The 72089-nt window shown below is 39.2% G+C and overlaps 1 protein-coding gene across 1 annotated transcript; it reads right to left on the bottom strand.

The window, feature by feature from the left end:
* Positions 1-23666: 23666 nt before the first annotated feature.
* On the bottom strand, positions 23667-70629 carry LOC127194728 (broad substrate specificity ATP-binding cassette transporter ABCG2-like). The gene is made up of 16 exons (XM_051152294.1): positions 70485-70629; positions 57477-57692; positions 53910-53969; positions 52265-52379; positions 51581-51733; positions 46951-47108; positions 44639-44790; positions 42962-43066; positions 40069-40319; positions 37105-37187; positions 33832-33921; positions 32631-32755; positions 31189-31343; positions 26119-26208; positions 25245-25333; positions 23667-23853 (listed from the first exon to the last, which is right to left on the bottom strand). The coding sequence occupies exons 2-16, from the start codon at positions 57671-57673 to the stop codon at positions 23706-23708; spliced, it is 1971 nt and encodes a 656-aa protein (XP_051008251.1). The 5' UTR covers positions 57674-57692; positions 70485-70629; the 3' UTR covers positions 23667-23705.
* Positions 70630-72089: the final 1460 nt, after the last annotated feature.

Genomic DNA, 72089 nt, shown 5'->3' with positions numbered 1-72089 from the left:
ATTCTCTTGGAATGCACAGAGGCTTACCCCATCTTGACTGAAAGTTCAAAAGGAATAAAAGCCTCAGCAGCCTCTGGAGTAGCCGAGCTAAGGTCATTACAGCTGTAAACTGTTTGGGGCCTTAAATGTTCTTTCCAAACAAGGGGCACCTGCTCCCTGATGTCTTTTACATAGAGGTAAGTTCTTTTCTACCCAGCAATAATTACGTTACTCTTTATATGCCAAATGCCTTCATTGCTTTACTTTCAGGCACTGTTGGTGCAACCATACAAAATACTTAAAAGGTCCAATTTAGTGACACCTTCAAGCTATTTACAACTCTCCTATGTTGTGCTTAATACTGTTATTTTATCTTAGAGTTGATCTTTATTTGTATTCTCATTTGGTTTCAAACACGAGATAAATAATATAAAATATAACCAAGCGCTCAAACATATTATATTTGAGAATATAACAAAAAGTTCATAGCACTTAACATTTATAACCAACAATCACACAAATTCTATGTAGCCATTTCTGTGGTTGGAGGTTCTTTTCTACTTCATAGTTTGAAAATTTCATATCACAAAAATAGTTGAAATAAAATCCTTTCTGAATAACGTTTGCCACTCGAGAGGTATATCTGAGTAGGAAAGAATGACCCAACATTTTTTCACACAAAATGGCCACAGTGTTCTGGGTATACTAGTGATCTAGGCTTAGCCCTTCAGAGGCCATGGCAGGACGCTTGGCAATGGAGGGCTCTCCTGGTTGACATGGTGAAGTAATGTTCCAAACAACCATCTGTGTTGATCACTCTTCATTATCAAGGTGACTGACTTTGGTACACAGCTAGACGTGAGGGAATGTCTCTCCTGGCACATTTGATGTTGTTGGTTCATGCATGAACAGCTTTATAAATGCTGTTTTTCCACCACATGCCTTTTTACAAGAGTAACTTCAATATATTTCATTACACTTACCCACATACCAAAAACTTTACAGCAAATTTGTTTACTTTCTCCTTCATCCCCAAGATCTCACATAAAAATAGGAATAACTTTAAAAGTTTCCCAGTCTTTACAAAGTCAAATACATAAAAGTTTTGTCTTGTGAGGCACAATGATGAACACTTTTAATCCCAGCACACAAGGAAGCAGAGGTGGGCAGATTTTTGTGAGTTCAAAGCCAGCCTGCTCTACAAAGCAAATCCAGGACAGCCAAGGATATACAGAGAGACCCTGTATTGGAAAAAAAAGTCTTTTAAAAAAATAAATATCTTTTAAAATTCAAATTCTTCTAAATTCTAAGTCTGTGAACTGTGGGCTCCTGAAAAATCAAAAAATTAATGTAATACTTTCTTCCTATAAGAGGCAGGAATCAGGGAAGTCACAATCATATTAAAGCAAAATGAAACTTTAAAAGTATAAGTAACTCAATGTCTACTATCTGAAATACACTAATGATTTTCTATGCTCCTCCAAGGGGCTTAGGTCATTTCCCCAGCTCTGCCCTCTGCAGCACACACAGCCTGTCTTCTAGGCTCGGCTCCATTCCACAGCTGTTGCTCTTCTTGGTGGTCATCCCATGATACTGGTATCTCCAAAATTCGGGAGTCTTCTGCTGCAAATGTGATACATTTTCACCAACAGCCTCTCCTGGGCTCTCTTCAAGGTTCCAAGCCTCAGTTTCTCTGCAGGTTCCTCACTCATGGGCCTTCAACTGGCACTGAAGTTGCACCTTCACCAATGGCCTCTCGGACCTCACACAGTACAAAGACTCCGATACTTTCCAATGCCCCTTCATGCCTTCAAAACCAGTAGCACCTGGCTGATTCTTCTACTACCAAGTGTGAGCTACAAACTTGGCCACTTCTGGAGTGCAGTTTCTGTGTGCTGACTCTAAGGAAACACTTCCCAGAATGATGCTGGTCTTTTCTTAATCACTGATAATTATGTCCCAGCCCATCAGTATGGAGTATCCCAGAAAAGCCCAAGTTTCACCTCAGTAGTTCTGCCATTTTGTTAATCACAGCTGATTCTTCAGCCCCAACTAACCAGAAAGAACCACAGATTGTAAATTTAAAATAACAAGTAGCCCTGATAGAGACTATAACCTTCTCTCTCAAAATTGACCAGCCAGCAGGCTCCCATTGTCTGCATTGCCCTCAACATTCTTATTCCAAGCTCATAGCTCACCAAGCACTGAATACCCAATGGTTTTTCTTGCCCAAAGTTAAAACAAAACAAAACAAAAACAAAATAAAGCAAAGCAAAACAAAACAAACAACAAACAACACCTCTGCCCCCCCCCAAAAAAAACCCAAAACATGATCAGGTCTGTCACAGCAATACCTCACAATTCTGTTTCCAACTTGTCTCACTTAGAATTTCTGTTGCTTAGTAAAAATGGCCATCTTACCAAAAGCAATTTACAGATTCAAAGCAATCCTTATCAAAATACCTACAAAATATTTTGAAGATATTGAAAGATCAATTCTCAAATTCATATGGAGAAATGAAAAAACCCAGAATAGCAAAAACAACCCTATACAATAAAAGATCCTCCGGAGGAATCTCCATACCTGATCTCAAGCTGTACTACAGAGCAACAGTACTTAAAACAGCATGGTACTGGCAAAGCAATAGACTGGTGGATCAATGGAATCGAATTGAAGACCCAGAGATGAATCCACACATACTTGCTCACTTGATTTTTGACAAAGAAGCCAAATCTATTCAATGGAAAAATGATAGCATCTTCAATAAATGGTGCTGGTCTAACTGGATGTCTACATGTAGAAAAATGCAATTAGACCCTTATTTGTCACCATGCACAAAACTCAAGTCCAAGTGGATTAAAGACCTCAACTTAAAACCAGAGACATTAATTCCGATAGAGGAAAAAGTGGGGAAGAGCCTGGGACACATAGGCACAGGAAACACCTTCCTGAGGAGTACACCAACACCCAGGCCTTAATGTCAACAATTAATAAATGGGACCTCATGAGGCTGAGAAGCTTCCGTAAGGCAGGAGACACTGTCAAGAGAACAAAGCGACAGCCTACAGAATGGGAAAAGATCTTCACCAACCCTACATCTGACAAAGGTCTAATATCCAAAATATACAAAGAACTCAAGAAATTAAACACCACCAAACCAAATAACCCAATTGCGAAATGGGGCTTGGAACTTAACAGAGAATTCCCAACAGAGGAATATCAAATGGCTGAGAAACACTTAAAGAAATGCTCGTCTTCGTTAGTCATCAGAGAAATGCAAATCAAAACGACACTGAGATTCCATCTTACACCCATCAGAATGGCTAAGATCAAAAACTCAAATGATACCACATGTTGGCAACGATGTGGAGAGAGAGGAACATTCCTTCATTGCTGGTGGGAATGCAAACTAGTACAACCACTTTGGAAATCTATCTGGTGCTATCTCCGAAAAATGGGAATAGGGCTTCCTCAAGACCCAGCCATCCTACTCCTTGGAATATACCCAGAAAATGCCCTACCACACAACAGGGACATATGCTTAACCATGTTCATAGCTGCTTTATACATAATAGCCAGAACACGGAAACAGCCTCAGTGTCTCTCAGTAGAAGAATGGACTAAGAAACTGTGGTACATTTACACGATGGAATACTACTCAGCTATTAAAAACAAGGAATTCCTGAAATTTGTGGACAAATGGATTGATCTAGAAATTATCATGAGTGAGTTCACCCAGAAGCAAAAAGAGACAAACAGTATATACTCACTTATATCAAAACACTAGTCCAAGGGATACATACCATGAAAATCTTTTCTTACCAGGAAAGTGGGTCAGAGGAGAGGACATCCTATTGAGACTTTAGGTGAAAGTAGCATGGAAGAATGGGGAACTAGTAGGACCCACAGGGTCCTGGGAACCTACAAGAAGAACTTTATGACAGGCAGATCTGGGTCCTGGGGTCCTCCTCAAACTAAGGCACCAGCCAAGGAGAATATAGGCAGTAAGCTTCAAACCCCTACCAAGACCTAGCCGACGAACATGATATTCTCCACCATTGAGTGGAGAGTGAGATCTGACTCTCACACGAACTCTGGTGCTCCTTTTCTGACCACGTCCCCTGGATGGGGAGACCTGGTAGTACTTAGAGGAAGGATAGCAAGTTACCAAGAAGAGACCCGATATTCTAAGAGCATAGATAGGGGGAGGAGGTCTCCCTCAATCACAGACATAGGGGAGGGGAGAAGAGGGAAGTGGGAGGGAAGGAAGAATGGGAGGAAACAGGGGAAGGGCTAACAATCGAGATGTAATATGAATAAATTAATAAAAAAAATAAAAGAAAAAGAAAAAAATGTAATTGCTGGAAACACATCAGTATAGAGTGTTTGCATAACTAGTGTGGAGCTAGAGCTAGCTATGCGCATATAACACTGGAAGTGGACATTAGTGTTTTGGACCTTAAGAACTTAACCAGATCTAGCTGATGGACAGGACATTCTCCAACCTTGAGTGGAGAGTGGAGAGTGGAGAGTGGAGAGTGGAGAGTGGGGACTGACTTTCATACAAACTCTGGTGCCCCATTTTTGACTACGTCCCCTTCATGGGGAGGCCTGGTGGCACTCAGAGGAAGGATAGCAGCCTATCAAGAAGAGACTTGATACCTTATGAGCATATACAGGGGGAGGAGGTCCCCCTCAGTCACAGTCATAGGGGAGAGGAGTAGGGGGGAAGTGGGAGGGAGGGAGGAATGGGAGGATACAAGGGATGGGACAACAATTAAGATGTAATATGAAAACATTAATAAAACATTTTAAAAAGAACTTTCAACAACTAGGGATAGGAGTAAAAAAAAAAAAAAAAAAGAATTTCTGTTGCTGTGATAAAGCACCATGACCAAAAGGCAAGTTGGGAAGTTTCCACAGCACTGATAATCAAAGGAAGTCAAAGCTGTAGCTCATATGGGGCAAGAACCTGGAGGCAAGAGCTGATGTAGAGGCCACGGAGGGGTGTTGCTCACTGGCTTGCTCCTCCTGGGTTGCTCATACTGCTTTCTTATAGAACCCAGGACTGCTAGCCCAGGCATGGGATCACCCACAAAGGGCTGGACCCTCCCTTATCAATCAATTATTAAGAAAATATCCTACAGGCTGACCTACAACCAATGTTATGGAAGTATTTTCTTAATTGAGATTCCCTCTTCTCCAATGACACAAAACTATCCAGCACACCTGGCCTTTTAAAAACGTTTGCTGGGAAATCATTATGAAATGTCAACAAAGGTCTATTGGACAAAGGAAAAAATGACAAGTTGAATGTGGGTGTTGATCCAGAGTCACTGTGTATTATTAATACATAGTTGTTAATTACTTTCCCCTTGAAATTCTTACTGTTATATGAGCAAACCCTCATGAAACCAAAATGACATCTGTGTAGTCTTGCCCCCAAAATTATCACTGACTGGCCAATAAAGTTCTGACACTTGCTGTGCAGGAGGGAGTCGCAGAGCAAAGGAGGTGAAGGAGAGAGACCATGAGGAGATCGGAGCATAGCAAGGAGAAAAAGCCAAGTCACCATAGGTTAGGGTGAACTGACAACGTGTGGCCTGAAGGAGCCTACTCTGAGGATCTGTATTGAAAAGAAGCAGCAAAAAAATAAAAATAAAATAAAATAAATTTTAAAAAAAGAAAGAAAAGAAGCAGCCCAGATTTAAAAAAAAACGTTGAAGTATTTATGATAATTATGACTATGAAGTAGCCCAGCTAGAAAAAATTATAATAAATGGCCTGGGATGTGGGCCTGGGAGGTAAAAGATAGCTTAGGGGTTATAGCCTGACCTGGTCTAGTATATAGAGTATATAGGCATATTAAAATCTAGCAGGTGTCTGTGTCATTTATTGACTGATAATGGGTTTCGCAAAAAAAAAAAAAAAAAAAAACACTACAAGAATTATATGTATTAACAGCAGATATTAATAGCCAATTTCCCCAACAGTTGAGGGAAGCACTGACTGCCTCCAGCCCACTGCCTGGTGTTAGTGGACTACCTCTATTTAAATGAACCCATAAGGATGTGGTATGGCTCCTGAATCCAGCTGCTTTAGTCTTCCAATGTGGACAGGAGACCTGTATTCTCCAGGTATCTTCTGTGTCTTCAGCATCAGGTTGGAAGTAGGGAGTCATCTGGCCTCAGGGTTGAGCAGCTATAGTTTTCAGCCTCTTAGAGGGAAGACAGCCATTGTTGGTCTACATGGTATGCCAGACCATATCATGTAATCCAATCTAATAAATCCATTAAAATAATTTAATGTCATCATTTTTTCCAGATGGTTTCCCCAGCTGACCAACTCAGCTTCTACCCAAGCCCAGATCTAGAGCTCTGAGTTGGACCACCCCAACATTCACCCCATCTATAAACTGCTAGAGTAGGTAAAGAGGACAGTGCTTCAGATCCAAAGCTGTAAGATCTCAATGACACAGGGCAACAACAGAATCTCTGAGAGGAGTCTTGGTGTGGATCCAGTATTGCTAGTATAGCAGACACAAGAGGCCTCCAGTCAGACCAATGACTCATTGCAATGAACATTTGCAACAAAGATGTTTGGGTAAGAGGGTATACTGTGTGACACTCTGTGACACACCGCAGCTTCTATGGTGAGATGTTGTGGGGGGTTTGTTTGGATTTTATTTTGTTTTTACTTTCATTTTCATTTTTGTTTTCTATTTAGGAGGATGCAAGGGCGGCAGGAAGATATGAAGGGACAGGGGGGAGATGAGTGAGATTGGGGTGCATGATGTGAAATTCACAAAGAATCAATAAAAAGTTAAAGAAAAAAGAAATCTAGGCTTTCATACCTTGGGTCCATTGAGGAACACCATGACAGGAGCATGGAGGCGGGAACTGAATCAGACGCCCTGGAGGAATGCTGCTTTCTGGCTTGCTCCTCATGGTTTGCCTGAGCCTGATTTCTTCCACCACCCAGGATGATGTGCCAAGACATGGCATTACTCACAATGAGCTTTTCAAATTACTCACAATGAGCTTTTCAAGTTGTCTTCTCCATCTGCACACATGCACCCTGCCCCCCCCCCCCCGCCACTGCTTATGGATATGTAGATCACTGGGCTCAGTCTTACAGGGAGTCAAATGTCTTTTGGATGTGGATAGTACTGGAAAATTGTCATATGCTCTCTTATTCTACTGAAAGCCTGGCTCTGGAGATGGGATTTGGCCTGCCTACCTCAGTCCCAAAGAGGTGAACTATTTTCAATAGAGGTTAAATTTACATATTAAATTAAAATGGCTAAATTAGTCACAGATGTATAGCTCTCTGAATCTCATCATTTCTTGTAGAATGGATATTACAGTTCAAACAGACTTAGAAGTTGATAGATGCCTTTTACTTGCTCAAAAATAGGACAAAAATTTATCTTTAGCTGATTTGTGTACCTTGAGTAATATATATATATATATATATTACCTTTAGTTATATATATATTATATATATTAATATATATATTATATATATTACTATTAATAAATGGGACCTCATGAGGCTGAGAAGCTTCTGTAAGGCAGGAGACACTGTCAAGAGAACCAAGCAACAACCTACAGACTGGGAAAAGATCTTCACCAACCCTACATCTGACAAAGGTCTAATATCCAAAATATACAAAGAACTCAAGAAATTAAACACCACCAAACCAAATAACCCAATTGAAAAATCAGGCTCGGAACTAAACAGAGAATTCTAAACAGAGGAATATCAAATGGCTGAGAAACACTTAAAGAAATGCTCAACCTCCTTAGTCATCAGGGAAATGCAAATCAAAACAACTCTGAGATTCCATCTTACACCCATCAGAATGGCTAAGATCAAAAATTCAAGTGCCACCATATGCTGGGGAGGCTGTGGAGAGAGAGGAACACTCCTTCATTGCTGGTGGGAATGCAAACTAGTACAGCCACTTTGGAAATCTATCTGGCACTATCTCAGAAAACTGGGAATAAGGCTTCCTCAAGACCCAGCTATTCCACTAGTTGGAATATACCCAGAAGATGCTCCAGCACACAAGAAGAACATTTGCTCAACCATGTTCATAGCAGCCTTATTCATAATAGCCAGATCATGGACACAGACAATTCTTCAGCAAATGACCAACCATAACCATGGATGACATGAATGGCTCTGTAGTCTTTAAGAGACTCTCAAACTTTCCTCTGAACCTCAACACAGCCCAGCCCATTACTACTAGCCATACCTAACAGGCAAGGTTGCCCCTCCCTAACAGGTTTGCCTCTTGTGCCCACCACATTCTCTAGACACTGGGGCAAAAGGATTAATGAGCAGGCTAAAGGCCTTTGAGTAGACAGTTTCTGGCATACTTGTGGCCTGTCTATGTGTCTAGTATCACCCAGATGAAACTGGTTCCTGTGTCCTTTCAGACTTGGCCAACATTTATGTCACTGTGACCTCCATCCACTCTGCTTGGTTTTTAACAGAAACTAGCTATTGATATCCACCTTTCCTGTTACATCCTACCAGACAACTGTGAGGCCAAAGGTTTAAGGCTGCAACAAGCCACCATAGAACTTGATGTCACACCTCCTCTAACCATAAAATGAGAGATCCTAAAGGCAGAATCAGCCAGGTGTTTACAACACAGCACTGATTTTCCATAAGTAATGTTCCCCTTTGCTGCCTTTGGGAGCATCACTAAAAGTGATTTCTTTATTAACAATATTTGATAGAAGTTGGCAAGTGTTTGGGAAACACAGAGGTCCTCACCAGCTAGTATCCAGACCATCTAACTCTCAACCATAGAAGAATCTGCTCAGAGGTGAGAAGACATTCTACCTCTAATGGATATTTCCACAAAGGCCACTTTGTAAACACTCCAGTTTATATTTAGGTCAGGCATTCCTTTCTTAAGGTCTGTGGATAAAAGATGCCAGTGGATAAAGATGCAGTCTAGTGGTGCCTGTGCTGACAACACCATTTTTAAGATAGCAGAAAATATATTAGGACATCTTCAAAACCTTCTGTCTCCCTCTCCAGAGCATCCTTTGAAGAGCTACCGAGATGGGCATGGACACTGTGTCCTCTCCTTTCTCATCAGTACCCATGAAAACAAGGAGAAGCCTGGAATATTGCTTTACATGACTATTACTACCCTGGGACAGTGATAAACTCCTAATCTTGTTTTGCTTATCTAATCTCCACTATTCAAAAAAGCCTCTGGAGTAAATGTGCCCTTTGACCCTTTTCCTCAAATATATAAGCAACCAGGATAAGTGCTAAGAGTGAGTAATTACCACATGCACTTGTATGTACCTACTCATGGAGAATATAGGATGACCTCTCACCCAAGCCTGCTTATGTCATAGCAAGAGGAAAGTAAAAATAAAAGTGGCTATGCCCAGGGTACACTGGGAAAAGATCGAAATCAGAGGGAGGAAAAACTAGAGAACAACAGGTGAGGAGACGCTGGGCAGAAAGAACAGGCTTCCACACTCAGCAAAGCCCTCATTTCCAGCATCTCAGGTGAGCAGGATGATCCTCCCATGATGACTTCAGCTAGTACTGTCAGAACATTGTCTGGTACCTGGTCCAAGGATGCCCAGATTCAATTTCAGGGACAGCTTTTTACCCCTGAGTCCCACCCACAGCCACACTGTCAGCATTCCCTCACTCACCCCATCATCCTGGAGATCCTCAGAGACCAGCATCTCTTTCAAAGTGTCTCCAGCTGAGTGCTTTGTACATACAGCAGGGACAAGGGAGAGCCCAAAATGGAGAAGGAGTGTGCATGTAGGGGGATTTATCATCTATACTGATCTAGCTAAGGGAGACCCCTCCCTCAGAGGTCACATATGGTAACAACTTTTTGAGGTAGTACATTCATAACTCTCACATTAAGTACTACAAGGAAGAGCAAGGACAAGCTTCCAGTACCCATGTAGGTTCTATATAAACAGCTGGAGTTGCCCACTGATGCTAGCTCTTAAGAAAGTTGTCCTACATATAGAGAGAAGTTTCTTACCTAGCTCATTCATAGCTGTCTCCATTTGTGACACTTCTCATCTTGAACTCAGGGCAAGCTTGGCATCACTTCCTTTGCTCTACAGAGGAAGACTCTGCATGCTAGAATGGCTCAAGAAACAATGCTGAACAAGTCGTCCCTCCCCCCTCCCCCCACCCAGATGTCCACAGTTAGCTAGTTATAGTTCAAAGCTCAGGCATTAGTAAGGAAGCTATCTGGCAGAGGAATAGCCTTCTACTTGGTTCTTGCCCAGGTGTCTTGAGTGGAAGTGTGTGATCCTATACTTTCTCTCAGGAAAGATGACTGATTCCTTTAAGGCATGTTCTTAGGGTCCAGCTTGTCCTTTCTCTTTACTTAGAGATGGCAGCCTATGCTTCCATCTTGGTGCTCAAAGCTATGACAGATCAAATCACCCTGCTCTAATAGAGCCCAAGATCACTCTGTCCCCACTCCCAGTGGGGATGCGGGCTGATTGGGGTTCCCACCATGCTAGTAATGAGTGGGATGTCCCCTTGATCAAAAATGGCCCTTGGGTGCTGTATAGGTCATGGCCACTTCCCAGTCCTTCTTTAAGATTTTCAGTCAGTTATACAACCTTTAGTGGTGGTTTGCTTAAATTCCAGATGATGGCCCAACAAATATCATGGAGTTGTGGAGGCAGTGAGGACAGTTTGTGGAGGATTATTGAGTTCATTCTCTGACATGAACAAAGAATTGAGTGATGAGGAAAGGCAGGCCATGAGAACAAGGCACATACAAAAGTAAAGTAACAGAATTTACCTCTCTGGGATATGCCCTGAGCCTTAGCTGTGGGGGTTCTTCGTGTATGTATCACTTGGCCTGGGCACCTGATGATCAGTTGTTCTCTGCATATTGACAAGCTGTGGCATCCTGTAATGGACTCCATCTGCTGCCAAGGGAAGCCTCTTTGATGAAGGATGAAAGATACAATTCCTGTTGGTATAAAGATGATGATTTAGAATTTAGTTAGGAAGTGTTTTTTGCTTGGTAAAGTGGTAGTAGTAGGTTGTCCTCTAAGATCCATGGCCTCGCTAGCCTCACATATTAGGCTAGGGTCTAAGTTATGGTTTCCATAACTGGGATAAAACAGTATGGCTAAACGCAATTTAAGGAGGTTTAAAGGGTTTATTTCATCTTATAATCCTTAGGTCACTTTCTGTCACTGAGGGAAATCATGGCAGGAATTCAAGGCAGGAACCAACGGAGATGCCATGGAGGAGTGCTGCTTACTGGCTTACTCATCATGGCTCGTTCAGCCTGCTTTCTCATCCTACCCGAGAACACCTGTGTACCAGTGGCCCTGCTCACAGTGGGCTGGACCCTCCCACATCATCCCTTAATCATGAAAATGCCCAATGATTATCAATGGGCCAATCTGGTGGAGGAAATTCCTCACATGAGATTCCATCTTCCCAGATATGTCTAGGTTTGTGTCAAGTTGACAAAAAGTAACCAGCACCACTAGGTTGGTGGTACCAGGCATGATTTTACTCCTCTTGACTGCGCATGAAGTTCAATAGACTTCACTCCATAAAGATTTAGGGATATCTTTTCCTGCCAGTCACGGCAATAGTTGGTAGGTATCTCTGATGAGTAGGAATGCTGACTGCTTCCCTCCATTGGCAGCACGCACAGTAGTTTCTAGTACTATGAAAGCTGTTCCCAGGAAAGAGGCTTTCAGCACAGGCCCACCTTGGTGTCTGCAAGTCCTGTGTCTGAAGTACATGGTGTCTTCAGCAATAGGACTCACCTTCACATTCTGGAAGTCGGCAAAGGGCAATACCAGTAGGCTACACTGTTTGGGGAGTCTCCTGCACTCAGAACAATGACTTGAAAGGAGTTTTCTCATGTCTAGTGCTGGGGGACTTGCTCCTCTATGACATTTGTAGGAGCATTGTCAACCCAAATGGGATAACTTCATTTAAACTCTGTTCATATGTATGCATATACACTCAGGTGTATTATATGCAATATAATTAAATGTAATAGTATCCCTAATGAATTTTCTAATATTCTTAGTGTTATTTATCATTTCTCCCTATCTTTTCTTCTGTATTTATCTTTCTTCCCTCCCCCCAATAAAAGACCATCCCTTTTTTTCCTCATTACCCTCTGTATATCACCCTTACCCTGCTATTCACCTCCATAACACTTTTCTCCAGTCCCCCACCCTTAACTATTTTTTTTACTTCACTTGTTTCTGTGGTTACTCTAGGGTATATAAACATATCTGAAGGTTTAGAGTTAGGATCCACAGAAGAGAAAGAGCATGTGGTATTTTTTGAATGGGATGCCACCTGGGTTACCTCACTCATATTTCTATTTACCTGTCAATTTTATTATTTCTTTCTTCTTTAAAGCTGAACAATATCCCATAGTGGATACATATCACAATTTCATTATCTATTCATCAACTGAAGGACATTCAGGTTGTTTCCTTTTCCTAACTATTGGGAATACAGAAACGATGTGTGTGACTAAAGAAGCATCTATGGAGTAAGATCTTAACTTCTTTAGGCCTTTGCCAAGGAGTGGTATAGCTGGGTCCTACAGTAGATTTTTTTTTTTTTTTTTTTTTTAGATTTTTGAGAGGTTTTGGCATTGAATATGAGAGGGACCTTACATTTTCCTAATTGCCAATGATGATGAAGAAATTTAAAGGTATTTCATAGCATTTTTATTTTCTTGAGAATTTTTTGTTCAATTTCTGGAACTTTTTCCAACGAGTCATTTTGAAATTCTTTTGCTTCTGTGATTTTTGTTCTGAATATTAATCCTCTAGCATATGTATGGCTGGCATGAGTTCATTCCTATTCTGAGGGATTCATTTTCGCTCCATTGATGGTTTCCTTTGCTGTGCAGTGGCTTTAGGATTATGAGGTTCCAACTGTCATTTATTGGTCATAATTCCTAAGCAAATGGAGTCCTATTCATAAATTCCTTTACTATACCTATATTATGTAGGGCACTGCTTATGTTTTCTTCTTTAAGGTCTCATATGCCCTATTGGGGTCTTTGGTTCATTTGAAATTGATTTTTCCTCGGGGTAATAAATATGACTATAATTTTATTCTCCTACACGTAAACATCTAGTTTTCCCATTAACATTAGTGGTAGATACATTTTTCTCTCTCTCCTTGTGTTTTTTTCATTTTTGTCAAAAATCAGAGGGCTGCTATTATGTGCCTTCATGTTTGTTCTTCCATTTTTTCCACAGTGTACATGCCTGGTTTTGTTTTATTTATTATTTTTTTTTATTACTATAGCTTTGTATTGTAGCTTGCCAATCTGGTATGATAATCACTCCAGCACAGTTCATTTTAATCATGATTGTTTTGGTTAAGTAGGGTCACTTTTTTGTCCTTCTTGAATTTTAGAAAAATTTCCCTATTTCTGTGAGGAGTATTGGGTAAGAGGTGTTGATTAAAATTGACCTGAATCTGTAGATTGCTTTTACTATTATGGTCATTGTCACAACATTTATCTTACCAACACATGACCATGGGAAGCCTTTTCATCTTCTAGTGTCTTCTTCTATCTCTTCAGAGATTTAAAGTTTTTATTGAAATAGTCTTTCATCTTCTCCTTTAAGTTTATTCCTACATATTTAAATTTATTATGAATGGTAGGTAGCACTTCCATAAACTTGCTTTTACAATGTGAGTTCCAGAGTAGGTCTAGATCCTAGGGAGGTCTAGGATCAAACTCATCAGCCTATACAAGAGCACAGGTGCACAGTCTAGTCCATGCCTGGATGCTGGATTTGGTATGGGTGAGCTAGAGCCAAGCCGACACAATAACCATGTTACTTTAAAAAATATTTAATATGAGTCTAGATAAGATTTGTGTGTGTCTTAAGTAGAAATTCTTGGGTAATATGTTTATCTGGAAAGCTTTTATTAGTCAAGGCTTAGAGTGTGACCGTAGACTATGACCATCTTATTATGCACAGAAAAGAAAGAAGTATCTGAGTCTTGAGCATTAACTCATACAGTCTCTCTCTGTCATAATATACTTAGACATCAATACTTTTTCATCTTTCTGGTTATTTAATTACAGAAGACTTTTTGGAAATATACCAGAAGAATTGCAATATCAATAGTAACATGAAATGGAGAAAATTTTATGGGGTCCTTCACCTAGTCAAAAAACTATAGGCAATTAATGACTACTGGAAGAAAGACCATTAGCCTCTCCCGGGTATGAGTCCCCTTACTAGTTATTCAATAAAGTGGTCAGCCTTGAAACCATATATACACAAATAACAAAATGGACTAAGCAAGTTGTATTTATTAATTTGTATATGTAACAATAACAAACAAGTCAAAAAGGACTATCAACTTGAGAATTGGAGAGGACATGGGAGATGTTGAAGGGAGGGTACCTGGGAGATACTGGACAGAAGAGAGGGGGCAAGAGATATAATTTTTTCTCATTTAAAAACAAAAATAAATAATTCATTGACTTCCAAAAGGTTAAAAAATACCCTTTGATTGAAAAAATCTTAATTTTATCAACTTAGTAAATAACATTTGTAGTGGAAGTTTTCCTGTTATCAAAACCTCAGTTATGTTTTAATCCCCGGTGTAGGTTATATGGCTGATTCAGACTGTCCACAGCAGCATGCTATTTGCCTTGTGCAGGCTCTGAGAGGGGCTGTTTGTCAGATGCAGATACTTTAATTCTGAGGACTATGAAGAAAGAATAAATGCCAGAGACAGGAGAGTGACAGAGGTCTCTGAGAAAGAAGGATGCTGATGCTTCCCTCTGCTGCTCCTGGTTGCTGATGATACAATTTGACAAGAAGATGTTGGAGAGACCTGAAATGAAGTTTGGACTTTTCTGGGGGAACCCAAAGACTGTAACCAGCAGGAGGTACCTAAGGAATCGTATGCCTCCTCTCCCCTACTCACCTTCTTTCTTTCCTACTTGGTCTTGGGATGGAATGGATTGGAGTGGACAAAGGAGGCAGAGGTATAAGAACCTCAATAGATAATAAAAGTATACTTACAAGCCTTAAATTTATGAATCCTAAGGTACCAATTTTTCATATGAATATTCTATACATTTTTCCTCATGAACTGTTATTTTTTTTTTACTAACTACAGAAAATATTTCATGTTATTGGCAAACCCTACCTGCTATATATAGTTAAGATAATTCATAATCCCTGATCATGTAGTACAATTATCAAGAATGCCAGAGCTTCTCACCAAAATGGTGATAGTAGCTACTGGAGCATACTGCATACTAAGGGAAGGAAAGACTGAATGTCTTGTACCTTTTGGCATTTACCTGCCAAGTGGAATAGAGACTGGGAAAACCTGATCATCCAGGAAGGATCACAATAAGAAATCTCTTAAAATATGATACATGCTATATTTAAATGGTTGAAAAACTATCAAACAACTTGAAAAACAAAATAGCTTTGGGAAATGTAATATACATTAAGCACTTTTGACTGCCAGTGCTTTGCAGAATTACAATGGCCCATGAACTTCAACTCTAGAGATATAAAAATGACTGGTCAATATTGTTAGCACATATTTTGTTATTTGTCCTGACCACTCTCATAGTTCTTTGAACAATTTGAGTTCACCATGGAATAAAATATGCAATTGCAGATTACAAAGCTGTTTGTCTTTGTTTATCTGAGCCCAGTCTTTGAATTTGAGGACAAAACAAACCCAAAACACTTACGAGATAAAAATTTCATACTTTATTTATTTTATGCCAATTTGTCCTTTTAAATTAACTGGACAAAACATTTGAAACATTTGCTTTCCACCAGATCAAAGCCTAAGATTTCAACAGCTTAAAACAACCTTTCAAGTCTCATGTTGAGGTCAAAATAAATATGCTTTCATCAAGGCCATGGCAAGGTCCTATTTTGTCTTGATCTCTCCCCTTTGAATATGACCAAGTGAAGTCTGCCTAATCTCAGTATATTTTCATCACCACTCAGATACTTCTATATGCATAACAAATGTTGCATACATATATACAGTGTGTGTGTGTGTGTTCACACATGTATGGCCATGCATCTGTACACATGTTTGGAGTTCTGAGGTTGATGTCAAGAATCTTCCTGATCACTCCACCTCCATACACTGTGGTATGTATGGCTAGACTTCTTAGCAGCTTGTCCCAGGGATTCTGTCTTTTACTCTTGCCTGATGGTATTGTAGGCACTGCCATACTTGTCCAGCCTTTCTGTGGGTTCTGGGAAACCAAACTCTTGTTCACATTCTTGGGTAGAAAGCACTTTACTGTAGCCATGTTCTCAGACCAACAATTATTTTTCTTGAAGTATAATGTATAGTGATTCTCATATAAATCCCAATAAATACTTACCAAATGACAATTTTATTTTCCTTTCCTTTTCAGGGTTATGCCCACTTCCCTCAGAGTGACTCCTTCTATTAATGTTCAATATATTAAAAGTGATTTTTGTTTTTGTTTTATTTTATGCTTCTTTCTTTTTTAAATTTTATTTAATTAATTTATTCAGATTATAGCTCAATTGTTACCTTATCACTTGTATCCTCCCATTTCTCACTCTCTCCCACTTTCACCCTATTCCCCTCCCCTAGGTCTATGACTATTAGACTATAACTATTAGAACAAGTTTTATGAATTCCAGTAAAGGGGGTTGGTCCAATAAAATCTTATTAGAATTATATCAAACCAATAGGTTTAAGAAAAGCTGACATCTTTATAATACCAAAACACAAGAGCTCTCTACTTGCTTAGATCTTTTTTACTATTGTTAGTTTCTTGGAAATTCTTACAAATGTTATACACAAATGATTTTAGTGTTATTAAGATTTCAATATTATTTTATGATTTAGTGAATATGATGAACATACTCTTGTTTTCCATTGTATTATGATTGAGTGTTACTGTTACTAAGAAAAACTCATAATTTTTTTCATAAATTAACCTAAAATCAGCATGTTTTTAATGGAATACTACACAGCTATTAAAAACAAGGAATTCCCGAAATTTGTGGATAAATGGATTGAGCTAGAAATGATCATAATGAGTGAGTTAACCCAGAAGCAGAAAGAATCAAATGGTATATACTCACTTATATCTGCATACTAGCCCAAGGGGCATGTCCCACGAAAGCCTTCACTTACCAGGAAACTGGGACAGAGGGGAAGGCATCCTATTGGGACTCTAAATGAGAGACGCATGGGAGAACAGCAAAATAAAAGGATCCAGAGGGTCCTAGAAATCTACAAGTAGAACAATATGATAGGCAGATTTGGGCCCAGGGGTCCCGCTCAAACTAAGGCACCAGCCAAGGACAATACAGGAGGTAAACTTTAAACCCCTTCCCAGATCTAGCCAATGGTCAGAATATTCTCCACAGTTGAGTGGAGAGTGTGATACGACTTTCTCATGTACTCTGGTGCCTCACATTTGACCATGTCCCCTGGAGGGGGAGACCTGGTGGCACTCAGAGGAAGGACAGCAAGTAGCCAAGAAGAGACTTGATACCCTATGAGAATATATAGGGGGATGTAATCCCCCTCAAGAACAGTCATAGGGGAGGGGAATAATGGGAAAATGGGGCGGGGGGAGGAATGGGAGGATACAAGGGATGGGATAAACATTGAGATGTAACAAGAATAAATTAATAAAAAAAAAGAAAAAAAGATTTTAAAGTGGAAAAAAATAAAAATTAATTATTTTTTACATATACATTTATATTATTGAACATATATAGTTTTACAATTAAGCTTAGTTGTTTAGGCGTTAGGATGTTTTTAGGTGTAGATAAATGTTGTGAGTTGATAGAGATATAGCAGAAATTAGCACTTTTTAAGGGTCAAAACATCTCTGTTTTGACTGCTCAAGTGATATGTAAAACATCTCATCTGTAGATAAAGACACAGATTAATAGTTGGAATTAATAGTCACAGTAGACAAGTGTCTCAGTTGACCAAGTGGGAATGTCTTTCAGTTTTTGTGTCTTTGAGAGAAGAGACAAGGATGTGGTTCATATGGAGGTAACACTAGGAAACCGCAGTTAAGATGGAGCTGAAAAAAGAGGAAAGACCTACAGGTGTTAGAGCAGTTGTGGCAAAAGAGGAAACCTCATTTACTACTGGTGGCAGTGAAAATAAGTCCAGCCATTATGCAAATCAGTTTAGAAGATTCTCACAATATAAAAATATAACTGCCGTGAGACACAGCTATTTCACTCCTGTGCATATCCTGTTACAGAGGTATTTGTACATGCAGATTTACTGTTGCCATAGTCAGGAGGGCAAGGAAATGGAACCAGCCTAGATGTCGATCAGCATGTGAACAGGTAATAAAATTGTGCTACATATACACAAAAAAGTATTATTCAGCTGTAAAGGAAATGAAATTACCAAGAATTTTGATGGACCTAGAAGAATAGTATTAAGCAATGTGATCCAAACTAAGAAAGAAATGTTCTCCCTATCATGTGGGCCCTGGCCTATAATGCATCCATGTACATAAACAGGTCTAAATGTGAGTAAGTCTAAACATGTAAGAGATCAAGAAATCGTAATATTATATGATGAGAAAGGATGGAGTATAGGTAAAATAACATATTAAAGTGGATGTAACTTTATTTTTTCTAGTTTTAAATATAAGCTTTTCTTCCTCTGATAGATATATAATTTCAACTTTCTGTATACCAAAGCAGAAGTAATTATTTTTGCATTCTAAAATACTACATGTATTATTGCTTTTTCACACTGAGTGTGTAAGTTGTACTTTCTTTTAAAATTCACTTACCAATAGGAATTAGCCATGACTAGTCTTTGAATATATTTGTCATTCTGCCACATGTGAAAAAGTTACTCTTAAAAGTGTTCTGCAACTTGATGTAAGACCCTACTGCTGAAGGTTGCATGAACTTTGGACACAGGAATTAGGGGACTCCACCTGGAACCGGCCTGGAAGCCTCCTCCCTGAGGACTCTCTCCTCTATCTCAGAGCATTGCCAAGGGAGGATTTAAGGAATTTCTCACCTGGTACTATAATCCCAGCCAATGATCTGTTGTTGGAGAGGTCATGGACCATAAAGGAGGATCCGCTACTGCCACATGCTCACAACCCTGTACCCAGCTGCGCTGTAAATATCTATCCTTATATCCAGAGATAAGTGTACTCTCACCCCAGTAAAAAAGCTTCTGTTTGCTGCAAATGGAGAACATTTCATAAAGCCACAATTGGTTGAAATGGAGAGAACAACTGACTCTGGGGTACACATTCCTAGTTGGTAGATCTACAACACAAACCCTATATCAAGTACAACATTGTGGAAGAGAGGGAAGAAAGATTGTAAGAGCCAGAGGACCATGATGTCTGATATGTGATAATATCCTTTATATATGACAGGGAAGCTTCACCCTTCAAATCTCAGCAATGTGGTTGCCCCAGTGCAACCTGCACAATGACACCAGCACAGATAGGGGACTCTTACAAGGCCCCACTTCTACATGAAGAAGTACAGGCAGTTAATGGCTGCTAAAAGATAGAGAATCAGCCTTCTCCAGGAGAAGTCCCCTGATAGGTGGTCTTCCCTAAATATAAATACACAGGAACAAGACTAAATAAATTCAGCAGGTTATATTTGTGTGTGTAATTCTTTTAGAGGTCATGAAATCGAGATGGATGTAGAAGAGCATGGGAATACTTATAGAAGGAGGAATGTGGGAGTAGAAATTATATAAATATAATACTTAGGTATAGATTTGTTAAAAAATAATAATAAAGTAAAGTTTAAAAAGATGTTCTGTGGGAAATGTTTTGTAACCTTAACCTTTTCCCTTTCTTATTCTGCTTACAATTACTCTATTGTAGTTATTTAATGTGCAAATTAGATTATAATAAAGTATGTTTTCAAATAAAATCTAAGTAAGAAGAATTCCTGTGCATGTGAATATGCATAAGTGCATGTGTGTGTACAAGACTGTAAAATTCAACAGCATAAAAGGTTTGGTAATGCCACATGGGAGAGTACACAAGTGCTAATGCAGAGACAAGGCATGAAGATAGATGAGGTGTGGCTGAGAGGGGCCAAGAAGAACTCTTGCATGTTGTAGTCCACTTCCTGAGCACTGACATTGCTGCACAAGAGTCTTCTGTTTACAGTGATGCCCTGAGCCATGCCTGCTATTACCAAAGGGTAGGTAAAAACCACTCTCATATTAACATAGTAAAAATGGCCATCTTACCAAAAGCAATTTACAGATTCAATGCAATCTCTATCAAAATACCCACAAAATATTTTGAAGATATTGAAAGATCAATTCTCAAATTCATATGGAAAAATAAAAAGACCAGAATAGCAAAAAAAATCCTATACAATAAAAGATCCTCTGGAGGAATCTCCATACCTGATCTCAAGTTGTACTACAGAGCAACAGTAATTAAAACAGCATGGTACTGGCAAAGCAATAGGCTGGTGGATCAATGGAATCGAATTGAAGACCCAGAGATGAATCCACACACATTTGCTCACTTGATTTTTGACAAAGAAGCCAAATCTATTCAATGGAAAAATGATAGCATCTTCAACAAATGGTGCTGGTCTAACTGGATGTCTACATGTAGAAAAATGAAATTAGACCCCTATTTGTCACCATGCACAAAACTCAAGTCCAAGTGGATTAAAGACCTCAACTTAAAACCAGAGACATTAACTCAGTTAGAGGAAAAAGTGGGGAAGAGTCTGGGTCAAATAGGCACAGGAGAAAACTTCCTGAAGAGTACACCAACAGCCCAGGCCTTAATGTCAACAATTAATAAATGGGACCTCATGAGGCTGAGAAGCTTCTGTAAGGCAGGAGACACTGTCAGTAGAACAAAGCGACAGCCTACAGACTGGGAAAAGATCTTCACCAACCCTTCATCTGACAAAGGTCTAATATCCAAAATATATAAAGAACTCAAGAAATTAAACACCACAAAACCAAATAACCCAATTGCGAAATGGGGCTTGGAACTTAACAGAGAATTCTCAACAGAGGAATATCAAATGGCTGAGAAACACTTAAAGAAATGCTCATCCTCGTTAGTCATCAGAGAAATGCAAATCAAAATGACACTGAGATTCCACCTTACACCCATCAGAATGGCTAAGATCAAAAACTCAAATGACACCACATGTTGGCGAGGATGTGGAGAGAGAGGAACACTCCTTCATTGCTGGTGGGAATGCAAACTAGTACAACCACTTTGGAAAGCTATCTGGTGCTATCTCAGAAAAATGGGAATAGGACTTCCTCAAGACCCAGCCATCCCACTCCTTGGAATATACCCAGAAAATGCCCTACCACACAACAGGGACATATGCTCAACCATATTCATAGCTGCTTTATACATAATAGCCAAAACATGGAAACAGCCTAAGTGTCCCTTAGTAGAAGAATGGACTAAGAAACTGTGGTACATTTACACGATGGAATACTACTCAGCTATTAAAAACAAGGAATTCCCGAAATTCGTGGACAAATGGATTGATCTAGAAATTATCATAATGAGTGAGTTCACCCAGAAGCAAAAAGAGACAAACGGTATATACTCACTGATATCAAGACACTAGTCCAAGTGATACGTACCATGAAAAAACTTTACTTACCAGGAAAGTGGGTCAGAGGAGAGGACATCCTATTGAGACTTTAGGCGAGAGTAGCATGGAAGAATGGGGAAATAGTAGGACCCAAATGGTCCTGGAAACCTACAAGAAGAACTTTATGACAGGCATATCTGGGTCCTGGGGTCCTCCTCAAACTAAGGCACCAGCCAAGGAGAATATAGGCATTAAACTTCGAACCCCTACCAAGACATAGCTGAAGAACAGGATATTCTCCACCGTTGAGTGGAGAGTGAGATATGACTCTCACATGAATTCTGGTGCCCCTTTTCTGACCATGTCCCCTGGATGGGGAGGCCTGGCGGCACTCAGAGGAAGGATAGCAAGTTACCAAGAAGAGACTCGATATTCTAAGAGCATATATAGGGGGAGGAGGTCTCCCTCAATCACACACATAGGGGAGGGAAGAAGGGGGGAAGTGGGAGCGAGAGAGGAATAGGAGGAAACAAGGGAAGGGATAACAATCAAGATGTAATATAAATGAATTAAGAAAAAAAAGAAAAAGAAAACAACCACTCTCATATTAACTGGTAAATACTTATCTGTTATTGCTAAATATTAGAGTTAAGGGAGCTAGAATGAAGAAAGTGTATGTAGGTGAGATGAACAAGTGGGACAAACATGTACAGGAACATGTATCTAAACAGTTACTAAATCATACTCTATAATTTCTTTTTTTAATATTGGGAATTCCTTTATTTATTTATTTGCTTTAACATATACATTTATGTCATTGCACATATATACAATAAACTACATACAGCAAGAACCATGAAACAATTAGGAATTATATACATGTTACATTCATAGTGTTTTGCCTATTTATGTTTGGCAACCTCAGAGAAAACATCTTTCCTATTTTGGTGAGTTTACAATTCTGAATGTAAATCAATATCCAGCATATCTTATCTCTCTCAACCTAGAAACATCTATCTCAACCTAAAAACAACTTAACGCCTAAACACCTAGGCTTAATTGTAAAACTAAACTATCTGGTCTACAACCCCATCAGACACTTGAGAAGGAATAAAATTAATTATCTGAGTAAACAGGAAGTTCAAGTTAGCAGCTTCCAAAATGAGAAAATGACAAAGACAGTTCACTGCTTAGACAGTCACCCAAACTCTATAACGTTGGAGCATCGTCTTCAGCCTCAAGTGTAGTATATTCTACAATTTCACAGGCTCCAAAAGAGTGGGCATTTACAGGTTCCTAAGTAGTAGACTTTATGGGGCAGCAGTACAGATGTTGGACCCAGACATCTGCATCTTGATAATATTTCTCAGAAAACTCTCATGCCCAGATTACATATCCCTGAGCTACATCAGGACATAAGCAACTGCTTCGGTCTGGAATGTTCCAGGCATGGTATAAGAGCCATATCATAAGACCTCAAGTTTTCTACACCTACAGCCCAGAGCCCCCAAGCAATAAAAATAATAATGTTTTAACAATATGCTTATCAAAAACATTATTTTCTATGACCACTGATATTTTTAATCCTGAAGAAAAAGTGATATCATGACATAGATTTCAACCCTCTTATAGGGCTTTAATATGTTTATTAGTTATCAAATAATAGCAGATCGTAACTTCAGACTGCTATAGTGGCACTCACTTACTTGATTGTCTCTCTTCTGCTATTTTAATACAGGATCCAAGCCAGCCTTGAGCTGTAATTCTGCCTCTGCCTAACAAGTGGCAGCATTACTAGTGTATTTCACCATGCCTGGCTTCTGAATAGCAGTTTTAAATAGGATGAAGAATATATTAGTGACATATCAGCAGTATCTAGAATTCAGGTCTCTCTTTTTAATCAGTAAATGTGACTGGATTTTCTGCCCATGATTACAATTTGATGAGCTCAATTTGTGGCACATAACGTCCTTAGTTTTCAGTGTTGGTTATTTTATGTACATCAAAATATTAGTGAAGAAAGCAAAAGAACACTGGATATGTTGATCAAAGCATCCATATTTAATGGGAGTACAGCCAATAGCATGTTAAAGGGGAAATTAAGAATACTTTTTAAGAAATAGCAATTTTAGGTAGGCAATTGTGAAGAAGATAATAATCATACAAGCCAGCGCCACATGATTATTCCATAGTCCCCAAGGTGACAGATCGATGCCTTGGCTTATCAAGTAGTCATCACCAGTACATCTAAAATTTAAAATACACAAAATTAATTTACTTCATTCCTATCGTCTGTCAAATAAAATCAATGTATTCAGTATTTTTTTCTTACATAAACCTTTTACTTAGCCAAATCAATATTTCCCCATATAATTTATTGGATACTGTGGTAAATTTGTCCTAGTTAAGTTTCGTTAGTTCCCAATACAATCTAAAAGAGTGTAACTATTAAACAGTTTAACACCTTGGGCCAAGTTAGCATAGTTGCACTATGAACTGAGCTACAAGACACTGTGACAGCCTTAGACAGCAAGCAGCGCTGAGAAGGACAGAGGGGCCCTGGCAGGAGTCCACTGGATGTGGCTGCTGCTCCAATGCATGGTGGGATCCAGCAGCTGCCAACACAGCTGTTCTTCTCTTTGCTTTAAGAGGTCTCTCCTTGTAAGGATGAACCTTACTTGAGCCTGTAGCCCACTATGGCTCCTCCTCCTCTAGTACTACTTTTCTTGTCTACACCCTCCTGAAGAGCAGGGACTTTGTGTTAGAAAGATGCCACACTCAGACAGAGCCAAAATGAAGTGGGCATGCAAAGAAAAGCTCTCAAGGGAAAACCTCTCTTCAGAAGTTTCCCTGTCATCCTATTACCAGCAATTCTTTCTATGACTGAACATTTGGGAGAGATCTGGTAGACCAGCATTCATTTTGTTCAATAATTTCTGTATTAAAAATCAAACCATTACTAATTACCATATATAGTATTAACACTTTAAAATAAAGTCATCTAATTTATTAGAACCTATATTCTACCTTAATTACTGAAAGAATATATCTTCTTGTAGGAAGAGTTTCAGTTCCATTTAAATACACACTTACACACACACAGACATCACACACACACACACACACACACACACACACACACACACACACGCAGCCTTGGGTTCCATGATTTTCCAATGTGGTGAGGCAGATAGAGGTGACAGTGTCACAGTGATCAGTGACCCCCTTCTTGCTTTCACTGTCCTTGTGTTTATGAGTGTCTTCCTCTCTGTGCTCTGGGTTACCATCCAGTCCAGTCCAGAGCCCACACGTGCCTTCTAAGCTAGCAAAGCAGCACATCTATAACCCAGCAGTTCTGAAAAGAATTCAAACCCACACTAAAAAAATAATAAAGGGAACTTTTAAAATATCTCAATCAATACACAGGAAGTAGTTTTCACATTAATATGGTTTTGGCGGTGATAGGTTTCACGAACTGTTCAGCACATTTACATGATTATAGTATGAAGCCTCCCTTCACAGACTGGAAAATTAAGGCTCAAAAGTTTGACTCATGGCCCCTCTCAGCCCAGCAGCCCTTTATGGCTCAGCGCAGTGCTGTGAGACTCAAACACACCCTGACACTGAACACAGCTTACATTGTGTAGCTGCTATCACAGGTGCTGTTGACAGTTGTATTGAGTCCTGGACAGAAGTCTTGTCCCGAGAATTCATTATGCTGCAAAGCCTAGAATACACACAAGATCAGAACAGTGTTAACAGTGTTAATTACAAAATGTTTCCAAAGAATTGGCACTATTTTATGCACAATTTTACTTTGTTATTTCTAAAGGTATGCTGAGCTTCTTATGTACAGTTTTTTTTTTTTTTTTTTTAAGTAAAATTGCTAAAGTTTTTTCCTGGCAACAAAGAAACTTATGGTTGGCATGTTGCTTGCCAGAGAAGGAAGACCAGAGACTACCCCATGGCACATTCTTTCCAATTTTATAACCCATAAAATCTATAATTAAAATGAAATGATTGTGCTCAATGAATATTGTTGATATATAGTAGCAATTTTTTCTATAACTATGAAAATCAGAAACGTCATTATACTGAATTAAGACACAGCTGCTTCCTTTGTATTTGATTAGTTGCTAAAGCCAACATGGTTGCTGAGTGTAACAATTTATTTCTCCTCAGATCTCTGTTTCAATATAAACTCTGCATTATAGTCCCCTATCCTCATTAACTTCCTTACTGAACAGAAACAAAATATTTTCCATCAATTAACCTTTCTCCTTTAAGAGATTTCTCACCACTCTTCATGTCCCTCCAATAACGGGAGGAAGCTATGGGAAAGCCTTGACCCTCCAATAACAAAGACTGATAGAAATTTATCACTCACTTTTTCTGGAAGGAAACCAAATGGGACATATTCACACTTGTGGCTGAGGGAATGACATGGTTAGGATTTATTGCACTGTTCCTAGCTTGAGAATCCAGTCACAATGGCAAGAAAAGACAATTTACCATGAGGCCATATCGAGGAATGCTGAAGTACTGAAGCCAGGACAGCCAAGGCCCAATGGTCCTGAGATTCACCAAAAGACCCGAAAAAAGCTGTAAGATGTAAAACCTGTAAGTCAGATCCTGTCCAGTGACTTCAGGACTCTAGTCAAGACCTCCTGTGAGGCTCTTACAAGTGGACAAGCGTGATGGTCTATGCCTGTACTGAAACCTAGGGAGGCTGAGCAGAAAAACTGTGAGTACAAAGACATCTAGAGATACCTGGCATGACTATCTTAAAAACAAAACAAAACAAAAAACTACTCCCCCACAAATAACTCTTACCTGCTAAAATCTCTGCTAAGAACAATGTGGTATTACTTATTTATTGTACCCACTAGTAGTCTTGCCCTCCATATATTTCAGCAGTGGCATTGATGGCATTAAAAGGAGGATAATACACATATAATTAATATTATAGATTCAAGTTATTTGAAGATCCTTAATGGTTAAGAACATAATTTCGACTTCCTGTGTAACTGCAGTAGAATAAGTTGGGTCCAGGCCTCCAACACACAAACTAAATTCTGTATATGCAATTCTCTTATTTCTAAAATGGTACAGTACTTTAATATAACCCTTGCACAACCTTTTTATTTATTTATTTATTTTTATACTTTTATTTTATTACACATGTATAAAACAAACTACATACAGCAGGGAGAACCATGTGACAATCATGAGAACAATGAATTCTATATATGTTACATTCATAGTGACTTGATCATCTGCATTCGTCTCGTTTGAAGTAAGTGTTTTTCTTTTCTTGTTGGGTCTAAATTTCTGAATGAGATTCAATATCTATCCTATCTCAACTCTAATAGCTTAACTTCTTACCTCTTTATTTTTTAAATATTTATTTTTATTTTATGCGTTAGTGTTTTTTCTTTATGTATTTAAGTGTACTGGATGCATGCCTGATAACCATGGACCACAGAGAAGGTATTAGATCTCCTGGAACTGGAATAACCAACAGCTGTGATCTTGCAAGTGGGTGTTGGGAATCAAACTGTGATCCTTAAAAAGAGCAGCTAAGCCATCTCTCCAGCTAAGCCTTTAGCCTTTAAATAGATACATCATAAATGTTCAAAGGTCACCTGCAAAGTGATTCAAATACCTAACACAACACAAATCTTAAATGAACAGTCGCTGTACTCTATTATTTATGAATAAAGCAAAGAATGGATGACACAGTGATCCCTATGTAGTCCTGACTGGTCTAGAATTTTGGTAGTAGACCAGGCTAGCATAAAACTTGCAGTAATCTCAGGTTTCTGCTTCCAAAATGTTAGGATTTTGGAATATACTGGTTTTTAAGAAATATTTTTTTTTGCAAAATTTTTAAAAATTTATTCTTGTTACATCTCAATGTTTATCCCATCCCTTGTATCCTCCCATTCTTCCCTCCCTCCCATTTTCCCATTATTCCCCTCCCCTATGACTATTCCTGAGGGGGATTACCTCCCCCTGTATATGCTCATAGGGTATAAAGTCTCTATAATGACCTGAGGGAAAAGTGACATACACACACAAGAAAAAAATACACTTTTTTTCTTAGTTGAATCTTTTGTTATGGGACATGATGAATGAAATTATGTCACTCACTTGTGCCCCTTCTAATAATCCTGGAAATATAGTCCACACTAGAACAATTCAGGGCCGGCTTGTTGCTGTACATCCAGAGAAGATTTGTTACTTACAACAATTTATATTCTATAGTCATGGCTTTAGGAATAAGTTTGGGTTCAGAATGTAGGTATAAAATAATCCCCAAATTAGAGCTCCTTAGAGCATGATGTGATGATCTACAGTAGAAAATATTGCTAGTATCTCCATGCAAACCTCCCCATGGTGCTAGGGATTGCTCAGTGGTCAGAACTTACTGCTTTAGCAGAGGACCTGAGTTGGGCTCACAAAACCCATATTAGATGGCTCACAGCAACCTATAACTCTAGTTCCATAATATCTGGCATGGTGTTCTGGTCTTTGAGGGCACTGCACTCTTGCATATACTCCACACAGAAACACATACACACACATATTTAAAAATAAGAATCTTATCTGGACATTAGTGCAAGGGGCATGTCCCATGAAAGTCTTCACTTACCAGGAAACTGGGACAGAGGGGAGGACATCCTATTGGGACTCTAGATGAGAGAGAAGCATGGGAGAATGGGGAAATAGAAGGATACAGAGGGTCCTAGAAACCTACACGAAGAACATTATGATGGGTGGATCTGGGCCCAGGGGTCCTGCCTGGCACCAGCCAAGGACAATACATGCAGTAAACTTCTAACCTCTACCCAGATCTAGCCAATGGACAGGGCATTCTTCACAGTTGAGTGGAGAGTGAGGACTTACTTTCACACGAACTCTGGTGCCTCATATTTGACCATTTCCCCTTGATGGGGAGGCCTGGTGGCACTCAGAGGAAGGATAGCAGTCTACCAAGAAGAGACTTGATATCCTATGAGCATATACAGGGGGAAGAGGTCCCCCTCATACACAGTCATAGGGGATGGGGATAGGGCAAAAATGGGAGGGAGGGAGGAATGGGAGGATACAAAGGATGGAATAGCAACTGAGATGTAATATGAATAAGTTAATAAAATATCTTAAAAATAAGAATCTTAAAGAATAAAAGAACTGCCTCCAAAGAAGAATCACAGTGTAGATGCCAGTAATTGGCTGTTCACAAAGAAACATAAGCAGAATGAGGGTCTCCTGGAACGTGTTCTAGCATACCAAGAGAGCTGGGATATGCAAGACAATGACAACGCTGCTGGGCTGCATCAGCAGGTGCAGAACTATGCTACCAAGTACTGATTAAAGGCTATACCATATGTGAGTTGAATGCAGTTTGATGTTTGGCTTTAAAGTACTACTTATAAACAGTTTCATAGTAATCAGCCCAAACAAGAATTCAAACGCATTTTTTACTTATTAAAAGATATTTTATTTACTGGATGAGAATATAAGCAAATATTATCCTTTTATAAATAATATATATTGTTAGTTTTATAATTAAAAAAAAATAAAAAGAACTAAACCCCGGCAAGACTTCAGCTAATGATGTCTCCCTGAAAGATGGTCTACTCTCTTAAACAGGATGTGTGTTGCTGTGCTAGCTATCCCTATTTAATGATGTAGGAGAAAAAAGGATGAGGATGGTCCTTTTGATTTATCACTTGAGTAAAAAACTGAACAATATTAGGAATAAGGAAACATTAAACAAACGCCGTGAAATAAGTAGGTATGTCCTGGTGGAAAACAGTCAGCCAGGAACCTAGAAAGAAGGTAAGTAGACTTTGGACTCCTAGTAGAGGGAGGAGAACACCAATCCACCCACAGAAACTTTGATCCAAAACTTACCCTGCCTACAAGATGTACAGGGACAAAGATAGGACAGATAGAGCAGAGATTGAGGAAATGTCTAACCAATGTCTGGCCCAACCCAAGACGCACCCCATGGAAGACAGCCAACCCCTGACACTATTAACCATGCTCTGCTATGCTTGCAGACAGGAGCCTAGTAGAGTTTTCCTCTGATAAGCTCCAAAACCAGCAGCTCTTTGAAGCAGATGCTGAGACTCACAGCCAAACATTGAGTGAGGCATAGGAAGTCTAGTGGAAAAATGGAGGGAAGGATGAAAGGACCTAGAGATGACAAAATCCTCAAGAAGACCAACAGAGACAACTAAAAAGGATCCAGAGGGGCCTGTGGATACTGAAGTATCTACTGAGCACCATGCATAGACTGGACCTAGGTCCTCTACATAGATGTAGCTGATGGGAAGCTCAGGCTTCATGTGTATCCACTAGTAAGGGGAGTGGGAGCTTCCTCTCACATGGACTCTATTGTCTGCTTTTTAATCACTTCCCCCTGGTGGGACCTCCCTGCCAGGCCACAGGGGAGAAGGACTAACTCACTCTTGCTGAAACTTGATGAGATGGAATGGGTGGGTGTGGGGCTCCCCTTTTCTGAGGTATAAGGGAAAGGGTGAGGGATGGAGGGTAGAACTGGGAGGAGAGGAGGGAGGGAGATATGACAACTATGTAAAGTGAATAAATAAATTAATTAATAAAAAAGAGAAAGATTTCTGTCCTTGTTTTATAAAGACATGGTCTCAAGCCCAGGCTGTCCTCAAACATGTAGCTAAAGATGACCTCACATCACTGTTCCCCTGCTCTTAAGATCTATCTCCCTTGGGCTAAAATTATGAACATGTACTACCATGTTGGCTTCTGAAAAACAGACAAACTAACAAATAAATATCTAAGCATTTAAATTTATGTATTTAATACTTATTTACTTCTTTTTAAAGCACTTTTCAAAATATAAGAAGGACTCATATAGGCGCTTTGGTAACACTGTACACTTCTCATGAATTCAACAAAAGCATTTTTGGTTATTAAACAGTAGACCACATAAAAATATGCTGCCATATTTATGAAGGAGTCTGTGATGATTTTTGTTTTCAAAGTTTTATTTAACGAGTTTGTCTAAAGTCAGCAAGAAGTATCTTTTCCATTTCTGACTTTCTTTTCTTCCTATGTTGTCAGAGTTTACTGAATTTCAAGAAATACACAAGATACAGTGGTTCCAATTGCAGCGATCTTGAGACAGGGTCTCACTGTGTAGCTCAGCGATCTTGAGACAGGGTCTCACTGTGTAGCTCAGCGATCTTGAGACAGGGTCTCACTGTGTAGCTCAGGGTTAGCGCAAATGCACAGCCACACTCCTGAGGGTTGAGATTACAGACTTATAGCACATACCTGGATAAAAATTACCTTTTAAATGTTTATTAGTAAAGACATGTCAGCAAACTGATAACAACATTTAGTAATACTACTAAATGTTCCATAGGAGTCAGGAACAAAGCCATAACTTTTCCTTATTTCAGCATCTGGCTTTCTAAAACTTTCAGAGTCCCAGCATATCGCTGCCTCAAGGCAGGTTTCTACAACATATGACTATACACAGAAAAAACAAAGCAAGAAACATCTTTTCAGAGGAGCACAGTTTCTACTCACCATCATAAATACAAATGCAATTGTCACGAGAAATGTGGCTACAGTTACCACACTTTGGCCTGCTGCTATGGCTAGGGCCATGGAACTGGATGTGTAAGCCACCAGTATAAGGGTGAACATCATGATGAAAAAAGCCTCCACCTCCTTTTTCAATCCTTAGGAAGAAAAGAGGTGGAAGTAGTCAGTGCAGCTGTGTCTATTTAGTTGGTTGGTTTACTGTGCAAATAACACTGTAGAAATGATCATCATAATTAATAAGAAAAGGCCACCCATTATTCAAATACTCCGTGTCACCAATTCCATTATTTTACTCTGTGTAAACTGCATCAACTAACATACTTTCCTTTTCCATGCTTATTGTAAGAGCATTATTTCAGACAACATGTGATTTTCTTTACATGTAACCACAAATAGTTATGAACTGTTCAGATGGACAGTCACAGGAAACCCAACAGGCCCCAACACTACAACTGCCTTCTCCAGCACAGGACACTCACCAACAGAAAACATTTCTTTATCCAGACATCTCTATATCTCTCAGATTTTGCCGGACTACATAGTGAAGACAGTTGGCTAACAATTACATGACCTCAGGGTAGTTTAATATATAAAGAAGGGGAGGGTTCTTCTACCTATGTCTTTTCAGACATAATAAGATGGATTTAAGTTCACAAACTACTTTATAAACTATAATAACATATATGTGTGCAACTATATATGTACACACACACACACACACACACACACACACACATGGGCCATATAATCTGATGATTTTGAAACAGTGGTGGGAAAATGGATCAGGAATCTAAGTGTCTAGATCCCTTATTATTTTCTTTCCCTTTTTTTTTTTTTTTTTTTTTTTTTTTTTTGGTTTTTTGAGAGAGGGTTTCTCTGTAGCCTTGGCTGTCCTGGACTGGCTTTGTAGACCAGGCTGGCCTTGAACTCACAGTGATCCACCTGCCTCTGCCTCCCAAGTGCTGGGATCAAAGGCGTACACCACCACACCCAATTCCCATATCATATTCTTTAGGATAAACTTTATATATATATATATATATTTGGAAGTTTTAAGCTCTATGAGTGGTTCTCATATGATAGCGCTTTGAAAACATAGAATTACTGATATGTATGCATGTGCACATGGCTCAGCAAAAAATATGGAAAATTTGAAGAAGCAATTTTGAGATGTTAAAGCCAGGGCATAATATAAAAATAAATCTGTCTCCATCAGTTATATATATTTTTAGTAAAAAAAATAAATCCCCAAGCTATACTTGGTTTTCTTATTAGGGTATATGCATCAGAGTGTGTGTACTTGTTAAAATATTTAGATCTCTTTATATAGACACATAGATAAGGGTAAATAAAAATATACACAGAGAGGTTAGCTTTCTTTCACATAGAAGACTAAAGGCACTTTCGTCTCACCTGTTACTCACCTAACATGAAGTATACTATACAAGTGTAAATAACACTTGGCAACAACCTTATGGGTAGTAAATCAGAGATTAGCTTTCCAAAGAAGTACGAAGAGACTCTGTAATATCCACTGATATACTCATGCCTAAAAAACAGAGAGCACAGATCCCAGGTTAGTCCTGAGGGCACAGAACAGATGATGTGTAGCTGCTGCACCACTAGAGATCTTGTAGGGCAGCACCCCACATACTCCAGGCTGAACCCCATGCCTTCCACCTTAGGTGTCAGCTTCAGGAAGCTCCCAACTCATGACCCTCTCTTCTCACAGCACTCTGGGGAGACAGAGTCCATGCGTCCTTGTTCTGCTCAGAGACTGCTGCTTTGATGCTGGGTCCTTCTGGAGAACCGTACCTCAGGGGTCATGCCACTCATGCCAAAACACATAAAGCTCTTTTTCTCCAAGGCGCCCAGTGCAGCTTAGCTCGCTATGCTTTAGCTGCTGCTACTCTCAGTTTTTTAAAGAACAAAACATCCTCCTTCACTAGCCACACCTGACAACCTTGGAGCCTGCCAGATACCAAATCTAATCCCTCCTCTCCCTGAGCTCTCTCTCCAGTTACTCCAAACTCTCCCACCACCATCTGTTCCTTTGCTCTCTGTTGATTCCTTTTGTTGGGAAATGGAGGTGGGCAAACCTCTCCAACCTTTGAGGAACAGAAAGAACAGCCAGTTCCCTACTGTGGAGCTGGCTCTTTCCAGGCAGCCAGCCACCAAGGCTTGTACTTGCTCCTCCTCTGCCATCCTGATCTTAGCAATTCCAGCTGCTGAGCGACCCTAACTGTTCTGAAGGCCCAGAAACTGCCTTTGCTGGAGTTACTGACCGGTGAGTGATCAAAGCAAGATACTTTCAGGCCAACTGTTGCTGCTTTCTCTCAGAGCACTGGGGTTTCCTAACCACAACCCAAACTTGAAACTCCCCTCTCTCTGGCTAACAAGCAGCGTATGATCTTATTTCTCCACCGTCTTCAATGACTGCCTTTTCTTAATACTGTCATCCTATGCATTTTCAAAAATCCATATTGTATGACATAAATATATACACATGCATTTATATTTCCTTATTAAGTAAGTAAATAACAGATATTGATTACAAAGATAGCATTTTGACCTAATTGTGGATGTGACCAGTTTGACACACAGCTAGAATAGTGATCTACTCACATGAAGAGCTTCTTCTCCACTACAAAGAGCTCCACAGCTGACACACTGGAGAAACACTGGTCGCCAGTGAGGAAATAGAGGACCCCAACCCTGCCAGGACAGAATGGGAACAGTAGTACCAGTCAACTTTGTGCTCTTAGGTCAGTAGTCTACAAATGATATGAATTTTTTTTTTAACTAAAACTGTTTTGGTTAAACCTGAGAGGGTGCCTAGGGGGATGCTCAGCATCAGTCTAGAGGACCACCAGGAGAGAGCTGGTCCCTCCAAGTGCACTATGGCTCATACACACACACACACACACACACACACACACACACACACACACACACACACGTGCACACATATACACAGAGAAGGAAGAATGACACCACCATAAGCAGCAGGTCTTCCCCCTGTGTCTGTGTCCCTGCAGTGGTGACTATGTGACTCCAGGGACTCCATGCACATACTGACACTCTTGGTCTTGGATTGCTGTGAATGGAATTGCATTGTTGCCATAAAATTCCTGTTGAAGGAGCGACTCCCAATATGATGGTATTGGGAAACAAATCCTTTCAGCCATGTCTGACTCTGTCCTGCACACAGCAGAAGATGGCTATCAGTGCAGCCTGTACTATTTAGCTTGACCTATCATCTTGATACACCCTAGAGTCACCTGGGAAGCATCTTAATGAGGAGCCATCCAGATCAGCTGGCCTCTGGGCATGTTTGTGGGGACCGTCTTGACTGATACTGAAGTGGGAACTCACTCTGGATGTGGGCAGCAGCACTCCGTGGGCTGGGCCCTGGCACTTGTAAGAAAGGAGAACACCTGCTGAGCTGAGCAGGCCTGGACCTCTGCTTACTGTCTCCCTACCTTTGACAGCTGATGTGAGGCTTTAAGTTCTGGCTTTGACTTCCCGCTAATAGACTTTAACTAGAACTGAAATAAATCTCTCTTCTCTAGGCTGCTTTTTGATCAGGGTATTTTCTCACAGCAATAAAAAATGAGACTAGGATGCAGCCTAACTTAAAACTGTAAATTTACTTAAAATTGTGAATGGAATATAGGGCCCTAAAGGAGAGGCAGGTGCTCCTTAACCTCTGAGCCACTGCTGAGCCCTCAAATTTCTTCCCAAATATTACACACTGCACAATGTCCACAGCCTCTAGCTCCGTGTACACGCTGCCTTTGCCTAAGAAATGTCACCCACAGAAACACCAATTACTAGTGACTTTGGAAACAATCTTGCTGTCTCAACCTTCAAGGGTGATAAAAACATAGTGATACAACTCTGACATGAAGCCAGGCGTGGTGGCTCACGCCTTTAATCCCAGCACTCGGGAGGCAGAGGCAGGTGGATTGCTGTGAGTTCGAGGCCAGCCTGGTCTACAAAGTGAGTCCAGGATGGCCAAGGCTACACAGAGAGACCCTGTCTCGAAAAACAAAAACCAAAACAAAACAACTCTGACATGTACTTTTAGTCTCTGCTCCTCAGGAGGCTGAGGCAAGGAGATCAATAACTTTAGCTGAACTCAAGCCAGCCTGGAAAACATGGCAAGACCCCCATATTAAAAAAAAAAAAAAAGAAAATGTTAATCACTATGAAAACAAAATTTTCAAGGGTGTGCTGAGAGATAGCTCTGTTTTTAAGAGCACTTGTTGTTCTTCCAGAGAACTTAAGTTCAATTCCCAGCACCCACATGGTCTCTCAGAAATATATGTAATTATTGTTTTAAGCTGTCTGAAACCCTCTACTGACATCTTCAGGTACCAGATACACACAATGCTATACGGACACATACAGTCAAAACACCCAAATCTTAAAGAAAAAGATTCAAAGACATAATTATGACTGAATGTATACATTATTCCAATAAAGTTAATATAAATTGAGTCCCACACATGTACTCCACTTTCAAGTCAAATAAATCAAAAGCTATACAGGGATGTCGTCTTAGAAGCAGCAGAAAAAAAGACAAATAATTTAAAAATTATGCATGCATTAGTAGATACTCCCAACACAGAGAGAAGACATCCTACAGTATCAGAGAAAATATTTATAAAACATTTATCTGACAAGGGGAAATAACCCAGGAAAATGATTCTTAAAACTCAACAAAAATTGTAAAAATAAACAACTAAATAAATATTTCTCAAAGATTAAATTGACCTTTATTATTAAAAAAAAAATAAACAACAATTACTCAGGATGCAGAAAATTCAAACACCTGAGTGTGGCAACCAAGAATGTAAAATGATACAGCTATCACAGAAGACATAACTGCATTTCCTAGGAAGTTATGATAATTTAGCAGTTCTACTGGTTAAAGTTCTTGAGAGAACCTAAGCAGAAGTGCAAAATGAACTTGTAGAATCCTAACATTATTCACAACCGGCCAGTGGAAATAACACAAATCTTCAGGAGCAGGTAATTGGATAAACAACACACACACACACTCACACACACACACACACACACACACACATATTGTTTTAAGCCATCTGACACCCTCTTCTGACATCTTTAGGTTTCTCTCTCTCTCTCTCTCTCTCTCTCTCTCTCTCTCTCTCTCTCTCTCTCTCTCTCTTACAAAGGAAAGGAATTCTGCCTAAGTTGTAAAGTGTATGAACCATTAAGACATTATATGAGACACATAAGTCTCATATAATGGGCAAATATTTATGACACCCCACATAGCAAGCTCCTAGAGTAGTGAAATTTAGAGAATGGTGCTTCCCAAGGGGTGAGAGGAAGTGGGCACTGAACACCATATTTTAACGGGAAAATTAAAGTTAAGGGTTGTCTTATACATTGGAAAATGGATACGGTGGATCCAATGAAGAAAATACTCATCTTGAGTGGCATGTTGTCAACAGACACAACAGTGTGAATGTTATTGATGACACTGAACTACATACTTGAAATTGGTTAAAAGGATATATGGATTTTATATGGCTTCATCAATACATACATATTTGTATGATTTGTGTATACAAAAGCCAAAAATTATAGTTTTCAACTCACCAACTCATTCCTACACACAAAGAAATAGTGACATTTACTCTGAACGTTTATTAAACTTAAATCCTTAATTGATATTCATAAGCTTAAAGAAAATAATAGTATTTTATCAAAACCAAGATCCAAACTTGGTTGCTTTGCCTCTGGAGTAGTTTTCTATAGCTCTTTTCTAAAATATACTTTCTACTTTACATTTCCTCAAAACTAACCCAGGCTAATGTCTATCCTACAGAATGAGAGGGGCTGTGTGTGTCCAAATTTACTTACCTGTTCTGGATGCCAGTGGGATCATTTTTCAGGCCAAAGTAAATGCCACCAGTAACCAGTGCTAGTATGAGTGTAATAATTATCTTTTCAAAAATAAAAAAAGAAAATGAAAGAATTTCCAATGTTTGCATAACACTTATTATTTTAATACATATGTGCAAAATCCAACCTCATAAGCCCTTGAGACACTGGTTGTGGTAGGGTTCCTGGGAAAGTGTGGAACTGTATACGTTATTCTATTGCTTTCTGGATTAAGATGAAAATCAAAGCACTTGCTGCCAGGGAACTGACAAGTGAGCAGAGCAGACTGAAGATTCTTGCACTGCTCCACCAGTCATGGCTGGTGAAGTGCCAGCCAAGATGCAGGACCCCTGCATGGTGCCTAGGGCAGCCTCAAGGGGTTGTTTAGGGAAAAAAACCAAAGGCCAAGTGCCTAAGAGTTTTGAACTAAAGTGAACTAAGCTTTCATGCCAATGAACAAAAAGTTTCACACAAGAGGTCCGAGTAAAAACAGGATGTCGTTTCTTTTAATGTTTAAGATTAAAAAACAAAAAAAATCAAAGCGCACACTCACAGAGGCTGACAATGGAATGTTGAGTGCTAAGGAAGGAAGAGTGAACTGGGCTCCACGTATGCTAGCTCTGGAGAGGCTGTACCTGCAAGGGAATGTGCAGTGTCACTGCTACAAAATAATCTATCTTGTGTTTTTGGGGGTACCCAAGTGCTTTCAAGGTCTCCTTTCTCACTGCTTCTTCATCAACCTTGACAAGCTTGGCCTACGGTCAACTCAACACACTTGACTTGCTAACTCCTCTACATCTTCACTGTATCAGTCTCTGCAGACTGCTCCCAAGGACGCTGCACCGGCATCACTTTGGAGAAAAATTCCTTAAGGATGATTCATGTAGAAAGCGGTCAAGTGTTATATAATGATATTATTTATATAAAGGATTTTATTTATTAATATATTATTCACACGTAACTTTTAAAATGTAATAAATGTTTATCTAAAAATCAAATATTCATTTATATATCTTGGAATTTCAAAGCTCAAAAAAATCTTGGTACTTTAATAGCATCAAAATATAAAGTACAGCATGAACAGAACTTAAGCTGGTTATAAGCATGCATCTAATTTCCTATATGCTTGCATTAATTCAGGAGCATTTATGTATATGAAAATGCCAAATCTTCTGGTCCAAAACATGAAGGAAGGAAGTGCAGGGTGAGGTGGGGAAGCCTTTGTTACAGGGGGCTGTGATTTCTTTGTTGAGGGTGATGTAAATGAACCTTAGTCCCCTGCAGGAGAAGCATGTGCGCTTAAGCCCTGAACTGTCTCTCCAGCCTGACATAAAGTAGTTTGTGGGGGGTATTTTTGGCAAGAATCAAGGTAAAGCAGAAAAAGAGACTCATGAACTATAAAGGATGGTTTAGAAATACCATATTCAGGAGAGAATTCCAAATCTTTTTGCTATTAACATAGAAATTCAGGATGAGGGAAACCAATTCCCTTGGCATATTTTTTAATAATTATTTTGCTTTTATAAGCAGGCCAAATCAATGAAATAAATTCTGACAGCTCTATCAATATATGGTTTGCACATCTATAAATAAGTCTTTTCTTCCCATAAAGGTACTCGCTACTTCAAACCACACATTTTGCATTGTTTCTTTTGGATTCCAACTCGAAATATACTACAAGTATCACCCATAGAATGTTTCCTAAAGGCTTCCATGTTCTAAAGCCAATTCTAGCCATCTTTGAAACACACTGTCAACATGATCAATTCCCATGATCCTGTCAGTCTTTTACTAGGTGTACCTGTTATGGTGGCTAGTCTGGTGACACAGCTGGGAGGATAGAAACTCCACTGAGAAATTGCCTACATCAGAGTGGCTGGTGGACACATCTGAGTGGGCATTTTATTTATTGTTAACTTATGTAGGAGGGATAATCCCACTGCTGGCAATGCCAATGCTGGGCAAGTGAGCCCAAGCTATACAAGAAAGCCAGGGTAGACAAGTCAGTAAGCAGCGGTCTACCATGATCTCTGCTTCAGACCGTCCATAATGGATGGTCTGTTACCCTCCCTCCTCAAAGTTACATTTGACCAGTGTTTTATCACAGCAAATAGAAAAGTAAATGTATTGCAAGTCTTGTATAATAAACTCAAGGATCCTACCTAAGAACTTTCTGTATTTCTGACTTCTGTAGTTTTGAACAAAAATGTAGATAAATAAATAAATTCTTCAAAGATGTTATTGTATCTTTATTCAATTCTACTTACCCATTTTTTCAAAGTGTGTACTGAGTGATTATAGTTAAAAATCATGAGATCATAGTCAGCCATCAACAATTCTATAAGAAACCAATACCTTTTGCAAATGCATTTGATCCAAAAATATTAGCACATTAAATAAATTAAAAATTTAAATACAGGTACCATATTCATTCTAAGATCTTCCACACATAACCACATCTGGTTATATGCCAAGTCTAAATTGTGTGAATAACTAACTAGTTCAAACCAAAGTTCAGCTATTGCAAACAAAAACAAAATATTTATCATCATAACACCATAAAACATTGCATCAAACCAATAGTTACAGAAATAAAATACGTTATTTAAAAGCTATGCAAAGGTCAATATGCTGTTGCACAAATGACAAACAGGGCCAACTGTATATGTTTGTAAGCTCATGAACTAAGAACGATTTTCACCAAATTTTACTACTCATGGGAGAGAACCAGAAAGAGAGTGTTGTTTGCAATTTGATACTGAAACTTCAGCATCTGTTATTAGAGATAGAGTGGAGACAACAGGGAAATAGAAGGGTAAGTAGAATATAAATGAATCCCTCAACCATATATAATAATAGTAGATGAAGAGAAACAGTAGAGAAGAAAAACCAGAAACCAAGCTCTTCCTCGTGAACATTTCATAGCACAGCTGGCAATGTTACCTGAGCTATAGAGGCTTCAGGATTCCCGATCAAGTTCTTGAATGAGCGCCTGGCAATCCATCTGAGCTGATGACAGAAGGAGGTAGCATACGCGGGCTCTTTGAAGGTTGATATTCTGTTCTTTTTCTGAGCCCCCAGAAGCTGATCTAATTCAGCTTTTGTTTCTCTATAGATGGAGGAGTTGGCATAAAACTCAACTAAGTTTTCTATTATTGGCTTCTCCCTCTTGGAAGTTTCTTCAGTCTTGTTAGCTTTGGATAAATGTGGGTAAAGAAGTGAAATATTAACACTCAACAACTGATTAACTCCATTTTCTGTGGTTCCATAATTCTATTGTCCCTTAAGTTTTATATATATATATATATATATATATATATACATATATATATATATACATATATATACACACACACACATATATACATACATACATACACACACACACATATATCAGCTGAGCATTCTTAGTGTTTGTTCTCACACTTCAAGAAAACAACAAAACAAGACAAATATCTTGTAACCCAGTTTCTTCAAAATATGGAATTTTCCTTAGAATGTTTTTCTTTTTGTTGTTGTTGTTGCTGTTTTGTGCTTCTCTCAGGACTGAGTTTACTTCAGATTATTCATTATTGCTTGCTGCTGTTACTCAAATTTTTAAACTATCCTTTCTATGCCTCTATTGAAAAACATGCTTTTGCCATATGTAGCCTGCTCTTGTAATTGGATACAGTGTGAACTCATGAGAACTTTACATAGATGACCTTTCTTAACCCTCAGAGCATAAATTGTCCAAATCTCTGAATAATGTTGGCTATTGCATAAGACTTTAGTTTATTTCAATTCTCCCAGGTCCCACTACCTCTGCAGTGATGACAGGCTGGTAGCACATGCCTTTAATACCAGCATTCAGCAGGCAGAAGCAAATAGATCTCTGAATCTGAGGTCAGCTTGAGCAACATAATGAGCTCCAGGGCAGCCAGGGCTACATAGTAAAGCCCTCTCAAAGGAATAAGCTTACTTACTGCCATTGATTTACACAGCAGAAAAAATAGCTAATTGATTTGTGCATGGCCACATCTTTTTTTAATTTATTTTTTTACAGTATATTCACATTATATCCCAATTGTTACTCCCTTGCTCATATTCTCCTGTTCCCACACTCCTTCCTTCCTCTCCCCTAGTCCTCTGACAGGGGAGCCCTCCCCTACCATCTTACCTTAGCCTGTCAGGTCTCATTAGATTAGTTGGCATCCTCTTCCTCTGTGGCCCCAAAAGGCTACCCCACCAAGGGGAAGTGAATAAATTGGCGGCACATGGAGAATGAGTTGGCCATCGGCTACACCTGAACAGAGGGTCCAGGTTCTCTGCACGCGTTCTCCTTGCATGGCACATCAGTTTTTGCAAGGCTCTTTGGGTCCAGATTTGTTGGCTTTGATGATCTCCTTGTGGAGTTTCTGTTCCACTAGGCCCTTCTATCCAGCGCCCCCCACTCTTCCGTAGGATTCTCATTTCTCTGACCAAAATTTGGTTGTGAATCTTAGCATTTACTTTGAGCCCCTGATGGGTGGAAACTTTCAGATGATATCTATGTTGGGCTAATATCTACTTGTAAGTGAGTATATACCATGGATGTCTTTCTGGGTCTGGGTTACCTCACTCAGGATGATCATTTCTAGTTTCATCCATTTGCCTGAAAATTGCATGATTTCTTTGTTTTTGATAGCTGAGTAGTATCCCATTGTGTAAATGTACCACAGTTTCTTTATCTGTTCTTGGTTGAGGGATACCTAGGTTGTTTCCATATTCTGGCTATTACGAATAAAGCTACTATAAACGTAGTTGAACAAATGCCCTTGTTGCATGGCATGGTCATATCTTCTGGATGCAGAAACCTCTTTACCTTTTTTAAAAATCAATTTAGACCCTAATTATTCAAATAGATATTATAATGTGAAGGGTTAGAATTTATTTTTTAAGAAAAAAAATTTTTTTTTGTTTTTGTTTTTTCAAGACAGGGTTTCTCTGTATAGCCATAGCTGTCCTGGACTCACTTTGTAAACCAGGCTGGCCTCGAACTCACAGTGATCTGCCTGTCTCTGCCTCCTGAATGCTGGGATTAAAGGAGTGTGCCATCATGCCCAGCAAGAGTTCATCTTTTAAAATGTTCCAGCCTTTGTCTCCTGTTATGCATATATGCATAAAGTGTTATATTTCTAGGTTCTTATTTGTTTTCAGACAGGATCTCCTTATCTAGCCATGATTCACCTCAAGCTTACTGTGTAGATCGGGCTGGCCTCTAACTACAAATATCTGCTTGCCTCTACCTCTCAAGGGCTGGGATTAAAGGCGTGACACATCATGCAGGCTTGTTTATAAAGCACTTGTGATGGCTAATATTGGTTGTCAACTAGAACACATCTGGAATTAACTAAAACCCAAGCAGCTGGGTACACCTGTGAGGGAGTGAGGGATTTTTCTTAACTCATTTGAGGTGGAAAGACCAACACACACACACACACACACACACACACACACACACACACACACAATCTATCAGTTCTGTCCTTTAGAGAATCCAGACTACTACAATACTATTAAAAATGATCATTTTAAGCTGGAAATTTGCCTCACAACTGACACTTTCAGAAAAGCACTCATTTACAAATTAAATTTTTAAAAATCCCATAGCATTTACAAACAAAAGTCTGTCCGTTGACTATTTTTCCAACAGTGAATTAATATGGATTTAAAAAGCATGGTTTCTGTTTTGTTTTGAGGTAGAGTCTCACTATGTAGTCTTGGTTGGTCTACAAAAGCATATTTTAATGAGCACATTACTGTGCCTAACAAAATCAATTAGACACTGACGCATGAATTTACAAGATTCACATACCTTCATAGTCTTCTTCCTCTCTATTTAATATTACAGCAGAAGAATCTCCATTGATGACATCAAGGAAGAAATCTGCAGGGTTATTGTAGGCCTCACAGTGGTGACCTACAAGAAAACACAATGCAAGGACACAAACCTGATGGTCTTGGGGAACAGAGAACTTGTGTGCAGAGGGTTGGTGGGGAGGCTTGGGAAGACAGACTCTAGCAAGTTCTCCTTCTTCTCACTCTCTTTTCCCTTCCCTAGTACATCTTTTTCACATGTATATTTAATAAATAGTCCAATAACTCAAAAGGAATTTTTGGGTAGGTGAGACAGTCTGGCATTGGTGTGTACCATAAATTACGACCCGCAAAGGCTACCGATATGCACTGTGGCTTACTAGTCTTCAGTCCAAGACCCAAATCCAGGTCCAAAAAGAAAAACCTAACTGTCCTTGTGCTCCTGACTTCAAGGTCTGCCCATCATTACTGCCTCTACAGCTACTGACTGGAGAGGTTGTAACGCTCATCTGTCAACCAGCCACAGTTGCAAACAGAGAGCGAGTTTGGGTCAGCATTAACTAGGAACAACTCTGACCTCAACATTACAGTCCTTTCAAACTTGCCTGAAATCTGTCTCAAACTCATTGCTACTGAACTCCCCACCCATTTAGGCTCAATTGTTTTATTTTTTCTTCAAAAATTATTTTTATGTATATGGGTGTTTTGCTTGCATGTGTGTCTGTGTATCATATGTGGGCCTGGTGGCTGAAGAGCCAATAGATGGAGGATCTCTGGGGACTGGAGTTAAAGATGGCTGTGAGCCATTGTGTGAGTGCTGGGAATCAAAGCAAGCAGGGTCCCTGAGAAGTGAAGCCAGGAGTCTCCACAAAGGTCTGCTCAATTATTTTAAATGATAAAGTCTGTTAAAATGAAGAAAGATAATGAATATTTAAAACTGTATATGAAGTCATGAAGAATCATCTACAATCATATCCAAGTATGCACTGAAAAAGAAATCTATGGAGAGAGATACAAGACATTAATACACATAAAAATAAAGTAAATAAATATTTTTAAAAAATCACATAATTTAATTTGAAGGAAGAAAGTAATTCAGAAATGTCAAAAATGCAGGCTCGTCAAAGGGACATTTGAGCTAGTTATTCTAATAGTAGGTCACTCAGACCCACTCTCCGACTGAATTATCAACATAATGTCACTGAGAAGTTAAGCATCATTTCCATGAGCCCTGATTAAAGCATGGCAAGTTCTCACACCTGGTGGCCTAGGGAAAACTGAAAAACCAAGAACTGCTGTGTGGTTAAAGGGACAACAATCCTAGGTCTTTCCAAAACTGTTCAAGGGGCAAAACTGCCAGGTGAGAGTCCAGTCATAACTATTGAACCCTCAGGGAAAGGCCACCATGATGGGCAACTGAGCAGCACAGACCGGTGGATAGCTAGGTACACTTAGACACAATCAACACAAATATTCAAATAGCACAGGAACTGTTAAGCATCTAAGCAAATGAGTACAAAATGTAGAAAAATACAAACACAAAACTGAGCAGAGGTTCTTTAGAATGGAGGAACCATAGTAAGTCTTCATGGAGACTAAACAGCACTCCTGTGCACCCTCTGCCCTATCCACAGTTCTGTGAAGGACCAACCACACGGGAAACAATCAACCATACCTGCTGATGCAAAGTACTGCAAGGCCTCCTGTGCTGGCCCATGGAACACGAGTTTCCCGGAGGCCAATAAGGTGAGGGTGTCAAACAACTTAAAGATGGAATACCGAGGCTGATGAATAGAGAAGATGATTGTTCGACCCCGTTTAGACATCCTAGGATACAAGAAAAACAATGCGTCATTAAGATTTTGGTCCTTGATTTTATTTTTAAAGTCCTTTAGCCCTGCTGTGAAAACATCTGCTCCAATTTCCACTTGATTTTCTCTTACACACATAATCTACCAGCTCATCTCAAGGTATCTACTTGATACCTACAGAGATGAAACATGGTGCTTTTATGGAAAACTAGGGCAGCCAGGAGGATGGCATTGTTGGAGATCAGTTGTAAATAAAGTGTATGTGAAAGGCCTTTGACTTGGTGCTTAGAAACAAAGGAAACCCCAAGACAAACAAATACAGCCAGGATTTCTTAAGAAAGGAGCAGAGGCAGAACTGGATCCACTAGAGCGTTGACTATCAAGTGCAGACACTAAACAGTCTTCACAGATACCAAATCAGTCCTCTGGGAATGTGCACAAATATATGAAGGGTAAAGGAAGGCTTCTAATAAAGCAAGCCACACAGAAACAAGGACACTCTGCTTGTGCATGCAAGAGTCAGAGCCTGGTCTCTAACCGGGCCCTGAGAGTTTTACAGCATGTCTGAGGTGACTGTTCTCTCCCAATTTAGGACTGGCCAGTTTGAACAGTGACTTTGGAGACAGGAAAGAAAGTACATCCAAAGTTCATGGTAAACACATCCTAGTTTGGCTCCCAATTTGCCACAATAGTCCACAGGCAGGGAGGGGCGGAGAACACTGCTGTTGGTCATAAAATCATGGCAGCCTTTGACTAAAGGTCAGGAGGGTGAAGAAGCAGCTGGCCATCCTGGAAGCTCACTATCTTTATTACCTATTCCCTCCTGATCCCTATGTCTGCCTACCAGGGGATCTAAGTCCTAGTCCCTCATTTCGCTGTTCGGAGGTCACTCTAACAGCTGTCTGGGGTTTCGAGGCACAGACTGCTTTAAATGCTTTAGAGCTGGCAACAAGGGGTGAGCAGTTAAGATTGCTCATGAGGAGTGTGTTGCTGTGAGGGAGCCGAACAGATGACAAGGACCCAGAACACAGGGCATCACTGTGATGGTGGCGTGAAGATGCTATGTGAGTGAAGTAGCATCTCTAACAAATAAAAGGTCAGACTGCTAGTGCTACAAAATACCTACCAAGAGCATCCTAGGTGTTCAACAACATAGAAATGGGTAAACAGCGTGTGGCATGAGGTATGGCATTTACAGGAAAGGAGATGTAACTAAAGGAAAGACATTAAGTAAGTTAAACGGATTTCATAAAGACAAATATCCTAAGTTTCCTCTCATCTAGGGTTCTTGAATTTTATAAACATAAAATAATGCATGCCTATATGGCATAAAATTAATAATGCAACTGTTTAGGGGATTAAAAGTTACAGGAGCAGAACTGTAAAATGGGGAGTGAGGGAGTAAGGATGCAGCATATATTTGTGCGAAAATATCCTCACGGGACACAGCACATTGGTACAACGGATACATACAATATAAGGTACAACTCAAACGGAGGAAGACGACTGATCAAACAGATACATGATGAGCATTCACGCAGGACCTGTAGGATCTGGAAGGCAACAGGGAGCTTCCAGGAGGAAGCAGACCTGGGTGAGGTTGATGCTCAGAGTGGGTCTGAGGACTGGGGACATCAGAATGAACGTATCCTCTAAGAGTCCCCATTGGAGGCTCCCAGACTCCAGACCCACAGAAGCAAAATCTGCGTATTTACTGCACTTCAGGTAGTTAGTTTGCACAGCAGTGCTTGAAAAGGCAGATTTCTGTTGTTAAGCCACCTAGTCTGTGGGCTTTTGTTGTAACTGTACACTATCTTTGTAATACCCTATGGTAACTGGATTCTTGTGTCTATTTGATGGTCCAGACATATACAGATATGTTCTGCCTTGGGGCCACTGGTTGTTCTTTCCAGCCCAATTCCATCACTCCCAGGTCCCCTGTCCAGGCCTGAGATCTTCCTTGACCCTCCTGCTATTTAACACAGCAAGTCAACCCCACCACAGCCATTGTGCCCTATGTTCTTGTTTCATCACTCTTAGTAGCTCTTCTTTTCCTTGAACAAACTAGGAAGAAAGTCTGTTGTTTACTCCTGAGTCTCCTGCACAAAGAATAACTGCCACACAGAAGTGACGAGGTATTAAATAAATAAAAGACCAGTGCTCTTGTAGCATGTACCTTTTCAGGAGCAAAAGGATAGCATTGGCCGTGCTTGAATCCAAACCAGTTGTAGGCTCATCCAGGAAGAGGATGGAAGGGTCAGTGATCAGCTCCATTCCGATGCTTGTCCTTTTTCTTTCTCCTCCAGAGACACCACGGGTAAACTGAGTTCCAACCTAAAGCAAGTGTCATCTTTATCAACAAGAGTGATCATAGTTGCCATCACTTGGTAGACAGACATGTGCAGACCTGATTGTCCCCACAAGTCTCTTGTAAGTATATGCCCTACCATTTGTCTCTTGTGGAGACAATTTATTGTCATCATTCTGAAGACTATTGGATCACAAACAACAAAATACCCAGGAGAAGGTGGTTTCTTTTTACCAGATGAGTAAACTAAGGTTCTGGTTAGAGCTGCAAGGAGGCCTAACCTGAAATGAAGTCCCTGCTCTTAACAGTTCCTTTTTCCTCAGAAGGCTGCAATTTCTTTTTTCAGACAGTGTTTCTCACAAACGATGCTAGTTTTCAGGAAACCCCATCCCTGCCTCCCCAGTGCTAAGATCACAAGTGTGCACCACATGAGGTTGTTTTTCTTGGCTTCTGGGGACTGAAGTCAGGTCCTCATGCTTGTAAGCAGGTGACCAACTGAGCTATTCCTTCAGCTGACATGCTTTATTTTAAGGTAGTGAATGGATGAAGATACAGTAAAATTTCAGCCTGAAACAGGCAATCAAGAGGAAAAGGAAGTACTCTAACCATAATCTATTAAACATCCAGAACCTGAACCTCTGTATCTCTCCCAGTTGTTCCTAAGTGGACTGAGATGAGATGTGCCTGAAAGGTCACATTCTATACCATTTAAGTACTTTTTAGTCTCCAGTTTGAAACTGTCTGGAAATAACTCACTGTACAACTTCTAATTCATCTTTTCAGACAAATGCAGAAGGTAAGACATTCTACAGTAAATCTGGATCAATCTTTTCTTTTCAACCACTCATTGTCATTATGAAAGTGCAATAGGAAAGATTGAGAGAGGCAAAATGTAGTAAATGATTCTGAAATCACACAGCTCCAAGGAGTTATATCGTAAAGCTATTTGCAACCCTTGACTGGGTCCTAAAAAACCTGAATTACAAGAGACTTTTGGAGACAACTTAGCAAAAGCGAAAGAGTAGAATATGATTCATTTCCCTTTTTCTTTTTGTTACTGGTATTCCAGTATGTAGTTAAATGTCCTCCTTTATGTATTTATTTATTCATTTTATTGGAGCAATACCTGACTGTGTTGTTAAATGCTGATTTCAGTGCCTTGAGATTTGGTTATTGCCCTGCCATGGGTATTGTTAGGAATGTTGAATTATCTCCTGTAATCATGTGATGATATGAAATGTTCCCCAATTACCCCTGATTGGCTAAATAGAGATGCTGAAGCCTATGACTGGACAGAAGAAATGGAAGCAGAGTTTTAGATGCTGAGCTTGGGTTTGAGGGAGAGGGAGGAAAGGAAGGAGATAATTGATACAGGATCAAAGAAGATATCACAGGAGGATAGGAAGCCGGAGAGAGGAGTCACCATGAGGCAAGACGGCAATGAACACATGGCAGTAAGGAAAGACTGATGGAGCAGAAGCCACAAGGAATCATGAGATTAGCAAATGATTGGCTTTTTTCTTTTTTCTTTTTATTTTTTTATTAATTTATTCTCGTTACATCTCAATGGTTATCTCATCCCTTGTATCCACCCATTCTTCCCTCCCTCAGATTTTTCCGCTACTCCCCTCCCCTATGACTGTGACTGAGGGGGACTTTCTCCCCCTGTATCTGCATACTAGCCCAAGGGGCATGTCCCATGAAAGTCTTCACTAACCAGGAAACTGGGATAGAGGAGAGGACATCCTATTGGGACTCTAGATGAGAGAAACATGAGAGAATAGCAAAGTAGAAGGATCCAGAGGGTCCTAGAAATCTACAAGAAGAACATTATGATAGGCAGATTTGGGCCCAGGGGTCCTGCTCAAACTATGGCACCAGCCAAGGACAATACAGGCCGTAAACTTCAAACCCCTACCCAGATCTAGCCAATGGACAGGACATTCTCCACAGTTGAGTGGAGAGTGGGGTCTGACTTTCACAAATGATTGGCTTTTAAGTGGTTTTAAAGATACTAGAAGTATAGTAGCTCAGAATCTCCCCAGCATAATTCCAACAACTTAATAATAAATCCTACTGTTGTGTGTCAATCACTGGGGAACGACCTGGTTAAAGAAAAGAGCTACCATAATAATTTTATGTATTAATTAATATCAAAATAATAATTCTGTCTAGACCATTTATTCAATGCTACTTTTAGAATCTAGAGCTTTGCATATCCTAAGCACATGCTCTACAACTGAGTTACACTTCCATTCTCATATTTGATTTTTATAGTTACATAACAAGTATTGAGGGTTAAAGGACTGTAAAGTTTTTGTTAAGTTATTCGAATAAGAAATAGCTGAAGAGCCTATGACAACTGAGAAAACTATGGGACTAATATTACCAATTATATCATTATTTTATCCAACAATTTTGACATTATAGGAAGCAGACTATTTCTCTGTGTTTTTATACTGAACATTGTATAAAAATATTTTAATATGTTAGATTATATTAATTCTAAGAAATGAGTAAGTATCTTTTTATATTTCTCCTGAAATCCAAACCTACAGCAGTAACTGCTTAAAGGTAAAGAATAATAAGGACATACAGTCCAGTAATACAGCAATTGCCTAGCATGAATGAGGCCTAAGAAACAATAACTTGTACCATATACATATTTTTTTAAAAAGAAAGAAGAAAAAGCAAAAGTCAAGAAAAAGATCATTCTACAAAGACAAATTTAATCTACTAAACTGGGCCAAAGCAAAGCAAGCACAGTAACTCAGAACTAAAGTCAACCAAAAACCTACCCAACCCCCTTAAAGGAAATGGGGCCTCATTCTCTTTAGGTTTCTTCTGGCTGATTTGGGATGAAAATATCTTTACAGAGACCCAAATAGACTTGGGGAATTTGGTAAAACAAGCTAGGAATAGCATTTGTGGTCCAGTTTCTAAATGTTGAGAAATTCCAGGCTTAATTAGAGTCCTATGTGGGACAGTCTGAAGTGCTGGACCAATTGGGATTGGAAGCTTTTTTGAAAATGTACTGGGAGCTGTCTTGTACTGATGAGGAAGAACACTTGAAGCACTTGGTGCTGGAAGTCCTCAATATTTCCTGGCTCACAAATATGTCTGTCAGATATATTGGGCCAGAAGACTGAAGATGATGCTCCAATGGTTAGAGAGTTTTAGGTGACTATTCAGGTAGCAAACTGTCTCTGTCATCTTCTCATTTGGAAAGTTACTAACCTGCACTCCCGGCATACTCAGGTAATCAAGTTTATTCCTTCTCAAGTCTCTGATGGGGATGAAGAAAGACCAGGCAGTTTAGTTTTACAATGAAGCTTAGTTATTTAGAGGTTCAGATGTTTTTAGGTCTAGATAGATGTTTTAAGTTGATAGTGACAAGAAGTGATGGAAATTGATTTACATTCAGAATTTTAGATGCACCAAGATAGGAAAGTTGTTTTCTTCAAGGTTCTCAAATACAAAGAGCCAAAACACAAAGAATATAACATTTATATAATTCCTGATTGGGTCATTGTTCTTCTTGCTATAGGTAGTTTATTGTACATATGTGTAATAATATAAATGTATATGTAAAAAATAAAAAATATTTAATAAAAAAGATGGGTAGAAAAAAAGAAATAAAGTCAAATGTCATCATCATCCCAAGGTCATTTTTCCCAGCAAAGTACACAGCACATGAAAGATGGTTAGCAAGTACCAAGAGAAGCAACAGTTCCCCATCATCATTACCCATAGGCTCTGAGGGAGAAAATGGTTATGGGTAGGAGAGGGTTTAAATTACAGCCATTGCATTTTCACCCAATGCCCAAATGTCTGCTCAGCCAAAACTGTATGGACTGGACACTTGTAAAGTTCATCCACTGCCTCATTCCCCTTCCTGATCCTGACAAACACTCAAAAGAAGAAGCACCTTCTCCATTTTTGTTACTCACTAAACCCTTGAGTGTAGGAATCTGGAAACAAATGCTGACAGTAGGCAAAGAAGAAAGGAGAGTTATGAGGAAAGGAGGAGAAATAAAACTGTCAAAAAAGAAAGAAAGATTACAGATAAAAAACTTGAATATTGGACAAATTGAAAGTAAATCCTAATGTGACCAAATACAGTATTGGAAGCCCAGTCACAGAATAAGGATGCATGCAGAGCAAGGCCCTTTGTATTCTGGTCTTTCTCACTTCAGAACTATTCAACAAGTAGCAGAGCAGTTAGTACAGATATATAACAAGCTGAGACCTGACGAAGAGGGTAGTTGAAGTTTATATAGGAAAAGCCATATGAGGCATATTTCCCTGGGGGACCAAACTCCATTTCCAGGAACCAGCTATCATTACTTTTTAAACCTTGATTTTTATCTTCTTTTATATAGCCAGTTCCAGAAAGCAATTACTTTTGGCCACAGAAATTATAGGAAACTTTCACATAAGCTTATATTGCTTACACGGGGCTATTTCCTGGCCATGATATTAGGAGGGATTTTCATACCTTAGAATCTGCTACTTTGTCCAGACCTAACTCTTTAATGATCTTGTTAATCCGCTCATTTTTTTCATGATTCCTCACAGTCATTGGAAGGCGAAGAGCTGCTGAGAACTGTAGGTTTTCTCTCACAGTCAGGGTGCCCATCACAACGTCGTCCTTAAGGCAAGGTGGCATTTTAGTGAGGTATGTGAGTCTTTTCTATGACTCACTTGAGCATATATAGTTCAATCCATACACATAACACATCCAAGGCTATTGGTAAACCGCAAGTTCTCTTAAGCTGCAGCAACTGCACATACAGACACCTGCAAAGTTCAATGGCATCATTTTCATCACCCAGCTTACACCTGAACAGAACACATGTGAAACTACTACTAGACACTCAAGGCTGCCTGGTGGAAGGATTTGGCAAAGACATCTATCTATACTGGGAAAAAAAGAAAGTGAAGGAAAAGTAAAAATTTTTTGATTGTATAGATGTCAGAACTGATACCACTGTTCCCACAAGCTCATATTCCAGGTCCACTCTGTCTTTCCCTTTAATATCACCCCCATTGCAATGGAAGTTTATGAAAATATGATGGAAATACATTGATTATATGAGCATGTTTTATATCTAATTGGAGGCAAACTAAACTATAATCTAATGCACTTGTACATATATTACCCAAATATGGTTATACTCACTTGAACCACATAACCTGAACTGCATTTGAAATTGGCAGGTTGAGGTTCCCCATTTATCAACACATCTCCAGATAATCCTCGTGGATCCTTCCTTGCTGCTAAGACATCTAGCAACCTGTAAGGGACATGTATGTTATAAGGATTTTTCTCCATCACCAGAGGCCATATTGCTTAGCTGCTCTAAAATCAGTATCTGCTAGTGTTCACACTTATCTAATAGATAAGTTTATAGTTTGAAAACAAAGTTATAGGCTGAGCATGGTTGTGCAACCTTTTACCTCAGCCATCAGGAGGCAGAAGAAGAAGGCTGTGTGTGAGTTCAATGCCAACCTAGTCTTACATAGTGAGTTCTAACCCAGCCACAGCTACATAGCTAAGATCTTGTCTCTCAGTCAAACAATAAAAGCAAAACAAAAATTAAGTTTTAAGTAAAGGCTTTTGTGGGACATGCCCCTTGGGCTAGTATGCAGATATAAGTGAGTATATACTATTTGAGTCTTTCTGCTTCTGGGTTAATTCACTCATTATGGTCATTTCTAGCTCAATTCATTTGTCCACAAATTTCGTGAATTCCTTGTTTTTAATAGCTGAGTAGTATTTCATAGTGTATATGTACCACAGTTTCTTTATCCATTCTTCTACTGAGGGACACTTAGGCTGTTTCTATGTTCTGGCTATTATGAATAATGCTGCTATGAACATATTGGGACTCTCGATAAGAGAAGCATGGGAGAACAGCAAAGTAGAAGGATCCAGAGGGCCCTAGAAACCTACAAGTAGAACATTATGATAGGCAGATTTGGGCCCATGGGTCCCACTCAAACTAAGGCACCAGCCAAGGACAATACAGGCGGTAAACTTTAAACCCCTACCCAGATCTAGCCAATGGGCAGAACATTCTCCACAGTTGAGTGGAGAGTGGGGTATGACTTTCACATGAACTCTGGTGCCTCATATTTGACCATGTCCCCTGAAGGGGGAGACCTGGTGACACTCAGAGGAAGGAGCAGGTTACCAAGAAGAGACTTGATAACCTATGAGCATATACAGGGGAAGGAAATCCCCCTTAGGAACAGTCATAGGGGAGGGGAATAAGGGGAAAATGGGAGGGAGGGAAGATTGGGAGGATACAAGGGATGGGATAACCATTGAGATGTAACAAGAATAAATTAATAAAACTTTAAAAAAAATAAGTTTTAAATTCTCAACTTCCTTTTCATTAAGTGCTACAGCAAACCCCAAAATATAAAAGCAAGAAAACATTGACTTAAATAGTAAGATTCCCCCAAATGACCTTATTGGTTAATGGTCCTTGGAGATCACAACCCAGGCAACATGTTGTTTAATGAGTCCTCATGTCTTAACCTCATACCTTCACTACATGCCTTCATTTTAAATATTACATCATTCTTTTACCTACTCACTAGCACATATCTACCAGTATATGCCAATCACTTCCTCATATGCTAATATTAAAGCTGACCTAATACAGCTTTCTGGTCCTTGGGACAAAACCTTGAGAAAGTTCAACCCTATATTATCTACAGCACAGACCACATACACACTTCAAATAATCAGCCAACACCTGGTCATGTGAATGTGACACTTAATGAACAGAAAAGGCTTATTTTTATGTTATACTCACGAAGACTTGCCTCCGCCTGTGGGTCCCAGAATGGCATTGAGGCCAGGTTTCATGATCCCACTAGAAACAAAACCATACTACTTTAATGTTGAACTTTACATGAAATTTCTTAAATTTACCATCTGCACTAAACACATTGATAAAGGAGGATGAAACTGTGAACTAGCACAACCTCCTAAAGAAAAAGAATCCCTGATACTAGAAGTTGGTCCTTCTCCAGTCCTTTCTTTGTCTTGTAATTTCATCTTGAAACAACTTAATCCTTTGAAAATGGTATGGCCAATGTTCCAGTTTCCTTGATGTTAAGTTGGGGCTGCAACTCAGAGGTGGAGCCCATAACTAAAATGCATGACCCTGGGCTCAGTCCCAGCAGCAGCAACAGAAGGTCTTTTATATAAAAAATATTCAAACAAAAGAGTCTTAAAATAAGACATTTCTGAAATGAGTAAGGAAGAGTCTAAAAGGATTGTTTAGATCCTTTCCAACTACACCTGTTAAACAATATAAAGTCCACAACAGTTTCTGAGTAAAGGTAATGATTAACATATTTAAATTGTTTTCACTTACTCCCTAGTAAAGTTAAGCACAATCAATACTTGAAGGATAGCAGTGGGTTATGTTTCCATCACAAAGATCTAATCAGACAAAAAAAAAAAAAGTCAAAACTTTCTTAAATTGAAGTCACAGTGTTAGGGCAGGAGAGGCAATAGCATGTAACACTGATGTAAAACATTTCAGGTAGATATGATGCCTCAGTGGGTAAACCTCTGGCTATACAAGTCTGAAGACCTGAATTTGATCCCCAGAAGCCACGGTGAAACAAGAAGTGGCCTCCTATGTGTGCCCTGGTCTACCTGTCTCTGCCTATCTGTCTGCTTCTCTTTTTCTGTAACAACAACAACAACAACAACACACACACACACACACACACACACACACACACACACAAGTAAATAAATAAATAAATATGAAACAACGAAAGGGTTTACTAATTAGAGCAGGAAACACATAGTCTTGTAGGACATCATCTCTTTCCTTGTGAAATGTCTAATAATGACATATAGGCATATTCTGTAGACCAGCTTGGGGAAAAAAGAAGAGAAAACACTGATAGTTCTGCAGTAGTGATAATTGAGCAGTGAGGAACAGTTAGTTAAAGGAAACAACTGTTGGTGAACAAGTAGTTAAAGGACCCAATTGTTGAGGAGAGACTGAAGAACAGAGGAGAAAAGAAATACTGAGGCCCAGACATAAATTATGGTGCAAAATTGCAAGGTCTTCTAGCCCAGTAGAACTTTATTTTTCTTCGCTTCCTCTTAGGTCAACTCCAGTACTTTATTTAAGATAAAGTTCCATTATTTTTCATTACAGAGTACATCAGCTTTTACAATCAACAAAGCATTAAAATCAACAGAGCAAGAAAACAATCTAACAAAGAAATATAAACAGTCATTTATAAGGTACAATAAAACTTACAGAAAAAAATCAATCACTATCCTAGCAATGGTCAGCATGACTTGACTGTTATTTTTTAAGCAATACTCAGTAAAGTTTAATCATAAATTTCCTCAGACTTTAAGCCATTGTGTTTACATCATTGTCACTGCCACACAGAAAAAACCTTGACTTACTTCCCATCTCAAACCAACAGGTGTGCTTTTCATCTTTAGCCAAGCCTAGGCTAACTGCTAAGGGGTCCTCTATTGTAAAATACCTGTAAAGCATGACATTCCCAGTGCACTTTCTATTGCTCTCAAAGCAGATTCTAAAGAAACCTTTGATTTATTATAAGAAACAGTTTTGCTTTTCTACAGCTAACAATATCTAACCAGATACTGTTATGTCAAAGTCCTAACTTTCTTTTGGAGTAGTTTCTGCATAGCTGTTAACAGTCCTCAGAATAAAATTTTTCTCATTGTCTCAAGCCTTTGGCCAGCTACCTTCTTCCATCATTCTCTGTGGGAAAAAGTTCTCATGTGTAAATATCACTAGGCCTGAATTCATAGTCAAAATAAGAAATAGAGAGGAAGGTAGTTTTAGGATAAAAAAAAACAGATTTCAAAGTAGTTTTTAGGAAAAATTATTCTATATATAGATAAGGACTATAGATGATATTTAAGGATAGTGCTGATCAGGCGGAGATCTTTGGAATATTGTCAAGCAAAGCTTTAACAGCTATTCTTGAGGTTCAAAGATCATGTTTGAGATCTTTGAAACTTTGTCAAGCAAGGCCTCTATGACTTGTCCTAACGCATCTGACAGGCACACAACCCACGGCCATATGTTTCAACAAATTAAATAGATATTTAGATTGCCTAAGACAGAGCAATCACAGCAATGTTAACTCTGATGATATCCAAGAAAGTACAAATTTTATCCTAATAGTGACAAGTAGGAAGGCTAAGGAAAACAAACAAGAAAGGGAAGAGTTAAGGGTGGGCCCATTACAGTTGCATGGGGATGATGAAGAGCGGCCTGAGTTGGCTCATCCAGTACTCTGTTGTCATGTTCATCTCTGAGAACTGGGAAGTAGGTCGAGATGTATTCCACAGAGAACACAGTATCAAACCAGTGGAAAGCCCAAACTGCCAACTACTTCATGCATATGAGGACTAAAATGACCTTTCCTATTATTATACTTTGTCATGAGCAATAAACTCTCCCGTGCGTCTGTCACCCTGCACTTACGTGCAAGAAAAACTCACCATTTATTGCCTGCTGTACCTGATATATCACAATTATAAAATGGCCGGTGGGGGTTAAAGTGCAATGTAGCTTTTGCTTTGTTTGTTGACTGATGTGCCTCTCAGTGAAATGCCAAACAAATATAACAACAGGCCATTAAGGCTCAATCAAGCTGTGACACAGAAAAACCTCTTATTATTTCAATGTGTTACCCTTCCAACACACTGTCCAACATGCAGACACTGAAATGCCAGAGTAAACTTTCAGTGTGCATGTATTTACACCTCGTGATGTGTCTCTTATATCGATAGCTACCAAGAACCTGTTTCAAAAATGAATAGGACCTTTTATTATATAAGTATGTACTGCCACAATACACTTTCAGTATTTAAAAATAGGTACTTATATAAAGAATAAGAAAGCAAGAATGATTCAAGCATAAACTGAAAAATCAAAAGACTTCCTAATTATGTTACATTTCCACCTCCCTTATACCAGAATATAATAAAGTGCACACATAGAAAAACATGAAGTTGCAGTTACATTTTTACAATCAATACACCAAAAAATTTAAAGTCAGACCTCTATCTCTAATGAAATTTTTACCAGTCTTAACAAAACGGCATATTAAAATGGTCAATTTCTCAAAAAGATAAGATCATTTTTTAAAGTTTTGACAGTTCCTTTGTAAGTAAAATGTGTGCCAAACTAGAGACCAAGCAATTTATGTCCTAGTTTAGAGAAAAGAAATAAAAACATGTGTCTACATACATATGTACGAAGACATGAAGTCAAGTATTCACAGCAACTGTTAGTAATAAACATTCTGTAAAGCTCGCTGTAGATAAATGAAGCAATCTTTTAAAAAGTTCATACACATACTTGATATCTGAGAGAATTTCTTTCTCAACTGCTTTCCGGACTAAAAACCCACTTTTCACTTTCACTCGATAGGTGATGTTATGAAAACTTAGCACATCTCCTGTAAGCGTCTTTGAGTCATTGGAGTTCATTCCAAGAAGGCTGTTGGTGTTTCTCTGTGACATTGGTTCTAAAATGTGGTCATTACTGGAAGACATCTTTAGGATTTCTGCTTTTCTATAGAGGGAAAAACAACATTAAATTAATATGAATAGAAGAGTCTGTCAGCACAGGAAACACTGCTTTTACCACCTCAACCAAGTAACATGAAACAGCCGTAACGGAGTCCTCTGCTCCCACTAGCTGTCAAATGTCCGAGAAATGGTATCTTAATTAGTCAACAGAATATACAAAGCACTCAGAGCTAAGCAAATAGAAAAAAGATGGGAAACTTTTCATCTTGTCTAGCTTTAAAATCATATAATAAAACTTAAAATCAGACTACAGGATAAAGACCCTATCAGTTCATTAAGTCATTGCTTCATCTTAGAGTTGGTGCTGTTGTTATTTAGCACACGGAGGATTCTCTGATTCTCAGATTGTACACCTCTGATTCTCAGATTGTACACCTCTGGCTGTTCTCCCCTTCAAGAAGATAAACTCTCCAACTGTCGCCAATGACAAAACAGTAACAAGGAAATATATTTAAATTTTAGGATAACTTAAACTTTGGAAGTTATTAACTACATCAAATGAGTAATGAACTAATTCAGAACTTTAAAGTAAACACTGAGAATTAAATTTACAGATCAAGTTTAAAATGCTTTACAATGAACACTATTAAAAATCTGATTAGACCAAGATTGTAAGGCAAACTGAGCTTATGAAACAGGCTTAACATGGTATGGTCAGTAATTAGTTTTAATGTTTAAAGGGCATCCATCTGTGATGAGCTTTCTCTTGCTTATTTTTCATGAGTTATGTTTCCTGTGTGTGAGATTTATATGCACAGTAACAGGAGAAAAAGGGCTCAGGGGCAGGACTTACTTGATTGCTGTCCCCTCCTTTTGAGGATTTTGGTTCCTATGAAAATTATGCAGGAAACATATAGGATAAAATTTTGAAAATGACAAAAAAGTGTCACTATGGATGAAAGAGAGCCTCCAGGTTTAAAAAGAAATTTATTTTTTAAAAAAGGAGGGAGAAAGGATTATCATAATCTCTCATGCATGTAACTAGAAACCTGGGTATGGAAGGGTGGAATAGAGTAGAACCAATAGTTAAAGAAATTCTGGGCAGTATTCTCCCAAACAGATGAGAGGTTCAAGTCTCAGAATGAAGTTTCAAAAACAACCAGCAGGATAGATACAAAGGAACTCAAAGGTGTGTCTAGAAAAATGGAGAAAAAGCATTACTTTCTGAATGTTTTATGTCCCAAATTTAGCATTTCCTACTCTATTCATTTTGTTTGTTTGTTTTGTTGTTTTTTAATGCCATAATACAATAAACCATAGCAACTAGCCAAAGTTCTTTTTTCCTGAAGCAATCTAAAAAGTCATGGGTGGTGTAGCACCTTTCAACTTTACTATAAATCCTTTGTTAAAACTCTCCACGTCTTCAAACCAAAGATATGTATGTCAATGCAAACACACCAATCTCCTACTGACAACCCAAGTGTGACCAGCCACAATGGCCATTTTGTATCCTCTCATAACACAGTAAGAATCAAGACCATATCATTGGACTTAAATTAGTCATTGGCTCAAGATGAAAATGAGATTTTTAAAAGATTTTCACTAATAAAAGGCTACAACTGGAGCTAAAGAACCAAAGAAAGATCACCCATGCCAGCAGATGGTGATCTAGAACCGACAGACTAGTAAGGGCATTAGAAGTGTGTGGAGTTGGTTGTTGTCCCCATAGCTAGGCTGTGTCTGCATCCTCACTGCTGAGCAGCCACATAATTCCTAAGGAGTTCTACAGACTCTCTCAAGGGTTACAGCCCAATGCATTAGACAGGTATAACTCTGGAATATCGCTCATCAGAGATGAAGAAGACTTAGATGAAGGGAAGGAGAACAGGAACAAATTTTAGAGTTCTCATCAGAAAAATGCATTACCCTAAGTTGAAACAAAAAAGTACATTCAGGATTGAAAAACAAAGAACATATAAAACTTCCATACCATACCACAACAAGCAATCTCTAGTTAACTGAGATGACTCATAAAAGTGTCAAACACCCTCTTAGTCACAGTAATCTTTCCTGTGGTGGCAGCCTTCCTGTCATGTATGCTACTCAGTAGACTGGCATGGTTTTAAACACAAAGGAAAGCAAATCAAACCATATGCAGACTTTCCTGTGACAAAATTCAGCATCCAACCTTGATGTTTCCTGGTGTCTAAAGGTATTTTCTTATTTCTCTATCCTTAGGCCTTTTGTGAAGACTATAAGTCCTTAAAAAATTTCTACCCCCACCAGCCTTAGCCAGCTTACTCAAGTTATCTGTGCAATTTACAAATCTTGGTAAAGATGAAAGCCCTTCCAAAGGGATGGCCGCCCCTTCCTTTTCCCATCGGCCACTTTTCTGAGGTCAACAGGCTTCACCAGCTCTTGTCCTCTTGTTTTCTCATCAGTAAGACCCAGCTCTTCTTTGTTTATCTTTGTTGTTGCTGTTGTTGTTAATTTTGAGTCCCTTTCCTCTCTAAGCCCTTATGTTAATCTGCTTCAAAAATAAGAATTTTCTCTTTTACCATATGCTTAATCATGTATCACTTTCTAATCAGAGAGCAAAACCTGCTTTATATATGATGGAAAATACACACAGGTAGATCTAGCCTCAGCCAGATATCCTTGCCCACTTGCTAACTACTGTACATCAGGAGGATGCGAGGGTAGCCACCAGTAAGGGTTCACGGCTGGACCCTTACATTTTTTCTTACCTACAAACAATAGGCGAATATGAAGAACTAATCCAAACCTCAGAGCAACTGGTTAAGTTGTTTGTACTATATACTGACATTAATGCAACGATACTAGTACTAACAAGGAGTTAGAGGTCTCTTGAGTTACAAATGAAAAAGCAAATGAACCATGCGTCTTAACTTCAAAAATCACTCCTTACATTTGAAATGTCTTCTGTTGACCAGTGGTTTTTCTGTGTCCCACATCTGGTACATCTACCTCAAAGCATCCAGTACTGAAAAGTTGAAGACTACTTAGTGATTAGTTTGGAGTCAGCACACTGACAGGACTCCAGGCCTTTATATTATGGTAGCAGTGATCTGAGGACAAGGCAGATAGGGAGACACCCTCTTAATGGAAGGTATTTATATGTCCTGGCTTCTTTTAGGTCAACTTAACACAGGATGGAGTCATTTGGGGAGAGGGAATCTCAATTGAAAATGAAATTTCCCCACCAGAATGGCCAGTGGATAAGCCTGTGGGGCATTTTCTTTCTTGATTGATGATATGGGAGAGCCCAGCTCACTGTTGATGGTGCTGCCCCTGGGTGGGTAGGTGATTTTGAGATGTATAAGAAAGAAAACTGAGCAAGCCTGGAGATGCTACACTTCTCTGTGGATGCTGCTTCAGTTACAGCCTGCAGGTTCTTACCCTGGATTCCCTCAGGGCTGTATTTATAAGCTGTAAAGGAAAATTAATCTCCCCGGCAACTTGCTCTTGGTCATGGTGTTTTATCACAGCAATAGAAACCATGACTAAGATAATATACATATTCAATAAATATGCGGGAGGCTTATAATACTAGTTGTGGTCTTGTATGGTGAATGCTGGGGAAAGCTTAGGAGTTACATGCAGAAATAAGGCCCAGTTAGCTTATATTCTTGAAAAAAAAGGAGGGGAGTAATACGACTATTTCCAGAAAGGACTTCAAGTTCTTGGGCTCAGAGACATGAACTTTTGCTAAAACCAACTAAGCATAAAGCACACCCTCACAGATGACCAACTGCCTTGCTGTCTTTGAGTCCTTTTGCAAAAACATATTTCCCTTGAGCTTTTTGTTTTAAGATTTTAGAATATTTTTTATGTCACTATGTGTGAGTGTGTGTGTGTGTGTGTGAGTGTGTGTGTGTGTGTGTGTGTGTGTGTGTGTGCCCGCGCACACATGCCATTCGTGTGCAGGTGCCAAAAGAGACAAGTAGAAGGCATGGGATCCTCTAGTGCTGGAGTTAAAAGTGGTTGTAAGCTGCCCAAAATGGATGCCAGGAACCAAATTCAGGTCTTCCAGGACAGCAGCAAGTACACTTACCTGTTGAGCCAGCTCTCTGGTTCCTTAAGTTTTCTTTTAGTTTTTTAAAAAAATTTTTTTATTTTATTTTGTGTGTGTGACCATTGGCCTGCATGGTCTGTGCGGCACAGATGCCTCTAGAACTGACAGTAGAGGGTATTGGATCTCCTACAACTGGAATTATAAATGGTTATGAACTATCATATAGGCGCTGGGAAGTTCTCCTGAAAGTACAATCAGGGCTCTTAACCACTAAGCCACCTCTCTCCATATCCACACCTCTGCCTGAAGGTTTCTTTTTTTTTTCTTTTTTTTTTTTTTCATGATTTTTTTTTACATTTTTTAATTAATTTATTCATATTACATCTCGATTGTTAGCCTTTCCCCTGTTTCCTCCCATTCTTCCCTCCCTCCCACTTCCCCCCTTCTCCCCTCCCCTATGTCTGTGATTGAGGGAGACCTCCTCCCCCTATCTATGCTCTTAGAATATCGAGTCTCTTCTTGGTAACTTGCTATCCTTCCTCTGAGTGCCGCCAGGCCTCCCCATCCAGGAGACGTGGTCAGAAAAGAGGCACCAGAGTTCGTGTGAGAGTCAGATCTCACTCTCCACTCAACGGTGGAGAATATCATGTTCGTCGGCTAGGTCTTGGTAGGGGTTCGAAGCTTACTGCCTATATTCTCCTTGGCTGGTGCCTTAGTTTGAGGAGGACCCCAGGACCCAGATATGCCTGTCATAATGTTCTTCTTGTAGGTTTCCAGGACCCTGTGGGTTCTACTATTTCCCCAATCTTCCATGCTACTCTTGCCTAAAGTCTCAATAGGATGTCCTCTCCTCTGACCCACTTTCTTGGTAAGTAAAGTTTCTCATGGTACATATCCCTTGGACTAGTGTTTTGATATAAGTGAGTATATACCGTTTGTCTCTTTTTGCTTCTGGGTGAACTCACTCATTATGATAATTTCTAGATTAATCCATTTGTCCACAAATTTCTGGAATTCCTTGTTTTTAATAGCTGAGTAGTATTCCATAGTGTAAATGTACCACAGTTTCTTAGTCCATTCTTCTACTGAGGGACACTTAGGCTGTTTCCATGTTCTGGCTATTATGTATAAAGCAACTATGAACATGGTTGAGCATATGTCCCTGTTGTGTGGTAGGCATTTTCTGGGTATATTCCAAGGAGTGGGATAGCTGGGTCTTGAGGAAGCCCTATTCCCATTTTTCTGAGAAAGTGCCAGATAGCTTTCCAAAGTGGTTGTACTAGTTTGCATTCCCACCAGCAATGAAGGAGCGTTCCTCCCTCTTCACATCCTCGCCAACATGTGGTGTCATTTGAGTTTTCTTAAATGCTGTTTTAGGAAAGGTAAAATCCTTTCCCCTCACTTCTCCCTGTTGATAAAATCCAGGAACTAGACCCTACGATAGGCTGAGGATGTGATTCAGTGGTAGAGCTTCAGCATAAACATTCTGAGACTTAAAAAGCAAAATGGGCCAGGAAGATGCTCTGGTGGGCAAGTACATTTGCAGCAAGCTTGGAAATCTGAGTTCAATATATTCATCCCACAGGGTAGAAAGAAAGAACCAACTCCTACAAGGTGTCCTCTGAACTCTAGCTCCACCTCCACAGGTGATATTCATTCTCTCTCTCTCTCTCTCTCTCTCTCTCTCTCTCTCTCTCTCTCTCTCTCTCTCTCTCTCACACACACACACACACACACACACACACACACACACACAATTCGAGAACTGTGGATATGGCTCAGTGAGTAAAGTACTTGATGATAAATCATGAGGAGCTGAGTTCAGTCCCTGCCAACTATGTCAAGATGTCAGGGATGCGTATAACTTGATGTTGGGGAAGTGAAGACAGGAGGATGCCTAGGGCTTTCTAGCCAGACAGTCTAGCCAAACCAGCAAACTCCAAGTTCTGTGAAAGACTCGGTCTCAAAATCTAATAACAATTAAGCAAGATCCAACATCGACCTTCGGGCTACACACATATACCTGCATGGGTGTAAGCACACATATGAACATGGGTCTGCATAAAAAAACAGACTAAAGACCCAGTTAACAAGAGAAAAGGGTTTATTATTTGTGCATATCTCCTACTATGGGTTCAGTCCCACATATAGCCCAGGAACTAAATGAGAGGGTGGCGTCACACAAAATGTGACAACAGTAAAAGTTACTGAATAAATGACTGAGAATAAATTCAGATTTAAAATAAACACATAATAAACCTTTGGTTTGCTTTCTGGCAGAGCTCACCCATGTCTCATCATATAATATGTGTCCTAAGCATTACATATGCCATCACACAACAGCAATAAATGTTGCCTGAAATACTTTGGATTAGTTTTGTGACTACTGTATGTTATGACCTGCAAAAGAAGTTCGCCATTTATAAATATAAATATTTGACTTACAGCTTTAACAACTTAGATCAGGTTACAGATCTAGAACTTTCTCTCTAAAGTCTTTACCTTCAGCTATCTCTTATTACAAATCTGTAAATGCAAGAGCCTGCTCATATTTGCATTTTCTTTAGATTATATTGCAAACCTACAATTTCTAGAAGTCAGGCTCAGCAGTTAAACGCATTTGTCACCAAGCCACATGCATTGAGTTCATTCCCTGGACAGGGACAGACACACACACACACACACACAGACACACACACAGAGTAAATAATAAATGTACTAAGGTTTCAATAAAAACACAAATTCTAAAAGTTGTATTTGTGAGCTAGACATGGTGGCCCACAGAAGTTCAGGGCCAACATCAACTATACAGAGTCTAAAGTTACCAAAAGCTACATGGAACTTTACTTCATAAAAACAAACAAACAAACAAACAAACAAAAAACCATGCTGTGGCACACCTATGATCCCAGCACTTTGGAGGTAGAAGAAGAGGGAATGGCACTTCAAGATGATTCCTATTGTTTTTCCAGCTCATGAGACACTGTCTCAAAAAGACAAAAATGTATTAAGGTATGAGTCACAATTCATTAAAACTGAATTTCCCAGCAGATTATAGCTACTTAAAAGAAGGGATCAAACATTGTCTATTACTTTTTGGTCCTTCAGATCTCCTCATATGCTTTTCTCAATTATTCCTATAAATAAGACTCATTATGTGTCACCAGTATTAAAATCACTAGCCACCATGATAAAGATGAGATTTCAAAGCTCTATTAGAAATAATTAAACAGTTATTACTAAACTGCATTAAAATATAGAAAGATAATAAACACCAATGGAGAAACTTAGCTTCAAATTTTTAAAAGATAAGGACATAAACAATACCATCTATGAACTCCAACCCTAACTCTATGTGGCATGTAGGAAGATGAGCAGAACTCTAGATCCTGAGATCCAACAAAAAACAAGAGTACCCGACAAATAAGAAGTTGAATTTCTAAATTAGATTTTTACTGGAAACTACACACCAATGCATCTACACCCAACCCTTCCTCCATAGTCTACTATGTGTCTAATAATACTACTACATATATGTCAGTGATCCTGTTCACTTCCAGTTTATAATTCAATAAATGTCATCAAAATCAGATGTCAATAAGTGTAAACAGAAAATCAGAGGCCAACAGAAGTACAGTTTTTCAAAATTATAATGAGATCAAAAGTAAGAAATATATTCTACCTCATATGTGTGTTCCACAAAGATCATATTAATACCCATAATTATAGCAGGAGAAACCTCTATTCCATGAACACATCATCTCAAATCCAAAACTGCATTGTTGGGGTTCCCAGACTCACATCTGGCAGGAAAAGGATCAGGGTGAGGTTAAGAATAAAGCTTGGGTCAGCACGACTATAGCAGGTGATAGGTTAAAACTTTAAATGTCTGACCAAGGGGCTATTTTCTTATGCACTTAAACACAGTCAAACCTTAGGAGAAAGTTTCACGTGGCAGTTAGAACAAAGCCTTAGGCAGGGCTACATGAAATCTCCCTTGATAAGTGTGTCTCTTTAGCAAAGCACCTGTGACCTTTACCTTAAGAGTGAGGTCTGTTGACTGAACAAGGATTTGTAATAAACATAAAGATGGTTCTACTGACAGAAAGGATTGTTTAGGATACTAGGGGATTCCGTTGAAGGCTGGCTCCATAGAATAGTAAAAGGCACCAGGCTGTCAGACAGCACCCACTGGAGTCTTCCAGGTAAACAGGTGCCATCTCCTTCCTCTGAAGAAGAAAGCCTGAATGTTTAACGATTCTGGTTTCTTGTGCTTTCTGTAATCTGTGCTCTCTGCAATGCCTCACGGTGCTGCTGTGCCACTGCTAACAGTAATAGCACCAACATTTATTTGAAATGTAACTGAACACTTCACCACTATAAATTCAATCAAAGGTTAAAAAAAACATAGAGTGAAAATGTCTCAGATTTTGAGCATATTACATTGTGTTCCAAATTTAACAAAAAAGCAAAGGAAATAACAAATTGCTAAGGACTTTTGTTTATTTTGAGAAGGAAGAAGCAAGTTTAAAGTCTTGCCCAAAGGTAACACTAAAGAGGAAAGCCTTCACAATTGATGCAAGGACACTGAACATTTCAGAGTCTACACAACTTCCTCTCATATATATGCAGTTTTTAGTCAATATACAGCTTAATGAAGCTAATAAGCTACTAAAATAGTCCTGGCTCCTTACCAGAGCCTAATAAACAGAAGCTAATATGTGGAGTATTTATTTTATAATACTTACTGGGTCAATATTTGATTAAAAAGCAACTGACCATTCACTTAAACTCCTAAATCTTGCCAACTTTCTCTCTTTCTCCTAAAAAGAGAGAATCCAAATTATATCAGATGTCACTAAGTGTAAACAGAAAGTCAGAGGCCATTAGAAGCACAGTTTTTCAAAATTATAATGAGATCAAAAGTAGGAAATATATTCTACTTCATGTGTGTGTTCCACAAAAATCATATTAATACCCATAATTATAGTCAGGTCTTACCTAATATAAGAAGCTGAGTGTAGTAGTAGTCTGGGTAGAAATCACATGCACTAAGAGAGTGTCCACTAGCATGCACAGGTGCACAGGTCCCTAGATCTCTGCACAGCATAAAACAGACTCAGAGCATAGTTAGTACCAAAAATGAGCTCAGTTTTCCTATCATTCTAAATAAATATAACTAAAGTGCAAAGTTTGCGACTTTCCAATGAGCCTATAAATGTTTACGATATTACAGAAGGAAATACTTCAAAAAATGATGGTAATGGTAAATATGTAAGAGTAGAACACTATCAAACCGTGTGACAAAAGCTGGGACAATTTGAGCAGCAAAGCAAATAGGGGTAATATTGGATTATGACCCAAAAAAACCCAAAATAAATTCCATGAATCAGTACTGACACAAATAGTTAAATAAGTGAAGGAAATGTATAGCTAACTGTCCCTTAGAGAAATAAAATTAGAAATACAAGAGTGAAACTCCTTTAACATATGTCACTAAAACAATTATAAAGTGCAACATGTTCCCCAAGGGGGTGATGAAAAAATCATTTAACAACAGTTTAAGGAGAAACAGGATGTACAAGTTCAAGTAAATTTCCTAAGACACATCTGATTCACAAAGGCAAAAGTGAAGTCCTTCCTCAAGGTGGTGCTCTTCAGTGAGAAGACAGATGAGCCTCTCAGACTCTGGGCTACTGACAGGATGCACTTAGACAGGTATGTTACTTTCATGATATTGTTCCCCTAAAACACAATATCACCCCAGTCATGAGAAAGTATGAAATACACAGGAGATGCACTGTACATATAAATGGGTTGATATCTTCTTTAGCGTCAAGATCACAAGCAAAATAAGTCTTGCTTTATATACTGGAAACTCTCTCTCTCTCTCTCTCTCTCTCTCTCTCTCTCTCTCTCTCTCTCTCTCTCTCTCTCTGTATATATATATATATATATATATATATATATATATATATATATATGTATACAAATACACTAAATATATGGGAGTCAACTATAATGTGGCAAATTCATATGAATCCCAGATAAAACCACAATGGAAAGACAAAAGCTAGTGAAATTGAGCAATCAGTACAACATACTGCACTGAGATGATTCGCTCCTTCAGCTGTGTTAGTTGTGCAAGGCACAACTCTGGACTAGATTGCTGTACTGTTTATCTGCAACTTGTTAGTAAGTCAACAGATGCTTCAAAATTAAGACAAATAAGAAAATTAACAACCTTTTTAATGTTTATATTGAAGTATAATCTTTGGTCTCGAAGATATTTTTCAACCCAAACCTGTAGAACTCAGTCAAGGCTATATTTTTGCAATGTACTATTTTATTTAAAAACATGAAAATGTCTTGAGACTCATAATTTATAATTAGTTGAAGCTGAGATGAAGTTAGTCATGAGCCCCTCCTATAACCCAAGCTTCAGGGAACACCTCTGACCTATGAAGAGAAGACAAACCTGGCAGTCTGTGGCATCTTTTCACATTTGTAGTGAAAGAATGAAGGAAATAGTGGCAATTGTTTTTCGTTGAAAACACAAGGCACTTGAACAATCTCTTAGAGTAAAGCAGTTGTTAGTGGTAACTATTTATTACCCATGGGGATAATGACTCTGCTTCCACAGGGGGAACCAGATGAAGACTGAGCACATTCTCCTGGTGGAAGGAGAGGTGTACCTGTACCTTGCATTCAAGATGTGATGTATATTTAGATAAATTAAGTAACAAAAAAAAAATCTGTACTGGAATGGACCCACTGCCTCAGGTGATTGAGTGGGCTGGTGTGAACTAAGACTGAACTGCTAGATTTAGTCATGAGAAGCTATACTTCTAGATTGTAGCTCATTGCTTCTGAAATATACATTTAACTTGAAGTATTATCATAGGAGGTATATTGGATATCTAGAATACACAGTGTTTCTCTTCTACTACACTCACAAAATGAACATTCCTGCAGCTAGATTGGAGACAGACAAATATACTGAGTAACTTTCCAGTGAACACCAGCTTCAGTATCCAATAATTCAAGTGTATTTCACCTCTGTCTACTTGGTCATCAGCTAAGGACTCAGTCCCATTAGACAGCCTCTATTTCAGACATCAATCCAAGTAGTAGGCTCTCACCTGTATTTCTAAATGACTGGTAATAACTCATGTTCCCACAGCCTCCCTTGGGTTGAAAAAAAAAAAAACAGGTTCACAGAATGCAGGGACACTGTACTTAGTTTACCAGTGTTCAACATGGGACATTACTAGCTGAGCATGGCAGTGTGTAAATATAATCCCAGCAGTTGGGAGGCAGAGCAATGAGGATGACTGCAAGTTCAAGGTCAGCCTGGCCTACATAGCAAATTCTAGGCCAACAACAGCTACATGGTGAGACCCCTTCTCCAGAGCATAAACTCAAACAAAAGAGAGTTGTTATAAAGGACATGGGGGAATATCAAGAAAAATACCTACCCACAGAGACTTCAGTTAGGGTCCTCATAAAAAAGCTTCTAGCTTTTATCCCACAGAGTTGAGAGATGGCCTCTTCCTTGGGTGTCAATGCATTTAAACAACCAAGTAAATCTTTCTGTTCAGATATTGCAGCTTAGGTTTTATAAAGCTGAACCACCAGGCCCCTCCTCCCTTTCCAGAGGTCCACAAGTGGAGCTAAAAGTCTTAACTCTGTCATCACTAGAACTTTCTGAGACCACGCCTACCCTAGGGCTACCTAGGAGCCCCACCCTAGGCCACCTCACTCATACAAACTGGGGCGTGAAAAACTTGGCCCTCTGGTTAGGGTAGGGGTGTAATTCAGTGATGAATTTCTGGAGCCTGACCTCATTAAGAACAACAAAAGACAAAGCCTCAGAAGATACTAAGGATTTGGGGAGACCCCTGACTGGAAGCTGCAAAGATCAACTACATTTTGTATTGTGCCACAGTGACATCATCCGTGTTATGGAACATGAGCAAAGGTCAGAGAGATTATTAATCGAAGTCAGATCACAGGGTGGACAAACTAAGAGAAGGGTCTCTTAGCTTCTCTTCCACTATAGCTACACGTTAAAATAATGAGGAAGTCTCATTTTCTCCATTTCTACTCTTCCTGCAATTGTATTCTTTCTGTGTTTATTACTAATAAATGTTAGAAACACATTTGTAGTTTTCCTAAGGCGAGAGGCTACAACTACAAATAAATTTTAAAATAAAAAGGCAGCATAAATTAATGTCTATGAATGTATCAATTTAATGTCCCTGGAGGTATGTTGTCTAAAACAGGACCCACTAGCTATGTGTGACTTAAAGTGTGAATAGTATGAACTATGATGTGTTGTATGTGATATGACTACAGTAGATTTTAATTATTACAAAAAAGCTATTTCAATAGTTTCATATTGATGGCAATTTTAAATTACATTTAATATAGTATATATAGTGTATATATACACACACTGTTATTTACAAACAAATACAATATTTTAAATTCATGTTTAAGCCTCACAACTGTAATCTTAGCTCGGCAAGAGAAGATATGAGCTACTGAAGTGCTAGAATTGGGTCCCTAGTACTTTAAACCTTTCCATGGTCATGACTCCATTTGTTTAACACTTACACAGTATAAAAGCTTGGACAACTAAATGATGTAGCATTTCTAGACAAAAGTCAGCCCAGCCTGTTACTTCCCTTAACATTCAACGGACACACAAGGGAACCATTCAAGGCCCCTTAAATAAAATATGGCTCATGCTAACACACTCCCCAGTTCCCTGATCTGAAGAAGAAACTGCCTTACAGATGTGGAGTGGTTGATTTAATGACAGGAAAGGAAGGGCACAGTCTGTAGACACAAGTTCACTCTGCATTTCCCCATCAACTCATGTTCTCTTCTCCTTCCTGCAGGCCTTTATAGTGCGTGCTGTAAAAACTATCAGGATATACAGAAAAGACACATTCAGGGACCAAGAAGCTAGCTCAATCAGTACAGTACTCACAAACAATTAGGCCTGAGTTGTTATCCTGGTGAGACAGCAGGAGACAGACAGGTGAATCCCTGGGGCTAGCTTGGTGAGCTCCAGATGTGAGGCCCTCTCAAAAAGCAAGGTGACATGGTGGATAGCCATTGGAAGGACACCTGAGGCTGTCCTCTGTCCTCCTACAACATACTTAGGTTAGGCAGAGAGGAGGGGAGAGAGAAAGAGGATGAGGGGAAAGAGTAGATAAAATGAGAGACAGACACACATGGTGAACAGTGATAAAAGTTCAATAGTCCTTTTCTCCTGGGAGCTCTAGATTCCCTTCCCTATGACTAGGTGGTTAAAACCCTACCTGGGTGCCTGAGAGCGAGCATGACAGTGGCTGTAAAATACGCTTGCTAAAGTCCACGCCTTATAATTGTTCTAAGGATATGAAGATTTTAAGTCAAACTAATGGGTTCATGTAAAGTGAACTGCTTTCCTCCCTCTCCTCCTTTTCCTCATCCTTTTCTTCTTCTTCTTCTTCTTCTTCTTCTTCTTCTTCTTCTTCTTCTTCTTCTTCTTCTTCTTCTCCTCCTCCTCCTCCTCCTCCTCCTCCTCCTCCTCCTCTTCCTCCTGTCTGTTGCCCCCTACATTCTAGCCCATCTTTTCTCCTGTATAAGCACAGTGGCCCAGGGACCAGGACAGCTGTCCTGAGTATGGACCATTGGTGTCATTGAGCCCTGAGGGACTCTTCCTCTTTCTAAGACATTCTCCTGGAATGCCTTCTGAGGGAAGCCACAAAACGTAGCACTTTCTACAAAGTTACTCTTTATCCTATGGAAGAATTTGAAGAATTTAGGGCCAATTAGTTAACAGATGCTATCTGAGTTTAACTTCTAGCCTTTCCCCAGGCTCAATAGTTGCCAATCAAAAGGATCAAGCCAGGTTCCATGGAACTTGAATTTCATCGAGACTGTATTGGCCATTCCTGGGGAAATGGACACCCTCATTGAAATTAATCATCACTGGAGCTGGAGAAATAAATTGGTCTATCCATATTAACTGGTGTACTGCCACCTTTGAATATGATTGCCTAAATACTTCATTTGTCTTTATAAGCAAATTAGTTATGAGCTCAAAATCTCTCATCCACTTCCCAGCAGATGGGTAATGACTACAAAGCAAAAAACAACCATAAAACTAAGACTCCACCACTTTACACAGAAACTTTTTTTAGTATTATTTTAGTAACTACTGTAATAAGCTGGTTAATTCTTTGAGTTAATTATTAAAACTCAGTAGCAATAGCTTGGTGCGATAGTGCCCTGAAATAGTCCCTGTGCTAGTGTGGCTGAGGCAGGAGAATTATATCAGCTCAGGTTCCTAGCTAGAAATCATAGAAAGACCACCCTCGAGAAAAACAAAACAACAACAACAAACAA

Source organism: Acomys russatus, chromosome 10 (assembly GCF_903995435.1).
Source record: "Acomys russatus chromosome 10, mAcoRus1.1, whole genome shotgun sequence".
Taxonomy (NCBI): Eukaryota; Metazoa; Chordata; class Mammalia; order Rodentia; family Muridae; genus Acomys; species Acomys russatus.
The sequence above is the reverse complement of the archived record's forward strand: the minus strand, read 5'-3'. Positions and strand labels throughout refer to the sequence as shown.

Bases quoted from the DNA above. Each gene is read 5' to 3' on its own strand.
- LOC127194728 (XM_051152294.1), bottom strand. From the start codon at position 57,673: ATGTCTTCCAGTAATGACCACATTTTAGAACCAATGTCACAGAGAAAC. The intron at 47,109-51,580 runs GTATGAAAATCC...CACTTGCTTTAG, and splicing joins ACAAAGTAGCAGATTCTAAG to GTTGGAACTCAGTTTACCCG. The intron at 23,854-25,244 runs GTAAGCTGTGTT...TTTAAATTTTAG, and splicing joins TGTGATAGCAGCTACACAAT to ATGTACTGGTGATGACTACT.